This window comes from Nelumbo lutea, chromosome 4 (assembly GCF_056320005.1).
Source record: "Nelumbo lutea isolate HS-2025 chromosome 4, American lotus-T2T, whole genome shotgun sequence".
Lineage (NCBI taxonomy): Eukaryota > Viridiplantae > Streptophyta > Magnoliopsida > Proteales > Nelumbonaceae > Nelumbo > Nelumbo lutea.
In genome coordinates, this window is record NC_142687.1 from 93,952,058 (window position 1) to 94,024,146 (window position 72,089).

The window sequence follows — 72,089 nt, forward strand, 5'->3', positions numbered from 1 at the left end:
TGAAAAGCAAAAGAAAAAGAGAAAAGTAAAACTATGAACTGGTTTGGCAAACTATGTAGCCAAATTAGGCAATCATACCTTGTCTATGTTTGGTTGTCAATACGTAAGAGAAAGCCTGGTAAAGTGACTGTGCTTCAAGAGAAATTTGTCATCTTAGGTTTGTGCTTTTCTCTGCACAGTATATTTTTCATGGTTTTCTTTTATTCTTTTTTTATTAAAAACATCACATTATGCAAGAAAGTTGCAGGTAAGTGAAAGTGACCTTCTATCGCAAAATTCTATGGTTTTGACCAAATCTTAGCATCATCTGAAATGCTTAGAGATTGAGAACATATGTCTTAGATCAGTATAACACTAAGGCCTCTTGGTTGTTGATCTAGTCCATCTGGAATCAAAGGCTTTATAAATGCAAGGGCAGATAAGGTTTCAGTTCAATCAAGGGCTAAGAAACATGGTATTTTGATTTAGGGGGTTTAGTCATTTAATCATCTTCTTGGTGAGAAGCTGGTCTCCATTGGTAAAGTAAAATGGATTAAGAGGGAAAAGGAGCATGAAAAATGTAATGAGAAGGCTAATAAATACTTGGGCCCATGAGTGATACCTTTTTTCAGAGATAATGTTCTAGGGTAAATTGATTGCAAAGCCTGTGGAGGAGGTCTTGGGATGAATAAAAACCCAACCCAAGGGGGATGTTGCTGGATAAGGCAGGTACTTGACATTGGAATTCCATGCTCAGCAGTAAGAGTTCTAGCTCTGTTTCTGTACTTACAATCTTTGCTTATAATAAAACAATTAAAAAAAAACATTGGACTCATAGATTGTTAGCTTATATAGACTATTAGAATTGAAAGGTCTACCTTGAAAGATGTTTTGCCTTTGAATTCTTTGGGAGCAAGGTCAAAGAAGGATCTAGGGATATGCTGGTATATTCTAGATGTAAGAAGAAAATGAATGTGGGTTTTGGAGATGTCAGGAAAAAATGCAATGATCCCAAAGATTTTGAGGCCCTAACTTATCAGGATATTTCTGTGTATCAGGGTCAAAGCAATGGTTCATAGCCACAAAATTTAGGACAATACTCAGACAGAGTGATAAGGATCGATCTTGAGGATGATAGTTTTGCCACACTAAATGAGTCAGTGGAGCTAAGTAAAATGTTTTGACTTTGTTCCTTAGTAGGAGACACAGTAGCTAAGGAATATTTAAAAAATGTTAAAAGATGGGGGAAAGCTGGGCCAAGCAAACCAAGAGTACATCTGGCCTCTCTTGAAATTGGAGAATCAAATTGTTGAAGCTCAAAATAATGGAGAATATGAAGAAGTCAATGCAAGCAAGGTAGAATGATATTAGTTAAATTTTGCTGTCTATGGAACCATGGTAGAATTGGAAGGTTCAGTCAGCCTGGAGAAAAGGAGAAAGGGGAGAGGTAGATTAAAAGTTAAAGCTAGAGGAAGGGATAGAGAATTCAGAGACAGAAATCTTGCTGTCAGTGATTGTTGAAGTTACAAGTCTTGGGTTAGGAGATTTTGTGTGGTCAAAATGTGGTAGAGAGCTTGGTATGCTGCTGGCTGGTGTTGAGAGAGATTTTGCATGGTTCTCACTTCTCAGTATGCTGCTGACTGGTTGTTAGAGGGTTTGGGATCCCGGGTTTGTGGTTCTGAATTTTAGATTTTAAGCTCATGCTCTTAACTGATTGTTATTGAACTTTATGGGTATTTGCACATGGATTTTTTTATATGTCTGAGGCGTTTCAGGTCTTCTTTAGGGATTGAGAGTTGGAGGCTTTTTTCATACTTTTTTCCTTGCTCTCTTAGTTCTTGTGGATACAGTAATACACCTTGCATGTATATTTTTATACATAATACAGTATGCATTAAAATAATTTGATTTGATTTTACTTTTATTTGATTTGTTTTCCTTCTCATGATATCTTCCCAACCAAACATGGTCCCACATGCAAGGAAAATTGAATATCTAATTAAAATATTCACTAATTCATTATGGTCAATTGCATTGCATGTTTGTGTCATATCAGCCTTTAGTGTTTTCACCTAGAAATTTTACTCCTTGTTAGATACCTTTATTGGAGTCTTAAAGAAGAATAAAGAAAACATCACGCAGTGTATTGCAGTAGGATGGACTAGTCAACATTTTTTCTATCACTGCAATACCATAATAAGCTAATGTATTGCAGTGTGGAAGGTAAAACAATGGTCTTCCGGGTAATGGTTTAATTCTGCAACTCAATAAACAGTTAATGGGGATTCTTGCATTTCTTGAATAAATTTGTGTTTACTTTTTAATTGGTCTTTGCCTTTGGACCTCAGCATCCTCTCATATTGGACTTTATTCTTTTTATCGAATTCTCCTTTATCAACTGAAAGGGGGGGGGGGGTACAATAGATGGTTATTCTATTTTGGGAATTTTGTAAAAAAAGGCCTCACCCAATGTTGTGTCCCAGCTATCCATGGTCTTGGGAGGGGTGGGTTGGACATGAACCTAATATCTAGTATTTTAGCATGGAATGATCACTCAGACTCAAACTGACATTCTCACATTTAACAGCCGATAACTTACCAACTTAAGCAATGGCCCCTTATTTTTGGGAAATTCGTCTTAATAGATGGTCCTAAACAAGGCCTATCATTGGTGATTGTCCTTTGTTTATAAAGTTATAGGTAGTGGTCATGACTTGTTTTACATTTTCCCTTTTATGATGATTAATTCATTCTAAAATCATGTAGGGAAATGTTTAATCTGCTATAACCTCCAATTTATCCATTGTAGCTTTTTTTTCTATATTTTCTTCTTTGTGTGCATGTATTTATTTGCTTACTGAGCAAGGTCATTTGTGCATCAGTCAGATGATTGTCTTCATAAATTTCCATCTAAGGATCAATCATCCATGAGAGGGAAAAAAAGTAAAGATGTTGTTAATAGTATTAGAGTTCGGTTATGAAGTGAAGAGATGCATCTTATGTGCTATGTGATTGGCACATGGTTTTAAAAAAACGACTTGGAAACAAAATCATTTTGGCCACCGATTTTCGGGTTGACGGTTTGACCATTTGGTTCAAACAGGTAGTTTGTTCTGATAAAAAATAATTAAAAATAAAAAAGGCCAAAACCGTTGAACGGGTTGATGGTTTGACCGCTCGAGTCAATGGGTCATTGATTGATTCAACGGTTTTTGGTCAGAGACCAGATTTGGGAAAAAACGGAACCGGTTGCCTAGACAGTTCTCGGGCCAAACAGTCCAACTGTCCAGGTCAACAGCAGTTCGAAAACCATGGGTTGGCATATATCAATGAGACTAATAAGAAATTCTATAAGACCAGCATCACGACACATGATAGAGCGGTGGGCAATCAATAAACAATGTGTTCAAAAATGGGTGTAGTCGAAATGTGAATGTTGAGATAAATGAATGGCAATGATCAATATGGTGATGATACTATGTAATGAATTGAGATATGCTCTTCACAAAGCGAACCTCACAGCCACATCTTATCATTTATTGGTAACTTCTCCCCATGAATAACAAATAGAAATATGGGAGATGTTCCCAATGTGCAGCCAGGATATGCTGTGAGGTCAGTGTAAGGTACGCTCTGTGAGGAGCACATCTGGATTCATGGGCTCAGTTACCCTTTTTCGAAAAAGAAGGATCTTTCATAATTTAAGGGATAGGGCAGACAAAAAGGAGTTTGGTGAAAGTAATAAAAAGTGATTTAAGTGCAATAAGATTTATATAAGTGACACCATTTAGTTGGGACAAAGACTTAAGGCTATGTTCCGTTTGAAAGAAAAATTAGAGAAAGGAAGGGAAAGATATGAAAACCTGTACAAGGTTTATAAAGGTTTCCATGCCTTTTCTTTTCTTTCCCTACAATTTTCTTCAAACCAAACACAGCCTAAATGATTAGGATGGTGATGGTATGTATATTTTATTCATATAATCATGTGCCCTTTATTGACTATCAAGCCTCTCTAAATTAAAGATCTCTACCATCTAGTAGGATTGTAAGTGGATTAGTTTAAATCTGATTATAACTCAAATATGATTCATTAATTTAATTCGCATTGGAATATCCATTTAGCTATTGATTGAATGGATTTAATAATGTGATTTGTATATTAATAAGATTGAATTCATGCATTGCTTGATCCAATCTGCTAGTATCGAGCTTCAAACTCAATTATATTTGAATTCAATATCTAAATATGTAAAATAGTTTAAATCTTAGTTCTATTATCAAATCATTTTCAGTTCATGTTCTTGGCAATTTATATTCGAATGTGCCCCTATCTAAATATATAAATAATGGGATTTGAATATATGTTTATGATATCCCCAACTTTTTATCAGATTGAATATGATTTACGCCTTTTTTCCTTTTTTTTTTGGTAGAAAAAAGTGACTGAACCAAAGAAACCCCTCATGGGGATACAACGCAGCGAGGGCCGAGACCCAAGGACGATTACAATATGCAATATTAAAGGTCGACATTAAGAAACCACTTGAGTGGGCAATGTTTAAAGTATCGATATAATACACCTGTTTATAGATGTTTTCGGGAATTCTTTTTTTAAGGAATATCTATCTATCTACATACACAAACACGCACACACTAGTCAGGGTATGAGTTCAGATTAATGCTTTTGCATTAATCTCCTTTTTTTAAGACTTATCCCAATGAATAAAATATTTTTCCATAGACTGTAACTCTATCTATCTACATACACAAACAAGCATTCACCAGATTAATGCTTTTGCACAACTCTTCAGCAAATCTAAGAGACTGTAACTCCATCAAGACATCTTGCATCTTCATCCAAATATCGAGATGATCAATAAATAATCCTCTTGGGATTATATCTTTACTCCACTTTTTTAATAGAAAAGGAAACCCATTGATAAGCCAAGGACCCTTTTCCATGATGCGCTTTATATCATCAAAATCATTAAAAACAATCACAAAATATTTGATCATTCATTCCAGTCAACATCATATTTTATTATTCACAAAAGGTTTTTAACCTTATATAGAACACCAAAAGCATTCATTGCCTTGTCAATTAAAACCATTCCATAGACACCACATTCATAGGAAAGTTCAACTCTTTTCTTTCTATCCTCCTCATGATCTGAACTATCAAGTTTAACCATTGAAGCACGCTTGAGCACAAGAAGTGTTAGCACCCTATTTTTGCTTGGTCCCTTTTGTGACCCATCTCCTACATTCTAGATGCCCAATCGGACCGCGCCAATCACTTTAAAACATGCTAAAACTCTAAGAAAACAAATTTTAGCTCAAATGCCCATTAATATGTTGTTAAATCTACATGATTCCCTCTTGATAATTTTGGTTATGCCACATCACCATACTTGATCCCTGATCAAGCTCCATCACGTGAAACAAAATCCTTAAACAACCCATCACACAAAATTTCAACCCTAAATTCATGGATTTAGCTAATCATCCATCAGAGGTTCCATTTTGACACGTCTAACACTACAACGCTGATTGAACATAAAACTCATGATCTGCACATACCTAACACGATCAAACCCTTCCAACAACATCATAGCCCCAATCCATACCTACCCACCAAGTTTTATCCCAAAATTCCCTTGTTTGACAAATCTTATTTATCAAAAGCTCACCTCTCATGAATCTCCATCATTCAAGTCTTATTTGGCCAATCAGACCCTACCAGAGACCCAAAAAAACCCCAACACGTCAAATTTCACCTCTTAATTCACCCATTTGACCATTAGATTAGGAAGACGCTATTTCAACGCATATCCAACCCAGGATCTTAAGAGGGTGGGGACTAATGTCAACTCCATACCTAACCCCATTAAAACACCTAAACCAATGAATTTGAGCCTAATAGGCTTAAAAAGCTCAAAATACCAAACAGATCCCAACTTGAAATTAAGAAAGGACAAAACCCCATTTAAAGTTTATCAAATTTATGTTTTTTTTTTCCATTATCATCCCCAAATACAAGGCTGCAATGTATGGCACCCAATCCCTCATTTGATGCATAGAATCCATAAGAAGCCTCCCAAAGTCAGAAAATTTTGTTGCACAAAGAAGGAATGGTCAACTATAGGCCCTTCTCTCTCAAAATCTTTGCCTATTTCAGTGAAATAGCTTTACTGAATCATATACACTATAACAGGACGAATTTCAAACCCATCTCCCTCCCTTTTCCTCTATAAATAGAGGCCCATCTCAAGCTTGAGGGGAGGAGAAGGGGGCAACTTCCCAACCTCTGTGATTCTGCTTGAAATCCTGAAATCCTTGAAGCCAAGCTCAAGCCTCATCCCATGTTTTCCAAACTTAACACTATAAATGCTTAGCCCAGCTTCGTGACTTGCTCAAGTTTCGTTTTAAGTCATTTTTAGCTACAGGAAAGTTTGTTTCAAGGTTGTACACAAGAGGTAAGCATCTCATTCCACTATCTCTCTACTTTTAGTTTATTTTCAGATTGCTTAAAATCCTAAAATCCTGAGAAACTTGAATTCCCAAATTCCTCCAAATTGAAAAAAAAAGAGGTATAGAGGCAAGAATCTTAGGAAAACCAATACCTAAGACCCGATAATATCACGTCAAATCAATTCCGGGTGAAGTTGAGAATGTTTTTGCCAGATTTCAAGAGCTTTGAACAATCCCATTAATTCGTGTTTCGCTGGAACTTGAGCCTGAATTACTCCCGTAGTGGGCTACTATAGCAACTTGGATAGAGAGGGGCGCCTAACACCTTCCCTCTTCCAGTCTTTGGAATCCAAAACCTTTTGGTCCAATGCCTTTCCCATGAAGGATAGAGTCGCTATCAACATGTTAAAATTAAACTTTCAAGTTTGAAAATGATGGCCCATTTCCTCTAAAAAATGGGTGGCGGTTCCATCTCTTTGAGTCGGCCATGAGTTTCTCGGAGCTCCCAAAGAGGTTGGAACTCCATTGAAGAAAATAGAATAGTTCAATAAGCTAGAGGAACAAGTGGTGATTTCCGCTTCACCTAGAGCAAAAACCGCTAAGAAAAGAGAAAAACCACTTACTAGGTGCTTTGCTTGAACCCAGAGGCACCTCCAAGGGTTTGGTTGCCTGGGAGCTGGTGAGAATTTCCATGTTTGCTAGCTAGACGATAGCTAGTCTAGACTGAGGGTCCGTTTGGTTTGAACTTTCCAATCAGATTTGGAATTGGAATGAAAATCCCTTGAAATTGAGATTGGAATTGGAATGGCCTATTCCCATAGTCTATTTAGTTCAAACATGAATCGAAATGGAATTTGAAATCAGTTGGAATAGGATTCCATTCCCAAGGGAGGGGGATGGCAATCATTCCCTTAAATGGGGACTGCCATTCCACCGGGAATGGGATTTCGATTCCATCTAGCCAAGCGATTGGAATCATAATGGCTCGTTTTGATTCCGATTCCAGACCCCTATTCATGTGAACCAAACATAACCTGAGTACTTTCCACCCAAGTTGCCAATCCATATTAATTTATCCTTATGTGGCACTCAACCCAATGAGATAGAAGTAATAGCTAATGAAACTTAGATAAGTCCCATCTACGAGGATTTGACAAAAGCATATTAGCCATATAGTATATCTCACGCCTAATAGGCTTAGAGGATTGAACACAATAGTTTGAAAGAGTGTGAACCCATATATCCTCCCAAATAGGTACACTCCTTCCATCACCAATACGCCACATAAGGCCCTGTTTTAGAAGCTCCAAACCATGCGTGATAGATCTCCGGCCCTAGTAAGCATGCTAGCTAGACCTCAACTTGTTTGAAGAAGAGAGGAGTTACAAAAAATACATACTCTTTATACTCAAATTAGAAAGTGTACAAATACAATTATGCACAATGCAAAGTCTTGTATATAGTATTTCTAATTCGCGTATTTGCACTGCACACATTTGTATTTGTACCCTTTCCAAACCGAGCCTTAGTCCCACTCCACAGTTTGCTCTTATCAATGAGGAGTATTTGCTCTCCATGCTGGTTTTAGGAATGGCAACAGGGCGGGGCACCCCCTACTCGTCCCCACTCAGTCACTGGTGGCGGGGCATCCACTCCCCGTCGGGGACAGGGAATTCTCGAATTTTCCCTTCTCTAAGGCAGCTACTTAAAAATTATCCATTTTATGGACAATTTACACACAAGATATATAAATTTGGGGGTATTTTATGAATTGAATTATAATACCTTAGGAGTAATTCAAAAATAGAATTATGGGATCCTAGTATTTTAAGAATTTAGGGAAACTTAGAAAATATCAATATTAAATCTAGAGATATTTTACTAATTTGCCTTTGGGTTTGGGGTGAGTTTGGGGAATTATATACAAAACCCGTCCCCACCCTGTTTTTCCCCATCCCTATTTAGGGTTGGGGAAAACCCGCCCCCGATTTTACTGGGGAAATTGCCATCTCTAATTTGGCAAGCAATGCTTGGTTTAACAAAGTCAACTCCAAAAACCCCAAATCCTTTATGACTTCAGCTTACACAATCTTTGCTAATAGTATATTTACATACCTAATTCCCTATCCATTTCTTTTTCAACCTCTCAACTAAATAATCCCTTCCTCCATTCGAGAAATGTTAGTAGGTTGGGTTAATCCAACCTTAATGGGCTAGGGTTGTAATCAACCTTAATTGGGCCTAGAGCTAGGTTCAATTTAAGATCACCCCATACCAAAACCACCAATATTGACTCAATTTGGAAGGAGCACAAATACAAATATGTAAAGTGCAAAACCTTGTATTTTGTATTATTTTGTTTGCATTTAAAATATACATATTTGCATTTGTGTTTGTACTCCTAAACTTAGCCATTCCTTAACAACATTTAACATAATAGTAAGAAATGATTTTAGTGCAAAAAATAATAATGTAATGAACCCCACATAAGCGGCATAAGACTTGGATGGATGATGACAGTGATCAAACCATATGGAAATTTGATTTGATTAATAAATGACCATATTTAATTAATTTCCCTAACCTGTATAATTAATTTGATTTGTTAAAATATAGGTATTATGTCCTTCTTTACCACAAGTATAATTACGATAAGGTAAAACATAAACGTTGAAGTTTTTGACAATCATAAAAACATTTTCTATAGTTTTATTTTAACAAAAATCTCCCCTAAATTTTTGAAAATTTTGGCAGAAACCTTCCTTCTATCACTCATTCAGACGAAAAACCGATAAAGTAACGAAATTGCCCCGGATGGCATCATTAAAATATTTCAAAATACCGAAATCGCCCCTGCTTATCCAATAGGATCCTTTTGTGTGCTTAAGTCTTTGTATGCGACACCATTATCGTTCATGAACTTCAACCCTATGGTGACTTTTTTAACAGTAACAATGGAGAAAAAAAGTTTTTCTTGGATATCACATAGTTGTTATGGAGGAAAAAAACACTTTATAGAAATTTTGTAGTATTGTCTATCAAACAAAACAGAGATTTCGAGCTGCAATTTACAGGAAAACCAAACTTACCTAACCATTTAGAAGGAAAGAAGTGAAACAAAGGAAAAGCAAAGTTCCCACTTGTGATAAAACAAAAACTAGCTCCAATCCAGATTGTTCATCATCAATGAAGAAATGTTAAATAACCCACAAACAATATCACAATCAAATAGATAAACACAAACCCAGAGAGCTTAAACAATCAAATAAGAATCACATACTTCTACATACTTTTATTACAAACTCAAATTTCCTGAGGAAAGTGCTCAAAAGAAAAGGAAAAAAAAAAAAAAGAAAGAGAAAGAGAGAAAAACCATGTCTCTGGACGCCTTTAAAAACAACCAACAACACAAATCAACCAACGGAAGAGAAAGTAGTAAAAGAAATTGCAAAGAATATTCTTATCTTTTTCTCACCTCAATATCCGTCATCTCGACCTTAGTTAAACCACAGGAAATCATTGATTCCCAACACCGCGACTGCTCCAATTCTTTTACTTTGAGAGAAAGAATTAAAGCGAAAAATTCGAGCATATGTAAAGGGGAGAAAGGAGGAAACACGTAATAATAGACTGCCAAAACTCTCTTTTAGAAAGACGTTAAAGAGAATTATAATCATATACACAGAAAATAGTGAAAAAGGATTAAATAGATTGAGGAAACTAACTGAAAGAAAGTGCTCTGTCCGCGTAATAGCGATGAAATAAGTTCGTAAGCCAAGTTTGTGCAACTTTTTAGCCCATCTCTCTGTTTCCCACTTCTTTTGCTCAAAGAAACTAGCGAAAGAGGTGAGGAAAAACATAAATGAAGAGACTCGGAATGCTAGTATGGTGAGACCCTCTTACTTCTCGTTTTCTTGTAAGAACCCCAAAAAACTTCAAACGATTTGATTCAACAAAGAAGGAAGGCCTGGTTCACTAGTTTGGGGTAGATTAGACTACAGTGGCAGGCCATGTTCTCTTATTCCCCATCTTTCATTTATTCATCTTCTTTTCATTTTCCCTTCCTATGTTTCTTTTGATTGCCGTTGCAATTCTCAACAGCGATGGTCTGCTTTCTCCTCGCTGCTTCTTTCATTATCTCTCATTTTCCCGTTCTCTCTTTTTCTTCCCTCTCCTCCCCCCCCCCCGGCGATATATTGAGCCTCCTACCCACTTGCAGCAGTAGTTGAGGTGGCAGCTGAGCCTTTCCCCTAATAACACCCCATTCTCATCACTACTTAGCAACTTCCTCTTACTCATATTTCATCTTCACCTCTCATAATCCCCAACCGATAACAAACCTTCTACCATTTGATTTCATCATTGGTCGAATTGAGTTATAGTAACAGCGACAACTCAGTCACACCCATAACATTGCCTACCCTCACCAACCTCTCAGTTGCAAATCTCTAACCATCACAACTGTTAGAGAGCGAATGGTCAACACGCCCCGGTTCTCCCTACAACATCTATGAATTCCACAAACCTGAAAATCTTTACAATCCCAATATTTTTCGGACAAAATTTTAAACTACCATTATGGTATAATTAATTGACCAAGTATACCCCTACTACTTGAATATTGTCTAATGTTACCCCAACTGTTTCAAAAAATTGCCATTATTGTTAAAATATTGACAATAGGGCTGAAATGCCTGTTTAGCCCTTACGTGAAAGCTCCTTTCTTCTTATTCGTCTTCCTTGACGTCCAAGTCCCTCTCCCCCTTGTTTCATCATTGTTCGCTATAGCAGCGATGGACCCCTCCACACAACCCTCTCTCTCTCATTGTTTGTCCCTTCTCCCCCTCGCCCCTGTTTCATCATCGCCACCGTTACAACTTATAGCAGCGACAAACCCACCACACGGTCTCCCTCTCTCTCTCTCTCTATATACACACACACACACACATAACCATCCCCTTCGTTTTCTCTCACTGATTCAGAGGATAAATACTGTGGAGTAGGAAGCTCCACACGGCTCCGATTACAACTTTGGCAGGTTGTGCGACTTTTGTTCTCAGTCCCGCCAGGGTAGCAGAGGAAGAATTTCAAGACTTGCAACTCTCGTGAAATGCGGATCCTAGAGGAGTTCCATTGCTTGAGTGGTTGGAAGTCTGAAAAGAGTAGTGAAAGAATTCCTTGAAACCATTGCTTACTAAAGAATGTAAAAATCTACAACTCCCAAATCTTCTTATTCCTCCCCCCCTTCCCTGCTTTGTCCTCCCTCTCCACCTCCCTACGAGTTGGTAGATCAGTTAACCTACTTGCGTTTGAATCTAAGAAGGAGCAAAACAAGGATCTCTTCTCTGAAAAAGCATCCGAAAGAACTTGAAGATTCTTATAACCAAAGGTGAATAAATGGTTTTGAAATTTATCCTGATGGAGATGACCCTTTCACATTTTCTTAACAAAATTGGCAGAGGTAAACATATTTTTCTTTATGTTATTAAAGAGGGTTAATCATCATTTTTCTCTTCACCACAGAGTGGAGCTTTTGGGTTTTCATCGGTAGATTAGAAGGAGGAGTTGGTGGGTTTCTTGAAGAAGACGGTGAAGAAGGAAGAAAAAGAAAGGTGAAGGATAAAATTGAATTGTTCAAAAAATAATATATCACATGTGACTGAATATTAATGGATCCTAAGGTAGAGTTAGTCAATTGTCACTAGCATTAAACAATAATCAAGAAGTAAGGATATAGTTAGTCAATTGTAAGTAACATTAGACAATAATCAAAGGTAATTTAAGAAATTTATCATTTGAAGTATTGTACTGACGGTTGACAATTAATCAAGGCCAATTTTGTAACCTTAACGGTATCTATGCGAATCAGTGACGGAAGAGAGGTTTTTATCGAGTTTTATTATTAAAGTAAAACTAGAGAGGAGGTTTTTATGATTGTTTCTAACTTGATGGGAGGTTTTTGTATTTACCCTTACAAACATCAAATTATCGCATATCGCATATCGCATCTCCGTAATATTCCCCAATTTCATCTTCCATCTTTCTGCCAAAAGAAAAGATTTTTTCATCTTCAACGAGTCCATCTAAATCGCACCGATTAGAAGCCTTTTAATCCGTTTTTTTTTACATTCTTTGTCGATCTTCCATGAATTTATCGTTTCGATCCACATCTATTCTCTGAAAACTATCTCCTGTAGTTGTCGCAGTAGGAGGAGAGGGAGCTAGCTGTTTCTCTGACGCTTCAAAGCCCTAATCCATCTTTTTTTCGTTATTTTTTTGCAAACGCATCTGCAAGATTTTAAAGAGGAATTATGGGAGTTCCGGCCTTCTACCGATGGCTTGCGGATCGGTACCCTCTCTCGATCTCCGACGTAATTGAAGAAGAGCCGTCGGAGGACGCAAACGGTGTGCTTCTACCAATCGACGTCTCCAAACCAAATCCCAACGACATTGAATTCGACAACCTTTACTTGGACATGAACGGCATCATTCATCCTTGCTTTCACCCTGAAGGAAAGGTAGGGTTTTGTCCAGAATTTCGTTCTTAGTTGCCGGCGATAAGTAATAGAGATCAACTTGGAATTACATGTAATGGTCGATGTTACTTTGCGGAATTTAGTTTGAAGGACAGATCGAAATGATATAATCATTCAAGAATTCAGCACTTAATTGCGATTGGTAAGGACATAATTTGGTCAATTAATTAATGTAAAGAAAAGAACATGGGTTTGACACAGGCATCCGAGAAATATAATGAGATTATTAATTTGCCTAGTTCTTTAGGGTTTTTGTATCTATCTATGAAAAACTTTCAACTAGTTTACGTACATATTAGCAAAAGGATGAACGGATCTCTAAACGAGCTCCTGGAAGTTTCATCCGAGGGGAAAATTATGGAGCTATGGATTTAAGATATTTGGCAGATTATACTGTTGACAGTAAAATAATGAACATGATTTGTTCCTTGTCAACAAACAATTCATAGTTTTTTCTTGATTTTTCCCTTGTCAACAAACAATTTGAAATACCTAAACTTTTTTTAGAACAGGTCTAAAGTAAAAAAAGCAATGATTTGAAGCACCTTTTTTTAGACTATTTTTTTGAGAAAATTTAACCAGAATTTATTAATAAAAAAGGGGGGGGGGGGATCAAGAGGAGATATACAAAGCAGGGGGGAACCCCTACAAGAGGAGATATTTTTTTTAGACTATTTTGGAAGATACAGGTTTTGACAGAATACTGTGGAACTGGGACATTTATTTATTTAGTTGGAAAGACTAGATCAATTGGAAGCAGGTTAGTGGTTAGTATGGTGAATGCAGGAGTTAATCTAAAGGTTGGGGTTCAGCTCCCCATGGGTTTATCAAGGTATTTGGCACCAGGGAGAATCTCTCTCTATCTTTGTGGTTATGCCACCAGATCAAATGCTGCTAGGTATAGTACTATAACTTGAAAACAAATGGGAAATTAGGTGTAGATGCAATTTTCCCCTTGAAGGCTCTAACATTTGTTGCAACTGTAGACATGTTTTCTACAACTAGTTATTGAGATTGTACAAGTATTTATAAAATGTGAAAAACTAATCAACTCTGTATCCATTCCACCCTTTTCAAGACCATGGATAGCTGGGGCCATCATTGGGTGATGGCCCTTTTTTCAATTAAACAAATTTCTATTTCACTTCTCACTTGATTCCTGAGGACATTGTATTCTCATAACATGCAGCCTGCACCTGCCACATATGATGATGTATTTAAATCAATATTTGATTACATTGATCATCTCTTCTCGTTGGTTCGCCCAAGAAAGCTTCTTTATATGGCAATAGGTAGGCTTCACATCAGAATTGAGGGCTAGGTTTTCAAGCGTGCTTTCTCTTTGGTCAAATCTTGCACCATTCTTATTTTTGGCTTACTCTTGGCAGATGGGGTCGCACCAAGGGCTAAAATGAATCAACAGCGTTCAAGGCGCTTCAGAGCTGCAAAAGATGCTGCTGAGGCAGTAAGTATTCCGGGTATCTTGTTTTATTTTTGGGTGTGTATGATTTGGGTATATCCCATTTTTGATAAAGGGGACGACCCTAATTATCAAAAAAAGACTACATCTTTTATTAAGAGATCAGGGAAACTCTCATTATTAACTTTTGTATTTTCATTTCACTGTGATGTGCCCATTTTATCAAAATGGGATGCTCACAAATCACTGTTCTTTATTTAAATCTTAACTGGTGGATAAAAAGGTAAACTTCTGCTTATGTATTTGTATGGTAGGAGGCTGAAGAGGAAAGATTGAGGAAGGAGTTTGAGGCAGAGGGGAGAAATCTGTGTGCTAAGGAGAAGCCTGAAACATCTGATTCGAATGTTATTACTCCTGGAACTCAATTTATGGCTGTCTTGTCTGTAGCGCTTCAATATTACATACAGTCTAGGCTGAACCACAACCGAGGGTGGTGGGGTACCAAGGTTTGAACTTGCATTCCTTGAATGGATATTTTATCTCCATAGTCTCTCAGGATGGATGGTTCCTGCACATGGAGTAATCCTTTATGGTTTTCTTTTTTCCGAATACTTTGGTTTTCAGGATACTTCTCTCTCTCTAAATTTATTCATGGGGCTGCATTGGGTGATTATTTGAAGGTTATTCTTTCTGATTCCAATGTTCCTGGTGAGGGTGAGCACAAAATCATGTCCTACATCCGGTTGCAACGCAATCTTCCTGGTTTTGATCCAAACACACGGCATTGTCTGTATGGCTTGGTAAGTGTGTCATTGTGAACATTAACACTGCCCCACAAAAAAAACAAAGAAAAAAAGAAGACAAAAATGATTATTCTTTTAATCGCTAAAGGCAGAAATTATTTTTTGCTTGTTTGTTCTCAGGATGCAGACTTGATTATGCTGTCTCTTGCTACTCATGAGGTTCACTTCTCAATATTAAGGGAGGTTAGTGGATATTGTTCTTTGCATAACTCCCACTATCTATAATTTATTGACTTATTAATGTCAGACTGAGGAACTACCTGACTCTACAGGTGATCTCCTTTCCAGGGCAACAAGAGAAATGCTTCCTTTGTGGTCAAGTTGGTCATCTGGCAGCTGAGTGTCGTGGCAAACTTGGTGAAGAAGATGCAAATTCAAATGGGAAGGTCATAGATCCCACACCAATTCACAAAAAGAAATATCAGGTTAGCATTTTCTCTTTAATTTCTATCTGTAAAAGAGAGAAACATTGGTACATTTGCTCTGCTTTTATAGTTGTTTTTAAGCTTATTTCTCTAGAACAAAGAACAACTATTGGGCACTTTCTAAGCTTCTACTTATTCATTGTGTGGACAGTTTCTCAACATCTGGGTGTTGCGAGAATATTTACAGTATGATTTGGAGATTCCAGACGCTCCTTTTTCAATAAACTTTGAACGACTAGTGGATGATTTTGTTTTTATTTGTTTCTTTGTTGGGAATGACTTTCTTCCACATATGCCCACATTGGAAATCCGTGAGGTATGTAGTAGTTTTACAGTCTCCAGATCTAATAATGAAATCAATGCATCTGGATATTCTTTATTTACTTATCTTAGGAATTAAAAATATTAACTTGTTTTTTTTTTTAATTTTTTCATTTAACTGTATTACTAAATGAGCCAGATATGCTTCTAGTTTTAGGCTTTGTTTATTTCTAATGAACTTATTATCTTGATTTCTTATGATAAAGAGTTCTCTGTTGCAACTTCAGGGTGCTATAAATCTACTGATGTATGTCTACAAAAGGGAGTTTACTGCCATGGGTGGCTATCTGACAGATGCGGGTGAGGTAATCCCTCAGATTTATCTTGTGGTACTGTTGCAGCTTATATTTCCATCTTTTAAATGGCATAAACTGTGATTAAGATTTAATTTGCAGTTATTTACTGTAAACAATGTTATGCTTATTTATTATTCTTTATCTCCTTTCTCTTAATTTTTCCAGAAGGGAATTGAATTGTAAAAACTAATACCTGCCCCAACTAGACAATCACAACCAAATCATCATTTCTTGTAGCTCCTTGATTTAGATCAGGATGAGCACTAAAATAAATGTTATTAAATAAAGAAATTATTGAAACTCTCTTACAATAAACTATATTACCAGGGTACATTTTGCTTAAGCATATCCCATGCCCATGGTTCGCAATGTCCTTTAAATTTTCTTTGGTTGTTTTGTAAAATTTTCAGTTTTTGTTATACTTTTGCACTATTTCAAAATTTTCCACTTCTTGAAGTTTTCTTTGAACTAGGGTGTCAGATAAATTAGGGTTGATATTCATCTTCAAAGAAGAATTAGCCAATTAGGGTGTTGCAGTGATTTAAAAGGCACGCCTAGGCGTACAGGCAAGGCGCATTTTAGGGTAGTTGCCTCGCCCAGGTCCTAGGTGCAGCCCTTTCAAAAGGCGCATGCCTGGTGTGCCTAGGCATGCGCCTTTTGAAAATTTGGTGCTTTTTTGCTTTCTTTGAGTCTAGTGGTTTTTGAGAACCCCTTATTTGGTAATGTTGTTCATTCATTCATCCTAAAAAAAATCTTCTTAAAAAGCAATTAAAACTATAAAATCATTATTTTTTTTTTGTGTGAGAACTAATTTAAGACTTTAACATGGACTTTTTGAGCTTGCTTCGAGGGGTGTGGCACAAGGCGGCTCGTAGAATCTAGAATGTAATATGTTTTACATCACATTAGCAACGTGAAGTAATGCAATTGAGAAAAAAAAAGAGATTGTGGGTTTTACATGCTTGAAGATGTTTTATTTGTTGATTTTATTTTTAAATTCTCATTTGAATATGCTTTACATGTTATGTTTATGTATTTTAATTTTAGATAATAGGTTTTTTAAAACATTTATTTTAAATTTTAAGTTTATATTTTTATTAATATTATGTTTAATATTTTTTTTTTGCATTTTTTGCATTTTTTGTTTTTTTTCCTGACATTTTTGATTTTTTAGATATATATTTTTTTAATTTCTGCACCTTGCTTAAAAAGGCGCACGCCTCGCCTCGTGCCTTAGGCGCAAATTGACCCCTGTGCCTTTTTTGCGCCTTGCGCTTTTAAAACACTGGAGTGTTGGATGAAGAAAAGACGCAATGTCTTTTAACGAGGAGGGAAGGAGCAGAATTTTTGGGTGGGGTCACGAAAATCCTCTCTAGTACGGATGATCCAGATGAGACAACCTCTGCCATTTCTAGGTCAGTGGTGTCAGATAATCAAGAAGAAGGGGAACCTGGCTTGATTCGGAGGTGGATTGAAGCAGAAGAATGCTCGTATTAAGGAGGATGATGCTATCTCATTTTCTAAGTCTAGATTTACTGAGCTTGCAAAAGTTGGTTATACTCTTGTTGAGGAAAAGGAAGAAGGGGTGAGTCAGGATGAACCTAATATTCTGGAAGGAGAGTTAGAGATTTGTAACTGAGGAAATACTACAGGTGTTTGTGGGCAAATTAGGGGTCAACTTGGGACGAAAAGGGTCAAGGAAGTGGCAGAAGGGGCATCTAATGACAATATCCCACTGGAGAACCTGAAAAAAATCTAAAGGAACAAATAACAGACATTTAATTCATGCCACCAAAGTTTTTCATCGTTTGAAGGATGGTCTCTTGGGGGCAGGTCATTGTAATAGGTTTAAGAGGGTCTATAAGAAGAGGGGAGTGAAGACCAAAAATAAAATTCAGAGAGGTGATGAGAACAGTTGTGTTATTAAAGATCATAGTAAGACTAAGAAGAGCAAGGGGAAAATGATTCCTGATTCTCATGGAGAAGGAAATGATTTACTTCAAAAAGAGTCAGAAGAAGGGAGTGAAGATGATGAAAAGGGTGATACAAACCAAGGGCAAGTTGATGAGGTGGTCATAGACCAAGTGAGGGTGGTGGGGAAAGGAGGGCTATGATTCTTGGGAGGGGAGGAATTTTGCATGAAAAACATTCTTCGAATTGGAAAAGAATTTGCCTATTTCTACTTTGTAAGTGTTTTAAAATTTTTGGGGATGATAGAGACTTACTAGGGGAAGGTTTTTAGGTGGGAAGAGTTAGGAGGGAGATTTAACTTTATGTAAAATCCTGGGTGGAGGCCCAAAATTGTATTTTTAAGTGTAGTATCAAGGGTGGTGAGCTTTTCTTTTTTCATTTTGGGTGATGACTTATCACCTCTGGTTGTATTCCCTTATCATTTATTTTCGATAAGTAACAATAAAAATTTATTAAAAAAAACAGAGTACAACCTAAAGGCAGGTGTTAAGATTTTTTTTTGATGAATAAAGGCAGGTGTTAAGATTACACCCCCAGACCCAACAACGACTCCTACTACCCGCCTACAACAGCAAGGCAGGAGAAAAAATAGAATGAGAAGCCACTTTTGCACATCAATCACAGCATCAACCATGCAAGATTACTAAACACAGGTCAATCTTCCACCTCACCAAACTCTTCTACGCCTCCATCCTCATCCCAAATTTCTCCCCCTAACGCTTGGAAGCCTTTCTCAAAATTTCTTCCTTCCTCTTCCTTTCAAATGCCTCAAAAGCTCTTCTAGTAAAGTCCTCTCCTCCTAGGAAAAACAAACCCAAAGACTTACCAAGCCCATGCTTCCTTTCTTAATAACACTTTCCTCCAACCTCACCTCAACAGAAGCCTTTCCTACAGCAGATCCATCCCTACTTGCTTTCCCTCACAAGTCAAGACCTTTTCGACTCTTACCATTGAGAAACCACAGGAGGAATAAACTTTCTAGCCCCATCAGGTGAAAGTGAAGATTCCAAACGATGACTCTCAAGACTCTGGGTTCTGGGTTTTACCCCTCTTCTTTTATAGATCCTTGTATACTTGTTGGTTGGCCCAGCTTCCACCAGACCATCTTTCAGCCTTGGGAAAACTTTGGTAACATGAATCACATTTGAGCTTAATTGAAGCTCTGGATTCTGATGATGTTGGGTAAACATTTCCAGTTAAGGAAGTTTGGGGTAAACCGATTCCTCCTAGAATTAAGGCTTTCTGTTGGGAAGCCTATTTGGGAAGGATTAACACTGGCGATCTCCTTCAAAGAAAGAAGCCTTTTTGGTGCTTATCTCCTATTTGGTGTGTTCTTTGTAAAGCTGATGGCGAGTCTGCTATCATTTATTAGTTTCCTGTTCTTTTGTGTCTTCTATTTGGGAATGGTTTTTCTCTTTGTATGGTTGCAGATGGACTCCCCCACTAGATGTTCAAAGTCTCTTTGGCTCTGCTGTTGGCAGTTGGACAAAGAAGAGGGGAAATGTGGTATGGAGAAGTACAAGGGCAGCAGTCTGTTGGACAGTTTGGGAGGAAAGGAATAACAGAATTTTTAACAAGGAAAGGTCTAAAGGGGCACTAATTGAACTAATCACCACAAGGGTGCTGCTATGGGTAAAATCTTAGAAGCTATTTGAAGATGTATCCACAACAGCTTGCTGAATAATTGGAAGGAAGTGACCTGGTCAGCTCCCAAGAAGAATGTTCTTCATCCATTATGGACTGTTCCAACTCCTGGGTTCTTAAAGCTAAGCTTTGATGGTAGCAGCAAAGGAAATCCTGGCCCTTCAGGCATTGGAGGGGTCTTTAGGAATGAGAAGGGTGAGATTATTGCATTGTTCTCAGGTCCAATTGGGGAAGAAGACTCTCTCTGAGCTGAAGTTCTAGCTGTTTTAGAAGGTGTCAAAAAGGTGAAGGAACTCAACCTAAGGAGGTTAATTATTGAGGGAGACTCGAAACTGGTGATAGATTGGTTGCAGAAAGAGGAAAGCAGAATGTGGAATTGCCTAAACGAGAAGAGAATCTTCAAATGGTGAACCCGAGAGATGACAGTGAGGCTTCAATGGGTAAAGAGGAGTGCTAATTCATTTGCAGATGCACTAGCTAAACAAGGGGTGGGATGAAATCAATTGTTCTTCGCTTACATGTAAGCTTTATATTTTAATTTTGAAGGAGCTAAGAGAGTTTATTTCCCCTGCCTTGTACCTATCCTTTTATCATTAATGAACTGATTCTGTTACTGATAAAAATAAATTCCTGCTTCTATAATTTGGTCTATCTGGACTGAAAGGAATAACAGAATATTTGAAAATAATGATATTAGGAAGGATGAGATGTTGAGTGGTGGGCAGAATAGGCTCATTGGCTGCGGTGAACACATAACTATAAGAATACATCCATTTGGGAATACGACTTTTGTAGTGTCCGTGGGGATTAGTACAGTCCCTTACTGGATGGGGGTTCCCATCTTTCCCTTTGGTGGTGTTATCTTTATCTCTTTTCACAAAACCTTACTTTTCCTAAGTAAAAATTATTAGCTTCAAGATGGTTTGCTAACGTGCAAAGAACCAGTAAGAAGAAGTGATCTGTTACAACTTACAAGTTGAAGGGTCTACAAGTGCTAGGGGCAGATAAAAAAAGGACACTGGTTAAAATAGTGAGAGGTGATTTAAGGGTCCATAAGGCCATAATAGTGCATAAAGCACTGAAGAGAGTGAATGGCGGATACAGTCAACCAACATAATCCCATGTAGTTGTGGCAAAAAGATTAGTTGAGTTGATGATAGCTTCAAGATTTGAACATCACCTCTCTCCTACTCTCTGTTGGGTGTTACTGTTTTTCTAATGATTTCAGATCTAGGGTTTGTAATCTAATTGGAATTAGGTCATGCTTTGATCTGTGATTTGTTTGGTTTTGCAACAAATATTGATTGAGTTTTTGTTATAGGTACCTCTCATTTGATCTGATAGGCTTGAAGACACTCCCTTTCTTCTCGAATGGTAAACAGAATGGAATGGCAATCCTGGTTTTAAATACATTATTTTTTTGGAGAAGTACGAACAGGCCCAATGCAGATTTCTGATTTCCACTGCAGAGCTATTAACATTCAAAATGTCAAAAACCCCCACTCCACACACCAATGCCCGCCCGTGAATTGGCATCAATTCCGAGCTGGCACCCACCCCAACTGTACTTTGGGCCTAAAAATTCTGACCCTGGGCTGAACCGTCATTCCCCCTTATTTTTTTTAAACAAAACATTTAAAGTTACCATTTTGTTTTCTTATTATTTACTTTTTTGTTGTTGAAGTAGTAAGAAATGATTTAAGTGCTCATAGTTTAACAATGGATATGGCATTAAACAGAATGGAATGGAAAAACACGATTTATATAGCTTATCCCTTATAGTTGGGATAAGGCTTAGATTATTATTATTATTATTGTTGTTGTTATTATTATTTACTTTTTGGTTGTTTGTAGTGATATATTTATTGGATCAAAAGCGCTGCTGCTTTAGATGTTTGTATGTCCTAATGTTAATAATTTCACGTATTAGGTATTACTGGAGAGGGTAGAACATTTTATTCAGTCTGTTGCAGTGTATGAAGATCAGATCTTTCAGAAGCGGGCTCGAATTCAACAGGTTATTTGCTTGCTCCACACTGTCTGTGTGTAAAAAATGTTCTTGTGCATTCTACTTTATAATTGTTTCCATTGGAATCAATGGAATATTCTAAAGATTCTTAGGCATGATATTGGTTCTAAGTTTGCATCTTTTGGTATGTCTTCATCAAATCCTTTCAAGAGATTTGAAGTCATTGATTGACCAGTGATTGTACACCTCTGTTACACAGTGGATAGTCATCCCTAGTTCATTTTTCCTTGTTCAATTTCATTTTCTTATTTTCACTCAGAAATAGAATGTCTTCGATGCACTTATTGCTTAATTCTATTTCAGGCACTAGAGAATAGTGAAGAGATGAAGCTTAAAATGAAGAGAGAGAATTCTGAGGAGCCACCAAGTTTGGCTGTGGACAAGGTTAGCCATATCCTTTATTGTTATTCAAAGGGTGTAGATTGGATGGACACTTGTTTGGTCAGCATGCTTAATCTCGTGAATATCTTATGTGCCGATACATTTCAACAGAGTGCAAGAAAATTTACATTGTATTTTATTTTATTTGGTGGTGCAACAAAATTTATGGTTTTATGAACTTAGTTATGTTTGTAGGAGAAGTCATAGTACATATATAAGGCTTGTATTTTAGTCTTTTATTGACCCTTGTGTAGAAAATGGTTACTCAATTTAGCTGTTGGGGGTGATAAAGTCCTACTTTGTAGCTAACTTTACCCAAATTTATTCTCTGGTTCTTTTGCACACTTTGCTTGAATCACCAAATCTTGGTTCTTCCATGTATGTGATATTGATAATGTAGCTTGGGATTTTAAAGGATCCTTTTATTGTGTAGAATTGCTTTCTGAATTACATGTATCTTGTTTATTTGATTGATAAAAGAGCATAGAGATATTATTAAATTATATACATTTTGGCTGTCCATGGAAACTGCAACATAAATGTCTGCTTCCAAGAACTTGACAAACTACTTCTGAATCACTTCGTAATTTTTTAAAAAGTTCCACCATGTTCTCAGATTCCATTTGTGGGCTTATGGATGTCACATGTACTTATGGCATGGGATGTGCTTTTATCAGTAATGCTTTCTCCATCAACTGTTATTGCTTGGATTTTTCTTGAATTATATTCTTTTTGATACTTGCACAGTTGCACTTCATATACCACCACAATGCATATGCTCCAATGTTTTTCAGCCTGCTGGAACATCTGCTCAAATGTAAACAACATACTGGACTAATGGATAAGTTTCGCCCATGATGGATGCTTAAAGGGGTTATGATGTTTGTTTCTCAGGTGAAATTAGGGGAGCCTGGATATAAAGAGAGGTATTACATTGAGAAGTTCGATTTATCAGACCCAGAGAAGATTGATGAAACTAGAAAAGATGTTGTAAGTATTCTAAATTATTGTTAGTAAATAGTAACTTGATCAATGTTGGTAATTGCTTTTTCTTGCTTTATTATTGTTATGCACCTACTTCACATGATCTTGGCATGTTAAAGAAACTACATGCACATCTATCTGTATGTTCATTTAGAAGTGTTCTGTAACTTCAGATCCATCATCTTGAGCATCTTGCTGTTTAATATGTTGGAGATATAATTGGCTAGGTAGGTTGCACTTGCACATCTATTTTACATAGAAGTCCAATGCTAGTGCACCTTGCTGAAAGTGTGGTATATATTTGAAAGTTAGGCATATAATTACTTTGCAGACAGTGTTATAAGATGTGAAAGAGTAGCAAGGTAGCTTATTTCCTAGTGGTGAACCAAAGGTGGGGTTTGAGACATGGATGTTTGAATTCCACTCTTCCTTTTGTGGTTTAAAGAATTCACAAGGTTTAAAAGATTATATCCAGTGTGGCATGGTGGTTCCCAGTTGTTTTGCCATTCTATTTCTACATATTGGTCTCCCTTTCTCAAGGAGTTATAGAATTGAACTTTGACAGTTGCTTCCCTTGGGAATCCAGACAGATCATGAGTTCTTTGTTTTTCTTTATATTTTTGAGGAGGGGTTATTATGCTTTCAGAGGGCATGATGGGATAATATCCTATTGGTTTATTGAGGTCCCATTGGTAATTGGACTTCTATCAGAGCCGACCTTCAATCTTTTCTCTCTTTGCTCCAGGGTTTGCATCTGATGTTCTTCTTGGGTAATTTACAAATTGTGTTAAACCAAGTCAGCAGGCTATGGAGTAGAGTGGAGAGAACTTCTCTAGGGTCCTGTTCTACTTTGCTATTTTCTTTGTACAGTTATGGTTTTCCTTTCTTTCTTTCTTTTGGGTAGGGTCCTCCCATTAGGAGTGCCTTGCCATATATATACGTATCTTGTCTTGGATTAAAAACTTGTCTAGGCCATGCATTTTAGGCCCAGACAGATTGTATCATCCCTAATCAAAACTTTGAAGAATTTAAATTTAAGAATTATTGTCATGGAGAGATATTTAAGTATCATTTTACTTTTGAAAAAAGGAGAGGCCTTAGGAAATAGGCCTCCTTTCTCATGGAGTAATATGATAAACCTCCATGTTCATGGGATGTTTTTTATGGTGTATGTACAATATTGGTGTTATTCTCTCTTTTAACTATAATTCATTTTGATCCTCCTTTAAGAAGCTTAATCCTCAGTTCCTCACTGCTGCATTCATTGTTATTGATTTATCTGTGGTCAAATCATGTCAATCTACTTGCCTTCTAACAAATTTTTACTAACTCTTAATTTCCTTGTAACTGCTTATTTTTATTGTATCTCTCCTAGTCTCACCACTCATCCATCTTAATGTCATCCCTAGGACTCCTTAAAAAGTTGGTGATTTTACATAACAAAGACAAATGGAAAAACAAACATGAAATAAACATGTGATGTCAAATACGTAGTGCTGATCAATGTTACATTCTTCTCAAGGTAAAGGAAAGGTGGAGGGGAATTCTTCTTGACTAGATATCTTTGTGTGAATTGGGACATGCTAGGTTGTTATTAATGCTGGATCTGCAACTATGCTTTTCAGTTTTAGCCTGTCACTCATTTGGATAAACCAGCCTGTCTGTGTGTTTCCTATGCAAAAGTTTCGTTTTTTTGCTCTGCTTTCTTGGATTTAGAGGGTTGAGGTAGTAGGAGAATCACAAGTTACTGGAAGGATGTTTTTTTTTATCAGTAAGGCGTGAGCTGCAGCCCCTCCCAGAATCGTACAATTAAACTAGGAAAAAAGATAGGAATCACAGCTGAGCCCAAAACAATTCTTCTCTATTTACCCCTTGCTTGGCTAACACATCGGACAAGGTATTTTCTGATCTCCCCACCCACTGTAGAGAGACCAACATATTCCTTGTCAACCAACTGAATTTCTTCATTCCGTTCTTGTAGCACCATATAGCATCTTCAGGATTTTTCAACCAGCCCACCACCACCTTGGAATCCCCTTCAATTATCAGATTCTGTACTCCCAACTGGTTTGCAAATTGCACCCCTTGTACAGCAGCTAATAGCTCTGCCCTGATAGAGTCTCTAACTCCTAAAGGACCCGATAAAGCAAGACAATCTCTCCATTCTCATTTCTTAGAACACCCCCTCATTTCGGATAATCCTGGATTACCCATGCTACCTCCATCAAAGTTCAACTTCAGTGAGCCTTCAGATGGAGGAGATCGGCTTGTAATTAACTTGTCCTTTAAGGGTGAACACCTCACTACTGCTGACCAATTTCTCCAAAGGTCATTAAAAGAGAATTGATGAAAGATATCCAGTCTTCAGCCAAAGGATTGCCCTATGCAACACACAATCTTTCAGTTCTTGACTGCTCCTTTCCTTTTCTTGAAAAATTCTAGCATTCCTTTCTTCCCAAAGAGTCCAGATCAGGGCAGAGCGAGAGAATCTCCACATTCCCTCTTTTTGTAGGCCAAGAGAAAGTAGAATGGTCAAAGATCATGCAAACTTCTGCTGGTACTAATGCTATGTTTGATTAGATTTTGGGAAGATATTTGGGTTGTGAGCTTTTATTGAAAGATGTTTTTCCTTCTTTGTTTGTTCTCTCAAGTTTTAAAGAAAGACCTATGTTGGATTTCAATTCGGGTGCTAATGCTACATTTATAACTTTGATTCCTAAAAAGGTGGATGGAAGTCACCCAAAGGATTTTAGGCCCATAAGCCTAATTGGTAGTATGTATAAGGTAATCTCTAAGGTTTGAGCCATGAAAACCAAAACAGTACTATCATCCCTGATTTCTCCGAACGAAGGAGCTTTTGTTTCAGGAAGACAAATTATTGATAAGATACTTATTGCCGATGAGTGTGTTGATTACAGAAAAAGACGAGGAGAAAAGGGGCTGATTTGCAAATTTGATTTGGAAAGGGCCTATGATTTGGTGGACTGGGGATTTTTGCTTGAAGTTTTGAGAAATAGAGGGTTTGGAGAGAGACAATGTAATTGGGTCAAGGGTTGTGTCTATTTGCTGTTACTCCATTCTGGTTAATGGGGTAGCCAAGGACTTTTTCCTTGCAAAGAGAGGATTGAGACAAAGGGACCCTCTTTCCCCCTTCTTGTTCACTCTAATAGTAGATGTTTTGAGTGTCCAGATTTCTAGAGCTGATTACAAAAACTTAAGTTAGAGGGTGGAGAGTAGGGTGGGAAGTAGTTGTTACCCACCTACAATTTGCAAACGATTTTGAAAGGGTCTCCAACTTCGGTGTAAATTGGAATAAAAGTTGTGTAGCTGGGGTCAATAGGCAAGAAGATGTAGCTTCTTTGGCTAGAACTCTAGGTTGTGAGATAAGTGATTGGCCTTTAAAGTATCTAGGCCTACCATTAGGAGGAAATCCAAGGTTAGAAAGCTTATTGTACCCATTGTTAGAGAGATTCTCTGAGAGATTAGCAGGGAGGAAAATGAACTACATCTCTTTAGGGGGTAGAATCACTTTAATCAAGTCAACACTAGCAAATTTGCTGGTATACTTCTTTTCTAATTTCAAATTGCTTGTTAAGATTGTGGATTGGATTGAAAAGCTAATGAGAGACTTTCTTTGGGAACCTGGGGATTCTAAAGAGGATCATTGGGTGAAATGGAAAGTGGTTTCTAGAAAAAAAAAGATAAAGGGGGCTTAGGGATAATGGCTGTGGAGATTTCCTAAGGAGCAAGAAAATTTATGGCATAGGGTGATAGAAAGTGTCCATGGATTGGCAGCTAATGGATGGCATGCTAGTATCAATCCTAGGGCTTGTTCTTCCCTGTGGAAAAGACATTGTTGGTGTCCTGCCTGCTTTCTCCCCAATCATCTGTTTCCTCTCTTTGAACAAATTTAAGGTTATATCTTCTTTTCGTGTTTTTTAGGATTCATAGGATCTGGGATTAAGGATTTGAAGGACTCAAAAGTGGAATCAACAGATGAATTGTTTTCTCTTCTAAACTCATTGTATTTGGACCATTCTTGTCTTGATAGTAGAATTTGAATTGAATCATCTTTAGGCTGCTTTTCTTGTTCTCTGTTTTTCAATGCTTTGGTGCTATGAATGGCAATAGGGTGGAGATCCTATTCCTTGTCCCTAACTCTAATCCTCACTGGAGACCTGAATTCCCGAAATTTTTAATTAACAGTATTTTTTGAAAAATAAATATACTTAAAAATAAAGTAAAACTTTAAAATATAAATGATATTTTAAATATATTTTGGTATATATATATATATATATATATATATAATAATATATGTTTAATATGAATAGTATTTAATATATGTAATTGGGGTCGAGGCGGGTGGGAACTTAATTCCCCATCTCCGATCCCATCAGGTCGGGTACCTGGCGGGGATAGAGAAAATTGCCATCCCTATTTGGTGCTACCTACTAACTTGGTTACTTCCTTTCCTGTTAAAGAAGTCTGGCATGTTCCAGTGCCTCCAAAGGTAAGGGCTTTTTGTTGGGAAGCGGTTCTCCAAAAAATTAATACCTTGGATGTGCTTCAAAGAAAAAGACCAAATTAATACCTTGGAAGTCTGTGGCCTTTGCTTGAAGAGTGCTAACACCTATTAATATCCTGTCATTCTGTTACTAATATTTGGGATTGGTTATCCTCTTTCTTTGATTCCAGGTGGAATCCTCCCTCAAGTGTAGCAGATCTTTTTGACCCTAGCTTCTTCCGACAACCAAAGAAGGGAAGGGTGATGTGGAGAACATCGAGGGTAGCTATCTTGTGAGCAGTTTGGGAAGAGAGAAATGATAGGGTTTTCCAAGGGAAAGAAAAAACAGTTCCTGAACTTATAGAAGGGATCACCATCAAGGCCATACATGGCTGAAATCTCTGGACTTATTCAAGGATGTCTCTGAAGGTGACTTGACTAGAGGTTGGAACATAGTAGCAGTGTCTTCTGTGTCATCTTCTACCATTCAAGAAGATTGTTCTCCTCTTGTGCAGTGTAATGTGAAACTGAACTTCGATAGAAGCTCTGTTGGTAACCCTGATCTCACTGGAAGTGAAGGGAGACTCAAAATTAGTAATAGGCTGGATGCAAACAAATAGTTTGGGAACGTGGTCCCTTAGACAACCTGTAAGGGAATTATTGAACCTCACAAGGGAGCTGGGAGCACATTTTAAATGGACTAGGAGGTCAGCAAATGCTTTAGCTGGCACTCTAGCAAAGCAAGGGGTTAATCGGGAGTCTTTGTTTTGGGCTATTTTGTAATCTGATTATATGATGAGGGGTCACCTTATCTCTCTGTAGGTGACAGTTGTATTTCTTCTCATATTAAGTTAACGAAAGTTACCGTTTCCTATCAAAAAAATATTTATTACTTTGTATTTTGCATTGTCTTTGTATTTGGGTTCCTCACCTGCTCTTTGTTTAGTAGTTTGAGGCTGCTCTCTCTCTCTCTCTCACACACACACACATTCTTATCAAGTAACAGAACTATACTCGTATATAAGATGATTCCATGGTTTGAAAAAAGCTGCTTTACCTATCCAGCCATTAAATTAGTCTGCATGATCCATTGAGACATTGTGATCTTATTCAGGAATTGATCATTTAGTTTAGGTTTTTCTTTGTTAATACATGTGATAGTGTACTAGCTACTATTGGAAAGAAGATTAACGTGGACTTTTGAACATACTGTTGGGCATTTTCAACTTGTTCAATCTTTTTTCTTAATTTCATGTCAACTGAGAATATTTATCAAATGTTACTTTTATTTTACTTAAATGTTTGGGGAATTACCACTTAGAAAATGTTTGTTGGCAGGTATTGAAGTATGTGGAAGGCCTATGCTGGGTCATGCGATATTACTACCAAGGTGTCTGCTCTTGGTTATGGTCAGATTCTAACAGATGATAGAAAATTACCCCTCCTTGCCTTCTTTCATTCATCTTTCTCCTATCCTCTTTAAAGCTTTATACTATTGGGTTTAAATATCTGACATAGTATTAGTAGTGGATGGTAACATTTGACAGGCATCTGTTTATGTCAATATGGATTACACAAGGACTTAATGCTAGGACAAGGGCATCTCTCCTGAGGGTGCTGCAAACATGAGGTTCCCCCATGCTGCCACTTTGGGTGGGGTGTGGTGGTGGGTTCAATGGATCTTGCAAGGAGGTACTTGTAGCCAAAAGGGTTGGATTATCCTTTCAATCTTGTGGGTTGGATTATCCTTTCCTCAGTCTGATACTCCTATATCGTGGAATGGATTGCTGCCCCTGCTCTAGAACTACAATCAATGGTTTTTGAGTACATCAATCTTTCCTCCCATAGGATTGAAAGGACCGTCCAATCTTGAAGTTTGCGCTCCCACAGTGCAAATTGAAGTCCCTTGTCAATCAAGAAATTGCTTGAGATATCCCATGGTTGTAAATGAAAATAAATTGCAAAATGATATTTTCAATTGTAGTTTCTAGTTCTAGATATAGCCTAATAAATACAAGGTTCAAAATTTCATCACGTATTGACCTGTATCGGCCGATACATATTTGTATTGGTGGGTTACCTCTGTTTCACGGGTAACCAGGCTTTTTACTGGCCCACCTGAACATGTTTAGAAAAAAAAAACTTCAAAAAAATAAGAGCATGTTATTTTAAAGTCTTATACTTCCAATTCGGCGTATCAGACTGTATTGATACTTTGATCCTTGAATAAATATGAAGTAAAACAAAGCAACAAGTCATTTAGTTCATCCACTTCCTTATCTAATGGCCCCTAACCAGGGATCCTTAGGTTTCCAAATCAATAGTGGATCTCCCTCATTCTGCATGCATGTGATCGTACAATTGATTGACAAGAAGGGACGATGACTTACAGAGATTACTATTTGATCCTGCATCTTGTCAGGTATTATCCATATCACTATGCTCCCTTCGCTTCCGACATCAAAGATTTGGCGGATCTAGAAATTACATTCTTTTTGGGGAAGCCATTTAAGCCTTTTGATCAGCTAATGGGAACCTTACCAGCTGCCAGGTTTTTTTCTCCTCCTTGCCCTCCAGTTATCTTAGAATGTTAAACTTCTTCAATTTGGTTAGTGGAATCTCTTTTCTTTATTTTGTGTGAGGTTTTGATGAAGCTTATCTTTCTCTTTGTATGTTGCAGTTCCAATGCTCTGCCTGAACATTACAGAGCCTTAATGACTGATCCATCTTCGCCAATAAGTTCTTTTTATCCTTCAGGTACATCGGGTTGGCTCTTAATATCTATGCTTATAATGTATTTTCTTTTTCGAGACATTTGAATTTCTTTATGTATGCAGATTTTCAGATTGACATGAATGGCAAACGCTTTGCGTGGCAGGTATAGTCTGGGCTATTATCTCAAATAGATAATTCGTCTTTTTAGATGCATAAACTAATGAGAAATATTTGAATCTCTTTGCCAAAACACAGGGTGTTGCAAAGTTACCATTCATTGATGAGCAGAAATTGCTTGCTGAAACAGAGAAACTTGAGAGTACTTTAACGGTGTGAATGATGAGGATTCTTTCTTCTCCTTTCTCATTCTTTTTTCCCCTTCAATTATTTCTTCAATACTTACACCTATCTTTATTAAATGAAAATAAATTATCTTAAGAAATTGGATCTCTTGCAGAAAAATAACTTTCTTTTCCCCAAAAGTATTATGAAATATCATGACAGTTGCAATTTCACCTTTTAATGATACTTTGTAAATCAGTGAATAAAATTCTAGTTTATCAACTCTTGGCAAAATTTCGTTTTTTTAGCTACACTGATATTCTGGTAGCTTGATGATGAAAATGTTTACTCAATAAAATGAAAATATCAATGATGGTATGTTTAGCTTCTATCCATTAATGCACTTTTTTCTCATATTATTTTGTTAAAATTGTGTAATATTCTTGTATTTAGATGAACAAAGTATTCTCAATCTTCATGAAGCAGTTAAAAATCAGTGAAAATTTAGAAAAGAAAGTAAATAAGGAGAAGAAAAGGGCTCATAGGTGTAATGGCACAATGGGAAGAGTTTTTTTTTTCTCTTTTTTATTCTGACAACTTTATTGATTAAAAGAGAGAAAGAATGATATATGAGAAAAAAGGAAGTTCCTACCCCGGGGGATTAATTCCCCAATAAAGATTGTATTGGATCAGGTGGTTGCTCACTCAGTCCAAGTTAGTGTTGTCAATAGGCAGGGCCTGGTCCAGGTCTTTGACGTGACCTGAAAAGTAAATGTGCAGAACCAGTTCCAAACCAGACCTTATAGGATCTGTAATTTGGACTATTGGGTCTGACTTGATTGCAATTGATAGCTATATTTTAACCTGTAATTTGACACTAAACCTACTTATTTGTTAAATTTGGCACATTTGGACATAATAATATGATTATACTACAAGTACATCATGAGAAAACTAGGTATTACACTGAGGGTGTCTTAGTAATAAACAACAAAATATATGCTTGCTTTTTTCCTTTTAATTTAATAAATTTCTTTCATGGTGCTGGTAAAAAAAAAAAATAAATAAACAACCAAAGTTGACTCTGACGCAATTATTATCAAGACATATCATTCAGATCCAAACCCTATATTAATTATTGGGCCAGTTCAGTTTGGGTCTATATATATATATATATATATATATATATATATATATATATATATATATATATATATATATATACGGTGGCATGGTTTAATATGCCTGCATGTTCCCAATTCTTCAATGACATATTTCTATTTCCATGGGTTCTGAGATAAACTGGAATATCTCAACATATTCCCCGGTGTGTGTTAAAAATCATCTAGGAGTGCTGAGGGAAATTTTCATCGAAAATGAAGAAGGCCGAGGATGGCCTACGGTGTGTGTTACTGTTATCTGAAGGGAACACGCTTTTTGGACCGTAGTGGTAATGATTGCCACGCCCTCTCCTCGTTCCGCCCGCTGGCCTATTGGGATAGCAACCTTTGGGCTTTTCCTGTCCTTCCTAATAAAAAATTCCAGCTCGGACCGGGAAAGTGCTGGCAACAACAGAAAGGAAGGGGATATGTTGAGATAAACCGGAATATCGCAGCAATGAAGGGGTTCTTTTTCAATTTTGGTGGAAAGGATTCACAATGAAGTAGAGTAGCAAACTTGAAACTTATTAGCATTTACATTTAGAGCATGGTCTCAATACTAAAGCATATCTATCCTGTGGTCCATACAGGAAGAAGAAAAGTTTCGAAATCAGATGATGTATGATCTGCTCTATGTCAATTCAAGTCATTCTTTGGCAGGACAAATTAAATACTACCTCGACTACTGCCGATACCTATGCTACAATCATATGCCCCTGCCACGTTGCTCAATTGACATAAATGCCAGGTAAGTTGGTATTGATTTAGGTCGGGGTATGAATAATTTGGAAAAAAGGGCGGTTTCTAATTACTTTATCCCTTTATTGCAGTGGGGGTATGAATGGCTTCCTATGGTTATGTGAGAGGAATGGACTGAGGGAAACCATTCCTTACCCAATTAAGGGTTTGCAGAACATCGAGAATAACAGTGTCTTGTAAGTCTTCTGTCAACTTGCCAGCATTGTTTTCTTGTACTTAAGGTGTGCATGTTTTTAAGTTCCGCTTTTCTGCTATGCAGAAATGTTACTTATATTAATCCTGAGCGGCATCGCCACATTCCAGAACCTCCCGATGGTGTAATCATGCCTGAAAAGGTATGCAGGCATCAACTCTGGCTCTACTGGAAAAGTCTGTAGTTAATAGGATTTTAAGATTTTAGCCATCATCTGCATGAATACATCTTGGGCATATTCATCTATTTCCTCACTGTATTACATTAGATATTTCATGAAATTGAGTTTGTTTTCGGCTTGGCAAATGTCCTCAATAGTGCTATAAAGCCGGAGAACGAAGTTTTTGTTCTCTTTTGAACATTTTGTTATTGTATGTTGCAATCTAGAATAGCATTACTAATTCTGTTCTTGAAAACGTGTCTTTGATTTTTTCCTCAATGGACAGTTTCTAAAGCCTTACGACATAAAACCCTTTCCTGTGTTATGGCATGAAGATAATGGCAGGCGTCAGCAAAGGTGCACTTTTTATTATTTAATTTTAGTAGTGTAATGGTGGAGTTGTTGCTTCTTTGTTCCCAGAACACCAGAAATATCGTTCAACTATCATTTCATAATTCATACTAATTAGTTAATGTAATGAATCCTTGTCAACTTAATGTTTTTTCTCCTCAGGCCTCAAGTTCCACGTGCAATATCTGGCCCTCATTTAGGAGAAGCAGCCCATCGATTGGTCAAGAATACACTTAATGTCAGAGGCAGCAATTACACTTCCTCAGGATGGTCAGAACAAACAAATTACCGAAATATTTCAGGTAATCACATGGTCAACAGACCAAGGCCAGCTGGACCTTCAGGGTATGAAAAAGGATTCATCCAGGACCCCAATTACCACGGGAATTACCATCCTCGGGCTGTCATTAGTAGCTCCAGATCAGCACCCTCCTTCAACGACATACAGGGCAACAGACAAAATTTCAGGATGCAGGACAGGTCGCAATATCAAGATTATAGCTTAAGGGGTGCAATATCTGCCTTGACAATTGAAGAAGGTTCAAGGGCTCGACACCATTCTGGTGTGCCACCAAGGATGCCAAATTCTGGGTACTCACAAAGTCCACACCAGGCATATGTTCAGAATGCTACTCTGCTTCCTTGGCCACCCACTAATTGGATTGATAAACCAATGATGAGAAATGCTGGAGGTTATGAGAAACAGCAGGTGAAGAAGATTTATCAAGTGAGAGCACAACAGCAACAAGAAACACCAGATGCTGGGTGCTAGCAGTAATTCTTGATGTTGTCTCGGTTCATTTCTTTTTTAGGTGATGGATGTAACTGTGGGCAGGTGTAGTAGTAGTACATATGTAATTGGAAAAATGTTACTGGGGAAACCATCAGATGACCATTTTTAAATTTTAATCTGATCAAAAGGTTCCTTTCTGAACTGAATGTATCTATTAGGTGTTCAAGTGGGGACAGTCTGCTTTCGGTGCCCATGGATGTTAAGTTCAAACCAATGGAAATGTTGTTTTCTCAATTAACCGTGTAATTGTACTTTCGGCAAGATTTAATCAAGGATGTTCAGATGCTTTATCTCAGAGTGTTTTTCCCTTGCATTTGCTTGAATTGTAATTGAGATGTATAAGAGTCGGATCCGCCACGGTGCTACCCACCAGCAGCTTCCAACTCGGCACTCAAATATGTTTTGTACTTTTGAGACGGCAATCGTGCTTAGAGATGTGATGTGCCATGTGCGGCTGTATGATCATTTTGTTGGAAGCTGGGTGTATAGCGCCTTGTGGGTTGTAGATCTCCCATGAAATTGATATTTGATTGGCACCATTAAGTCAGGTGCTATGCCTTTTATTATTATTATTATTATTGAAATGGAAATTATACAGTGAAAAAGAATATTTTTCTTTCTTTTTCCATTCGTTTTATTTTATCTTTTTATTTATTTATGGCATAAAACTCATCATTGTTTAATATTTTGAAGCTTATGCAACATTTTTTCTTGGAAAAAATATTATACAACATTATCGGAGTGCAGATTATATGGTGAAAAATAAAAACCTTGGTCTTACATTCCTGCAGGCTGCAGCTTGAATTCAAAAACTGCATAAAATCCACCAACGTGACAATGGGTTAATTAATTAGCACTGACACTGATTTCTATGATATCGGTTAATTTGATTAACACCTCAATGATAATGGTGAATTTTCATCAATCAGAACCATCCCCCCCTCCCCAATTGTCGGTGAATCCTGATGAACATCGGTCGGTTGATTACCACTTCTAAGATAACGATTGATTTGGTTGTCAGTTTTCCACATGTCCAATTTTCAGAGGTGAGCTGAGGCATGTGGAATAAGTATAGATTTCCTCCCAAAAAATAAACAAAAATCTGCACATCTCGTAATTTTATGGGGGAGATGTACAGACATGGATGATGTTGGGATAGCTTTACTTAGTAGGTCCTCCAATTCATGTGTAATCTGCCAGAACCGTAGGTTGGGACCAGATCCGGACTCTGATTATAAAGCCTCCTCAACTCTTCAATGCAAATGATCCAGATCCCAAGGGGTGAGAGGTCATATCCAGTATAACTTAGTCTAGATCACTTGCCAATAAAACATATTCAAACCCTCTACCAATATAATCTCGCACCGCACAATCTCATACATGGCAGATTCCAATTTATAATGTGCCCTACTCTCATAGTGAGAGGTGACGTGTTAGATGAAGCTGGTAGAAGGCCAGGACAATTAGTGGGTAATGACCCCTTCTGGGAGGTTCTTGTCAGAAAAGTGAACTTGACGTGTTCTAGAGGCATTAGATATGAAAGTTGGCCTGTTTTGTCATGTAGGCTCGTGTTGATGAATTGATTGATCACCTCTTTTATTCTTGCATGCATGTGGACTATTAAGAACCGTGGTTTTTAAAACCAGACCAGACCAGACGTTTGGACCAAAAAAACCAGTAACCGGTCAGGTGATCAGTTTCATTTTACCTCAAAACGGTTATTTCACCAAAAACCGCTGATTTGATTAGCAAACTGTTGACCTGAACAGTCAGACCGTTCAAACTGTCCAACAGTTTTAACAATTTATTTATTTTTTTGTCAGAACAAGCCGTCCATTTGATTTGAACAGTTAATCCGTTTGACCAGAGAACTGATCCCCTGACCAGTTCGGTTTTAAAAACCTTGCTAAGAATAGATATTGTCTTAAGCCTCTTTTCGGCACTCTATGGCAGCCCTCAGCAGATATGTTGTTTGGACAGTTTACTTTCTGAGTTCAGATCTGCTGATCACCGACCATGCATTGGCCATGGTTTCCCAATGTACGGCTGGTAAATGCGGCTAGCAATGTGTTGTGGTCAACAGATCCAGACAATTTACTTCTCACTTCTGCCTGAGTAAGAAGATTGTGTGGAGTGTAGAGCAGCAATTATTTGGAGTATATGAAAGGGGTGGAATTTAAAAATTTTTCTCTAAAAGGAAAGCACATTAGACGAAGTAGAAGGTCTGGTTACAATGAGGACAAGGGGATGACTCATTACAGCTTGATGAGGGATGTGTTCAGAGGCATATCACTGGATTTGGGGATCAGAGACCGAAAAATTGCACCCAGATCTTCCATTGGATGATAAATAGTTGTTTAAGAATGGTTCCTATCATTAGTTGGATCTATGAAGTGCAATTTTAATGGTTTCTCCCTTACGCACATTTGTTTTGCAGGCAAATCTGGGAAAAGATTTTGAATGATTTAGGGGTTCTTCCAATACTTAGCTTGAAAACTTGATAGAAAAATAGGACCTAGAAATTAATGGTTGGAAATATTTTTTTATTTGGAAATTGATGAGAGGGTTTTAATAATTTCAGGGAGGACAAGTTTTCGTGCTATCCATGAAACAGAATTATAACCCATAGAGGCAAGCATCAACCACTAAAATCATTGTTGCATTAACTCTCCCTAAATGGATGGCATGCCCATTTTAGATACATGTCGAGTCAGATTTTTGGACACCCATTGAATTCCTACTCCTCTGTCAGTGTACACATTGTACACGGAAAACTGACTAAAATACATGTTCATATAAGAAGGAAGAACCCAATTGGGAGAGTCATGGTGTTAGGTGACCTCTGCATCTATCTGAACAAGATGTTGATAGAGGTCAAGTCACCCTGATATAATTACAAAAGGCCCATGGACCCTCAACATCATCTCTGGACCTACCTATCACCCATTTGAGATTGTTATGATATCTTTAATCTTGCTGGTTCTAACATAGCCAGAAAATGAAAGCCTTGAAGCAGTGATATCATTTATGCTGTTGGGTTCCCTGAACAAATAGTCCCTGAATAAGCTAATATGGCCTCTCCTCTCTCATCCCTGAATACTCTCTTATTACACCCAAAGGCCTGTGTCATCCACCCATCAGAAGCCACTGCCAGATGCAAAATGCAAGCTCCCTTGGCCTAAAGAAGGGTTTGACCTCCAAATCATGATCATGAAGCATAACATTGACAGGTAACTTAAACAATTTTATCAGCTAATATTCAGTCATAGCAAATCACACACACAATAAAAGAGATCCTTGTAGGAAGCAGGACATTCCAGACAAAGTTTTACCCCTAAAAAGAACCTCTCTCTAGACTGGCCAGGAATTACAACAGATGTGAACTAGGATCAACATCTAATGTTGATGGTTCTGCCCTGTATTAGGCTATTGAGCCTCTAATCTCAAAAAGGCAAGATATTATGCTTTTAAAACGCTGGTTTCAGGATGATCCCAAAGACCATAACTAGCATTGAAAACACAAGGACAGGTAATACCATCTTCTGATATCTTTTCACTAAGTAACCAAAGCAGTGTTTTAACTTTTAAAAGCGCAAGGCACTAAAACGGGGGTCATGCCTGAGGCACAAGGTGCAAGGTAAGGGGCACACCTTTTTGAAGCAAGCCACAATTTTTTTTTAAACGAAAAAAGTAAAAAAATTCAAAATAAACCAAAAAAATATTAAAATAGTATTAATTTAGAAAGGAAATGAAAACTTAAATTTTAAATTAAATGTTTTAAAAATCCTATTGGCTCAAATTGAAATACACAAACATAACATATGAACCATATTCAAAGTGAAAATGTAAAAATAAAATCAAACATGACAGACAAACATATTCAGACGTGAAACTTTCAATCTCTTTATTTCTTTTCCAGTCACATCACTTTAAATGGCTAATGTAATTCTAAATCTACAAGCCACCTTCGTACCAAGCCCCTTGAGGAAATCCCGGATAAATCCATGCTAGGATCTTAAATTCTTAACCCGTACATAAAATATTGGTTTTGTAAATGTTATTATGGTTCCTTATCTTTTGAAACATGTATTGTGTTAAAAGATGAATGAATAGTATTAGCAAAAAATGATAGTTATGGGAAACCTAGGCATACCGGGTGCATGCCTCAAAATGCACCTCACCAGGGCGCCTAAGTGCACCTTTTAAATCACTGAACGAAAGCAAGTGCCTACTCAGAATCCATCCTAATTTTTTCAGGATTCTGCAAACAAGATAATGGTAGTGAAATTAGCAAAATTCAAAATTCGGTGATTTGTTTAGGAATAGCATCTATGGATATGCAGTAATAGGCTAATAACATCTATACAGATTGCATGAAAAAAGGGGGGAGGAGTAATATGGAAGCTAAGGAATGAGCTCAGGCACTTCAAACAGATATCTAAAGACATGTTGATTCAAATAAGATGGATTAGGAGATCAGCTAAACAAGATTGCATGAATAAATTCTTGTTGTATTTGCTCTTTTAATCAAATGAATACATTCTGTATTGCTGATCCAAAAAGAAAAAAGAAAAAAAAGATTGCATGAATCTAGGAATACAAAAACAGTTGTAATTTCTCAGCTACACAGACCCTACACTTGCATTCAAAATAAAATACATATATGCAACAAACCTAAGTTTATCATCCTCAAGAAGATAAAACTAATACAGTTCTAAATAAAATGTACAAACTCTCATTTTTCTTAGTAATTTACTTGCTCTTTGGATGGATAGGAAATCAACATCACATTATCATTCTGATTTCCAAAGAAGGAACAACCAAGAAAGGGACCCATTTATTGAATGATTTGGACCAATGCTGTAAATGTGTAGAATATTAGTGTTGTCTCCATTGAGGTCGGTAAAACAAGTCCAACATATATCACTAGCAACGAATCAGCTTAATGAAAAAGTAATGTATAAGAAAGAAGCAGCATATAGAAACAAGATACATAACATATTACATACCTTCGAAAGAAGGTTTTTCCTTGCCTTTGATATCAATTTTTCAAATCTCTAACTAATGAAATAATGTGACAACTTAAATTGGGTGCATTTTAGGAAACTCATTTGTACACCTATACATTATTCCATGTATTCCTCCAAAAATTGTATTAGGAATGTATACTATATACATTTCAGCTTACATTATCCATCAAAGTGCTGCTACATCCTATGAGTGTACCACACATCTGCCAGTCCTCCCTGTAATGGAACAGAACAGAAAAGCAGATAAAGAAGGAGAAAAGAACAAGGAGAGAAAAGATGAGAAGAGAATAAACAGACCTGTTCAGTGATGATTTCTAGCTAATCTCTCACATACTAGGAGGCTGGGTATATATATATATATTTTAAAGTATAAGATAACGTGTTTGATTAATATTGAAGGGCCAAAATACAAAGAAGTCTCTGTGCATTGAGAAGCTGTACAGAGAAAATCATTTTACCAATATACCCACCCCTCAAAAACAAAAAACTAAAAATTCCTTACAAAAAGGAAGTCTGAATCAAAAAAGGAAGAAATATGTCTATTTTTAAATAAAGGATGTATTTCCAACCAAGAGTGAACCATCCCCATACTCCTGTTAAGAACTTCTTTCCTTTGTAGACTGCTTTGCTTCAAATATTCTGTTATTTCTTTCACACCATACTGCCCAGAAAACAGCTTCAGGTAGGATGCTCCAAGCTACCTTACCAGCTCTGTATGAACCTCCGAGTGGCGAGTGCCCATGCCCCTAGGATTCCAAATAAACTCTGCATATTCCTCCACACCCAGTACAAAAAATCACAGTGAATCAACAAATGACCCGATGATTCCACATTCCCATCGCACATAGGACAAACAGTATCCTCCGCCTCTATTCCTCTTCTGACTACATTTTCCTTTGTTAAGATCTTATCCAGCACTGCTGACCAGACAAAGAAAGTCAAGTTTAGAAGGAACAGATCTATTCCAAATTCTGTTACTTGGGAAAGAAGAAAGCTCCTCCCTTTGACTGGCTATGAAAGAAAGACTTCACAGTGAAAATGCCTGATTTCTCAAGGGCCCAATTTCCTCTTCTCCTCCCCCCATATGATATTTATCTTTTAGGCCCCGTTCACTTTTCGGTAAGTTATTACCCAGGTAATTGCAATTACCTGGGTAAGTTTTTCCTAGGAAACACTTACCTGGGTAAGTACATCTACCCATATTCTTTTATTTCCTAGGTAAATAAGAAAATGGACATTTTTGTCCCACTCAAGTGTTAGCAACTTTCCCCCTAGGTGGGAAAAAATGGATAAGTGGTACCCAGGAAAATAAACTTTCCCTGGTCTCCACATAAATCTGAAAAATGAACATGGGATTCTTGGTCAATGGGAACCAAAATCCCATTGACTAACTTTCCCCCCTCTCAAAATCCAAAAAAGAACACCGTATAAGTAGATTGCTAATGAATGTCCAATTGCATCATTATCCCTGTTAAATAAAAATTAAGGACTAGAGTGTCCTTAATAATCCAAAAGAATGTTTAAACTACCCGGCTGCTCACTACATTACCTAAACACTTCAACACTCCCCTCAAGCTAGAGTATGTATACTACATAGATCTCGCTTCCTAATAATGAAGTCAATCCGTGGAAGATGTAAGGCTTTAGTGAAAAGGTCTATTAGTTTATTTTTTAATCTAACAAAGGGGTCTCTATGACACCACCTTGAATCTTCTCACAAACAAAATACCAGTCCTCCTCAATATGCTTTGTCCTCCCATGAAACACCAGATCTAATGCAATATATATGTATAGTTGTCTAACTATCACAGTCTAAAATCTAGGTGCATAGGTAGTTAACTATAATTCCCATCTCTTACAACAAACTCTTAATCCATGTCAATTTTCCTATTGCATGAACCATTGCATGGTATTCAGCTTCCACACTAACAACACCCTGCTACTTGTTCTTTCAAGTAAACAATTTACCACAAAGGCCCCGTTCGCTTTTCCGTAAGTTATTTACCTGGGTAAATGCATACCTGGGAAACATTTACCCGGCTAAGTGCATTTACCCATGTTCTTTTATTTCTCATGTAAATAAGGCAATGACCATTTTAGTCATAAAAATCCATTATTAAAAGGGGCATTTTTGTCCCATTCAAGTTCTGGCAACTTCCCCCTAGGTGGGAAAGTTATCTACCCACCTAGGAGATGGGGTATCACTTACCTAGAAAAATAAACTTTCCCTGGTCCCCACATAAATCTGAAAAAAGAACATGGGATTCTTGGTCAATGGGAACCAAAATCCCATTGACCAACTTCCCTCCCTCTCAAAATCTGAAAAAAGAACACCCCCTAAGTACAGCACCCTATTGTAGATCTTTAATCTGTTGGTGAACCTACCCAATCTGCATTGGCAAAACTGGATATGGATAAATATCCATGATCCTTATACCACCTCCTTAGCCCAGGATCCTTTTAGATATAAAAGGATTGTGAGCACTACATAAAGATGAGACACTTTGTGCAAGTCCATGGATGACCACATTAACAGCAAAAGACATACCGGGATGCATGGTGGTTTAATAATTCAGCTTTCCAATTAGTCGCTTGTATTATCTTGGATCTTCCACAGGCTCCCCTAATCAAAAGCAATTAGTTTAGTATTTGGATCCAAAGGTGTAGATAGTAGCTTACATCCTAACAAGCCTGTTCCTTCAACCAAAGTCAAATAAAGCCTCTTGAATATACTTATTAGCAAGGTTCAAAATATCGATACACCTGATACACCAGTAGGGGTGTATCGGGCGAATTGATACTGGTTTAGGGGGGTCGGTTTAGGTCTCCTCCACTCCCTGAACTGGTCAGACCCCCGGTACACCCACTGTAGGGACATACCGGAGGGGTCCCAAAATGATACGTATCGATCCATATCAGTCGATACGTGTTGATACTTTGAACCTTGCTTATTAGGTACAAACATAGTGGACAAGGAGGTGATAAAGCACCGAAAAGATGGAAATAGGGAACTATAGGAAACAAAATAACTGTAAGGATGGAGTGTACACAATCTCTTACCTTTATGGTGAGCAATAGGGGATTAAGGACAGAAGTAGGCTTTGGCTGGGAACTTAGCCTATAAGTGTTGAACCAGGTGATGGAGGGGCCTAAGCTGTTGTCCTCCGAGAGGAAACTTGTGTAAAAGTGGTTTGGAGGTAAATCAGAAGAAGATGATACGTTATCAACCACAGGTCCACAACTAAAGGAAATAATATATATAAAAACTATGTGGAGATGATGATCTAGTCCTTGAGAAATAATCAAATAAGGAATAGATTCATGAAAACTGACATTTCTACAAAAATAATAGCAACAAAGAATAGGACTATAGCAGTTGTAACCTTTCTAGGTTCTTGAGTACCTCAGAAAGATGCACTTTACAACCTTGGGATTTGTTTTATCTAAACTATTATTAAAGAGATGTGCGCCTTTTTGAAGCAAGGCGCAAAAATACAATAAAGAATGCAAAGAATAAAAAAAAGTCAGAAATTTTAAAAAAAATCAAAGAAATGCAAAAAAGTAAAAAATATTAAACATAATATTAATAAAAAATATAAACTTAAGTTTTAAAATAAATGTTTTAAAAAACCTATTATCTAAAATTAAAATACATAAGCATAACATGTAAAGCGGATTTAAATGAAAATTTAAAAATAAAATCAAACATATAGAACATTTTCAAACATGTAAAAACCACAATCTCTTTTTTTTCTCAATTGCATTACTTCAATTATGTGATGTAAAACATATTGCATTCCTAATTCTACAAGCTGCCTTTGTGCCATGTCCCTCGGGGCAAGCCCAAACAACTCTATGTTAGGGTATAATTTTAAGGATAAATCTCTTAAACTACCCCTATTGTTCACGAAATTGACAAACTGTACCCTTACTATTTAGATATTGTCTTAAGCTACTCTTAAGTTTATTGATAATTGTCTAAAACCTCCTTTACTGTTAATTTTTCATCCCACTCCGTTCACATGTGACATTATGTGAGTGATAATTTTTTAAATTTCCCAAAATACCCTTATTGTTCACCAATTACCACCGTTGTTGGAAGTTGTAGTGGTGGCGGTGATTTTGGCATCATTATGAGCCAGCAATGCTGGTGGGATCGCTAAGAGCCCCAGAGACCCCTGGAACACAACTCCTAGACACACATTTCAGGATTCGGAGAGAATAAAGAGATTGAATCAAATGACTGAACAGATACTTTACAAGAAATTAAAACTCTCACCTATGCGCCTAACTAATAAAAACTGCCCCCATACCTGTTTCCACTTGGAAGTCAGAAGAAGAACAGGAACCAAAGAAGAAAAGAAAAGCAAGCTTGTATGTCATCGCTGATTACAGAAAAGTTAGTATTATTTGTAATTTCTATTTCTCTTCCTTTTTCGGTCCTACTCATTTGTATAGAAATTGTTTTATTTTTATGATTTGCTTTAATCATCCGTTGTTCTTCTGTTTATTTATTTTTTTAATCCATTGATTGATGCGATGACTTAGAAATTAGAATGCTTTGACATCTGAATATGGGGTTTCCTTAGTTCTTCCGTCTTTTTTTTTTTTTGAGCTTTTCTTCCTAAATATGAGCTTTGAAATCTGAATGCTCATCTGAATATGAGTTTTTCTTCGTGAGCTTCAAATTTTGAGCTTTTCCGTGAAATCTGAATACGGGACTGATTATTGGGAAGCGTGGTTTTAGGAATGTATTTAGGAGTTCTCTGGCCTTAATTAGGAGTTTTCTAGATTTATTTGGCCTGGCCAGCGGTAATTTCCCACTACAACTACAACTAAATCTCCTATTGTATATATATACGATGTAATCCTGCATAATAAAGACAACAGAATTCTCCAAAAAGATTTTAACATGGTATCGGAGCGGGAAACGGGAGCGAGAGGTCTGTGTTCTAATACCTCTGGAGATCAGTAGCGGCAGCGACGCTGCTCGGCGCTGACAAAGGACAGACTTTGCACTCCAAATCCAGTTCGACACTCCGTCTTCCACAGAGTTCCGATTTTCGCCTTCGTCCTCCCAAGGCTGCAACGGGCGGTTCCGTTCTGAGTTCTGTTTTTCGCAGATCAGACAAGAACTCTGCAGAATTCTTCGGTCTTCTTCTTCTTCTACAGAGATTCCGTTCTGAGTTCCGTTCGGCTGAATCTGTTGATCGCCTTCTATTTTTGGACATCCAGCAGAGGCGGCGGCAACCATCTCATCTACCCTCCGTTTTTACCACTTCGAGATTCCTGATTGCAAGCGCCGAACACCATGTCAGTTTGAAGCAAGAAGATAAGAAACGACACCCCCGTTCCGGCGATCGAATTCAGGGCAAAATCCAACCGGATCAAAACAGCGTTTGCTCATCTTCCTTGTTGAGACGACGGCAGCGATCAGAGGTTCCAAAATCGAGTGATAGCGGCGACCTCCGGGTGGTAACCATTGGCACGGCGATCGAACCCAACCCAGTAGAGCGGCGGTGAACGTCTTCGTGTTCCGGGTGATAACCATTGGCACGGCCGTTCCCGTACTGCCTCTCTCTGTTCATCTACTTCCTAGCCCACACACGGCCGCCTCTTCCTCCCCTGCCTCTCTCTGCTCTCACAGATTCGGCAGACGGAAGAGGCTTCGAAGGGAACTTGACGAAGCCTGCTGCGCTTTCTGTTGAGGTTGCTTCTTCTCTGCCGGCGACGAAGCAGCAACCTTGGCGGCAACAGGTTTGCTATCGGCAACAACAGGATTGCTATATGCGGCAACAGGTTCACTATAGGCGGCAACAAGTTTGCTATCGGCAGCAACAGGTTTGCTGCCAGCGGAAACAAGATTGCAATCGCCGGCAACGGGTTTGCTTTCCGTATTTTGATTGTCTTGGTCGCTACGGTGAACGACACTCGTCACCAAAATATGCTTGTCAGAAATCACAGGGTTCGCTTGTGGATGCTGCCTTGCATTCTCTTTGCAGGCTTCGGGTGCCATCTATGATTCATACACGTGGAGAAACTGCTCTATGGTGGGTGTGATAGGTGTCTCAATAGACCCTCTTGGACTCCCACGGCTGTGTTTTCTGTTTTTGTGCGACATGAGGTATATCTACACCACGTGCCGCCACATCTGTTGCCACCAGGATAAGGGTGACACCGCAATCGACGATTTGGAGGATAATCAAAGACTGCCGTGTCTCTTACTGTTTCTTTTCGATATTATTGGTGATAAGTCGGAATGGTGGGGAGATTGACCCCGCGGTACATCGATCGGGTATGGAACAGGTTGAGAAAAAGGGGTTGGACCTTTTGGCAAACGTGACCGAGCTTCAGCAAAAACTCATGCTGTTCATGCAGCCGTAATTGATGGAAATAGGACCGGATTAAATGGGCTTAATGACGAGCAGACTCTTGTAATAATGCTTGATGCTTACAAAACCAGGACTAATGGAAAGCTCTCTGGTAAGAAAAATTCTACTGATTGGATAATTGATTCTGGGGCGTCGCACCATATGACTGGAGAAATTGATTTATTGATGGATGTATGAAATATTACACAGTGTCCGATAGGACTTCCCAATGGGAAGCAAACCACTGCAATGAAAGAAGGGACTTTACATTTGGGTGGAAATATTTATTTACATCATGTGCTTTTTTGTACCAAGAATGAACTGCACCCTTATTTCCATAGCAAAATTATTGCAAGCGATAAATTGTACTGTCACTTTTACTGACAAGCTATGTGTGATACAGGACTAAACCTTGAGGATTCTGATTGGAGTGGGTAAGCAGTGTGATGGGGTCTATCATTTTAGAGGAGCAGCACTAGTTCGGGCGAATAGAACAAGAGGTATGAATGAATGGGAGTTATGGCATCGCAGATTAGGGCATTCGTCTAAACAAATATTATCTTTTCTTCCTAAAGTAGATAAATTAAATAGAACCGAAGGAGACAAGCCATGTGATGTTTGTTACAGAGCAAAACAAACACGGGAAATCTTTCTTGAAAGTAAACATAAAGTTGATGATTGTTTCTCTCTAATTCATTGTGATACATGGGGCGCCTATAAAGTACCTGCCTCTTGTGGTGCAGTTTACTTTCTAACCATTATTGATGATTATTCTCGTGTTGTGTGGGTTTAATTGTTACTGGAAAAAAAAGTGAAGTAGCATATATTATTGAGAAATTTTGTGCCATGGTAGAACGTCAGTTTGGCAAGCAAGTCAGGATTGTTCGAAGTGATAATGGAACAGAATTTAAAAGCTTGAAATCATACTTTGAGACTCATGGCATTCTATATCAAACTTCGTGAGTTGGGACACCGCAACAAAACGATCGGGTGGAGAGAAAACACAGGCATATCTTGAATGTTGCGAGAGCATTGAGATTTCAAGCAGGCTTGCCTATTGGTTTTTGGGGGGAGTGTGCCTTAACCGTCGGATACTTGATAAACATGACACCTTCTTCTGTACTTGGCGGGAAGACTCCGTATGAGGTACTGCTCGGGATGCCACCTCGATACGAGCAAATGAGAGTATTTGGCTGTATCTGCTATGCTCATTGGAGTCATCGAGACAAGGATAAGTTTGGCGAAAGGAGTAGGAAGTGTGTTTTTGTAGGTTATCCCTACAGAAAGAAAGATTGGTGCATATATGATGTTGAAAGAGGTGAATATTTTGTCTCCCGTGATGTAGTATTCCATGAGAATGTATTTCCATATGCCGCTAATCTAAAAGCAACTCTGGAAGACAACTCTGGCCCAGCCATTGCACCAGCTGATACTGTGGTTGATGATGATGTTTTTCACAGCCACAAAGGAAATAGAAACTGGGGGAGTGATGTAGCCGACATCTGTGATAGGGGGAGCCTTGAAAATAATGATGATGGAAGAGAGGAGGAGCACGAAGATGAAGAGAGTGTGCAGGAAGTGGGAACTAATGGCAGTGAGGACAGAATTAGGGTGGATCCAGCACCACAAACGGCACTAGAGGAACAACTTGGTAGGGGAAATCGGAATCACAAGTCGTCTGTTTTGTTAAAGCCCTACATGACCTACACTGCTCGATGTTTGAAAGACCCCATTCACACTCAAGCCAACCCTGAATCAGAGTCCTCAGGTACGACTCCCTGTCCCATAGTGAATTATGTGACATGTGCTACTTTCTCTGCTAAACATCAAGCTTTCTTAGCTACAGTCACTGTAGGAGTCGAGCCCACCAGCTTTTCTGAGGCAATGAAAAGTGAAAAATGGAGAGAAGCTATGAGGAAGGAAATCCAGGCTCTAGAGGACAATGGTACTTGGAATAGACAGGTTGAGGGGTTAGATTACAATGAGACTTTCGCTCCTGTGGCCAAAATGATGACAGTCCGCACTTTCTTAGCCGTGGCAGCCGCTAAGAACTGGGAGTTGCATCAGATGGATGTACATAATGCATTCTTACATGGGGATTTGAATGAGGAGGTATACATGCAGTTGCCGCCAGGTTTCGCATCTAAGGATCGAACAAAAGTGTGCAAACTGAAGAAATCTATGGATTACGTCAAGCTCCTAGATGTTGGTTCTTGAAATTGACAACGGCCTTAATACAGTTCGGATTTGTTCAATCATATCCTGACTACTCTTTGTTCACTTATTTCAGACACAATGTTCATCTGCACGTGCTGATATACGTTGATAATTTGATTGTTGGGGGAAATGATACTATAGCCATTATGAAGTTCAAAGAGTATCTCAGTCGATGCTTCCATATGAAAGATCTGGGTCCACTCAAATACTTCCTAGGTATTGAAGTAGCTCGTGGTCTTGAGGGAATATTTTTATCTCAACGGAAGTATGCCCTATACATTATCTCGGAATGTCGACTATTGGGAGCCAAACCAGCGTCCGTGCCCATTAAACAGAATCATCATCTTGCACTAGCCAAGGGCGCTCTAATGGACAATCCGAATCAGTATCGAAGACTAGTAGGACGGTTGATATACTTAACCATCACACGACCTGAGTTGTGTTATTGTGTTCATATCCTGGGCCGGTTCATGCAGAGTCCACGGCAAGAACATTGGGAGGCAGCTTTGCGTGTAGTGCGATGTATGAAGGATATCCTGGACAAAGCATATTGTTGTGTTCCAATAGCGATTTGCGTTTGTATGCTTATTGCGACTTTGATTGGGCAAGCTGCCCGTTAATGCGACGTTCGTTGACTGGGTATTTTGTCATACTGGGATAGTCACCGGTTTTTTGGAAAACGAAAAAATAACACACTGTATCGCGCTCCTTTGCAGAAGTAGAATATCGTTCGATGGCTACGACAAGCTGTGAGTTGAAGTGGATGAAGAAACTTTTGTTGTCCTTGGGAGTGGCGCATAATGAACCTGTGCAATTGTATTGTGATAATCAGGCAGCTCTGCATATAGCCGCAAATCCAGTGTTTCATGAGAGAACAAAGCATATTGAAGTCGATTGTCATTTTGTTTGGGATGAGATACGACATAGGAACATTGTTACTCGCCATGTTCGGACCACAGAACAATTGGTTGATGTTTTGACGAAGTTACTTGGCAAAGAGAAATTCACATATTTCCTTGGAAAATTGGGCATTTGAAATCTTCATGTGCTGATTTGAGGGGGAGTATTGGGAAGCGTGGTTTTAGAAATGTATTTAGGAGTTCTCTGGTCGTAATTAGGAGTTCTCTAGATTTATTTGGCCTGGCCAGCGGTAATTTCCCACTACAACTACAACTGAATCTCCTATTGTATATATATACGATGTAATCCTGCATAATAAAGACAACAGAATTCTCTAGAAAGATTTTAACATTGTTCTTCTATTTTTTTTTTAATCCATTGACGATTTGTTCTTCTGTTTTATTTTCCAAATTTCAGGCTCTGGGAGGTATTGAAACTCGGTGGCGGAGGAGCTGGTGGAGGTATCGGAACTCAACGCTATTGCTTTGAGGGTTTGATGGCAGCTGCATACTTGGGTGAAGTGTAGAATGAACAATCGCTCCAAAACAAAGAGGCCCTTTGAAAAAAATTGGAAATTATGGGTTTTTCATCAATTGAAAATTTGGTGAATAGTGAAGGGCAAATTTCACATTTTGTTTCCTTCTACTAGCATTTAACGTAATGTCAATTGTTAGAAAACTTAAAGGTAGCTTAAGACAATTTCTAAACAACAATGGCATAGTTTGCCAATTTTTTAAACAATAGGGATAGTTTAAGAGATGTGCCATAATTTTAATTGTATTTTAAGAAGATATTTTATTAAAATGAATGAATGAACAACATTAACAAATAGACAAATTCTTAATTTTTTGTGTTGAAATTAAGAATTTAGTACTCTACCGTTAACTTATTTGAGCTTACATCAAGGAGCGTGGTTGGGGGCCAATTGCTAGGTTCAAGAAAACAAAAAGCGTAAAATTTTCAAAAGTGACACACCTAAGCTGAGGCGCATCGAAAGTGCTGCGCCTAGGACCCGGGTGAGACGCATAAGCCTCGCCTGTGTGTCTAGGCGCGCCTTTTATCTACACCAAAACCAAGACAAGTATCCCCTTCTATTCAAAAACTTACATCCTGTTTTTCTCGATTTCATCCTCAGGAAAGAGAAAAAAAAAGTCCTACCAATTTTAATATCTTCTCTATGTTTAGCAGATATGTAATGTACTTATCCTTGTTCCTATCAGTTTCAATTTCCTCCCATTTGTATAACTTGCACTACTCTTTTTAGGTGCAACAGAACCATTGTTTTCTCGACTGCTTCCACAAAATACCTTTCTGCGAGGAGAAACTACAATTTTTTTGTCGGAATCAGAACCACTCAACGTGTATCTTCTTCTCTTTCTTCGAATCAAAGATTATATGCTTTCCTGAAGAACCACCATGGCTCATTATACCCACCCTGTTTTTTCCATTCTACCGGTTTCCTTCATTTCATTTAAAAACTGCAGAAAACCCGGAATTCAGCAAGTTCCTTTCCTAATCAATGAAAGAACCCCTCGAATCCAGGATCAAAATCCAAGAAAAAACACCAGTAGTTATCCTAAAATCGTCTCTACCTACATCAGCATGAAGTTACACCCTGAAGAACAGAGAAGGCGAATTTAGATATAGAGACTTCATCGAAGAAGAGTAATAAAAATGAAGCCAACCGATGCCGACGGTGCAACGTGCTTACCTTATAGGAAAGCTCTGCAATCCATCCTCTGGCATTTTCCAATGAGGTCCCCATTGGTATTTTCGAGCGAACAAATCTGAACAAAGCCAAGAGAGTTTTTATTCTTCTTTTAGTGAAGCCAAGCGAAAAAGAGAATGTTGGAGGTCAAGGAGCTTGATATCGGCCTCCTATACACCTTGGGCTTGGCAAACGAAATCATCTGTTTTTTCGGTAAGTACAAAAACCTCCCCTTCAAATATTTTTTAAAATTATCATTCAGCTGATTTCAAACCTTTTTAATTCCCAGGCTACCCTTTTCTTATTTATTTGAATAATTTATGATTGAATATTAAAGTCCTCTCAATTGATCTAATAAATTCTTGTAGATTTTTAGATTTAATATTTAAATAAAAATGGTAGAATTTTTTTGATAGAAATAAATTTATGGTTTCTTTTGTTTTTTTTTTTTGATTTGCTGGAAAAAGGAGCGGGTATTTTTTATATTTTAAGATGTAGAGAGACATTCGTGTAAAAAAAAAAAATCTTCTATTTTAGAGAAATGCTTCTTATTATTTTAGTTGGCTTCATTGGAGAAAACCGAGGTATTTTTCATTTTTTTGTCAATTATGGTTTGAGGATAAGAAAATTTTAAGTGGCTATTTTAGTAATTTAATGCATTATGTCACCTGATGTATTTGTCGACTCCGATCTCCTGCGCATGATAACTCTGCCCACGCCTACCCATAATATACTACCCCCCATGAATTGGGAACATCTCCCCCTGCATAATACTATGTAGAGCACTGTTTTCAAAATTGGACCGGATCGAACAGTCAGACCAGAAAAATCGGGATGACCGGTTCCGTTTTCCTCCAAAACCGTTTTTTCCTTTAAAACTGTTGATTTTGGTCAACAAATCGTTGAACCGGCTGGTTAACCGTTTGAACGATTTTGACCATTTTCCAATTTTTTAAATTTTTAATTTTTTCGTCAGAATGGGCCAGCCATTCGGGTGATGAAACGATCGGCCCATTCGAACCGATAACCAGACCCCTGACCGGTTCAGTCACCGGTTCGTTTTTAAAAATCATGATGTAGAGGATGAGATATTTTCTGTGTATGACTGAGATAAACGTGGGCAGAGTTCTCATGAAGATCTGAACTCGTATTTGCCACAAATAACAACTCAAGGAATATTTTTGTCCCAAATGACAACTCAAGGAATATTTGTCACTAACCCCATAGAAAAGAGGGATCTTTGTAATTTACCTTCTTTTGAACTTTCTATCTACTTTTTTCCTCCAAATTGTCGCGTGAGTGTTGTAGTTCGATACTTTGATGGCGTTGGTCATTGGTCGTTCGACACTTCGATGGATTTATTCATCATATAGTGTTTCTTACACCCACCTCACAACACTTTGAGATAGAGTTTGGATTAACTACCAATGCATGTCTCAACAATGTCCCAACCTTTCACTGCAGCCGTATATGGAAAAACATCTCTACATGAATGGTAAGTGAGATATTCTCAATGAGCGGTTGCAGTGGCGTCCTAGGACAGTGCTGGGACTTGGGAGAATTTTGTTGGTAGCAGTCCCTGCCCTTTCAGCTATGCATTGGGGGAACAATGTCCATACTTGTATGGTTGTATACTGGAGCAATTCCAAATTATGTTTTATTTCTACTCTTTGATTATTGTTTTTGTAGCAAATCTCAAGAGCCAAATCTACTTCTCACACTCTTGTGCATCACTTGCTGCGTAACCAATTACAAGTGCATGAAGGAGCTTGGATGGAGATTAACACGAATGATTATACAATAATCAAATTCAGTCAAACATTACTTATAGGCTTTGTTTTGGTGAGTTTGGATATGTTGACCACAAGACATTGCTGCCCACAGTTTGCCATACATTGAGAACATTGGTTGTAATTTGCATCACTGGTACTCTATAAATGTGTGGCATCCAGACTCCTTTTTTGTCATGATCGATCCTCACCTTGCAAAGCCACAGTGCGAAAGCTCATCAAATTTTGGAACATTGGTTGTACTTTACATCGCCGATACTCTTGATGTGTGGCTGGGTGAACATGGTCAGCAGATTTGGACTCCTTTTTTGTAATGATCCTCACCTTGCAAAGCCACGATGTGAAATCTCGCCCAAATTTGGAACATTGGTTGTAGTCTATATTGTTGATATTCCTGATGTGCAACTGGGTGAATGTGGCCAGCAATGTATTGTAATCAACAAATCTGGGTTCCTATTTCATGGTCCTCACTTTGCAAAGCCAAGGTGTGGAAGCTCATCCAAATTTGGAACATTGGTTGCACTTTACATCGCCGATATTCTTGATCTGTGCTGGTGAATGTGGCCAGCAATGTGTTGTGGTCAACAGATCTAGACCCCTTTTTTTTGTCATGGTCCTTACCTTGCAAATCCACGATGTAAAAGTTCACCCAAATTTGAAACATTGGTTATACTTTACATAGCTGCTATTCTTGATGTGTGGTTGAGTGAACGTGGCCAACAATGTGTTGTGGTAAGTAGATCAAGACTCATTTTTTGTTATGATCCTCACCTTGTAAAGCCACTGATTGGAATCCCACCAAATTTGGAACATTGGATGTAATTTACATCGCTGATATTCCTGATGTGCGGCTAGGTGAACATGGCTAGCACAGTCTTGTGATCAACAAATCCAAGACACCTTTTTTGTCATGATCCTCACCTTGTAAAGCCATGGATTCAAAGCCCACTCAAATGGGGACTAGGGCACTAGGTCTAACAAATGGTGTTCCCCATGTAATAACTCCCCTCATGTGAGAAACGAGGTAATATTGAAAATGCGTAAATTGCTAAAACTTTCCCTAAATTTTTTGACTATTGCTGAAACCTCACTTGAAATATGGTAATTGCAATTACCTCCCCTGAATTTTTTTTAGCATAGTTGGAAGTAGATCCTCTCTATTGGAATCCTCTAACAATAAGCATGAAAATGCCCCACATATCCATGTAGTTACTTTTGACCAAAATGTCTTTTTTTTTTATAGAAATTTTCTCTTCATATCAATTGCTACCCCAACTCCTTCAATCTCTTTTCCAAAATTGATTTATTTATCAAAACTTCCCTTCATATTTGATGAGGGCAGAGTTGGCCCTCCAGTGGAATTGTGACACATTGTCACGGGGATAATCAGCGAGGCCCCGTGCGGCGCTCGATGGGGTCGAGAAAGCCTACGAAAGCAAGCAACAACACACACCAGGCAACAAAAATGCACACAGATTAGACAAAAGGTAACTTGTATTGCATTAATCAATGGTAAGTACAAGCACACAGTACACTGTCGAGGGGATCTCGTGCTTAACCTTTACACGCTCATGAACTCACTCGACTACCTACCTCCCCTCAAAGAGTACGTTAAGCTTTTGGGGGAGTGACAGTAAGAAACATCAAAAGAATGAAAATTCATATTATGTATTTACAATAACGCCATTGGCGGTCCCCCCTTACAAAATACATGCGTAGCCCACCCATGAGACTCATGTTGACACCTTGAAGGCACGCGGTTGGCACTCTGATGTCTCACGGTAGGTGCTTGATGGCGTGGCAAAGGAGTCACTCGTGACATTCTCCCCCACTCAATTCGATCTACGTCTTCGGAGATCGGCTTCGGCTGGTCCCTTAGAGTCACTACTACGAAAGGAAGGTTCTTCTGTTGCTCCCGAACCTGCTGTCGTCCAAGGCCGAGGTGTATAGTCTTGTAGCATGGTTGGGTTGGCCTACTCTGTTGTGGTTTCCTAGGGCTAAGTCCTTTCCTGGCGGCCTCAAGGTATGTTAATGGCTGATTCGACTTGGTTATTGGGTAGGTTTGGGCCAGGTAAGGGTCAAAATGATGGTTTGGATTGTTGGGGTGTTGGTTCCCATGAATATTTCCCCAAGGGTGACTCACAAGGCTCCTACATGATTCAGTCTGAGGGATGGTGCAAAAGTGGTCCCTAAGCAGCTTGGGTGGCACTCGCTTTCCCCTGTGGTTGTGGTGATAGGCGATGTTGAACTTGGACACGGCCTTGGGTCTTCTACTTTGCTTGATGGTTGTCGACGCGCACGAACTCTGTTGCTGGAGAGGTGTAGACGGTTGGATGGCCTGTTGTTTCCTACTGCTGCTGTAGTTGTTGGCTCGAGGTGCGGCTTCTTCAGCTTGTAGAGTGGGGAACTTCTTTGCTTCCTTCATGTTGGCATTGAACAAGACTTCTTCATGAAAAAGTTGTAGTGCAGAAACTTGCTTCCCATGAACTCGGGTAGAAGTCACAACTGGTACCATGCAAGGGGAGCGCTCGTCCAAGATGCACAAAGAGTTGATGTGAGGCAGGAGCGCGGCTTCTGCTTGTCTCATGAAGTCCATTTCCATGACAACTCAGAAGTCATCTAGGGGTACAACTGAAAGATTAATCTTGTCTGTCCACGGCCCAACTTGGAGGTCAACCCCACGAGCCGTGCCTTCAATCGCCTTTGCCTTGGAGTTCACGGCCTTGATCCACCCTGTCTCTTTCACGGTGTTCAGCTTGAGTCGCTTGGCCTCGGCAACTGAAATGAAGTTGTGGGAGGCCCCTGTATCAACAAGGGCTTGAGTCGGCTTCCCGTCGAGGAGGATGTCTACATACTTCAGCCCCCTTGGGTTTTCTTTGGCCTTCCATTATTGGCCTCTTTCTTCACCATGGCATTGAAGAGTTGAAGGGCGCCCACTCTTGGCGCTTGCACAAACTTTTCCTCATCACTTTGCTCGTCATCACTGAGCTTGGCAACAAGGGCATTGATCTTCTTCTTGGTTGGGCAGTTGCGAACCAAGTGATTTCCCCCACAAAGGAAGCAAGAAATTGGGGAGCCAGCGGTTCTGGGCTTATAATGGTGCTGAGGGCCTTGCTCTCCTTGTGGCTTCTTCCCGTAGTCTTGTCTTGCTGGCTTGTTGAAGCTAGAGTTGTCGTACGGAGGGCGTGAGCGACTTGCTCCCTCACTCAAATTAGGGGAACACGAGCTTTTTGGCTTAGGAGCTTCTTCATCTGACAAGCTGGTCTCATTGAGTTGCTCCGCCACTGCCATTGCTGTGGCGAGGTCCTATACGTTGCGGCGTTGGAGTTCTAGCTCGGCCCATGGCTTCAGTCCATCCATGAAGTTGAACAGTAGATCCTTGTCGGACATGTCCGTGATCTCCAAGGTAAGGGCTGAAAACTCTTTAACGTAATCGTGGAGTGAGTCCCCATGTTGGAGTGCTTTCAACTTCTTCTGCGCCAAGTACTCCACGTTCTATGGGTAGAATTGCCGCTTTAGTTCTCGTTTGAAATCAGCCCATGTCTCAATGGTGCACGTACCCCGTTCAATGTATTGGCATCGCCTGCGCCACCATAGCATAGCAATGTCAATCAAATACATGATCACTGTACGAATTTGTGTTAGGTCATCACCAATGCTAGCGGCATGGAAATATTGTTCCATCTGCCATAAGAAGTTGTCAAGTTCCCTAGCATCTCGGGAGCCGGCATAAGGTGTGGGGTCCCGAATCTTCACACGAGCAGGGGCCAGCATTGTGGAGGGGCTTGGAGTGCTGGCCACCAGTCTCTTGAGGAGCGATATGTCTCCTCTTAGTTCATCCACTTGAGTCTGGATGTCGGAAGGAGAGGCCATGGCTACTTTCATGGCCATCCATTCAGCTTTCTTGTCGAGATTTTGTTCCAAGGACTTCCTTAAGGGTTCTATTCAGGACATCTTGGACCTCATTCATAATGCCATTTAAACGGGCTTCTAGCTCCACCATGGAGCTCTCAATTGTTTCCACATTCAAGTGGATTTCTTCTACACCCCAACAGTCACTTCACAGCGAAGGATGCGTGTGTTGAAGACAGCAAGCATATCAGCTGACTTGTTAGGCTTGCTTGTCTTGGATGTGCGACCTTTGGGGCCTTCTCTGCAGCGGCTTCATCACCTAGAGACTCATCAGTCTCCCTTGCATGGGCAAGGCCATGCCTTATCTCGTCGGTGAGTTCCTTGTTGTGCTTCATTGCGCCACCACTAGTGTTGCTATGCAAGGGTCATGAGCGTTGAGGAGCAACCTGCTCTGATATCAACTGTCACGGGGATAATCAGTGAGGCCCCGTGCGGCGCTCGATGGGGTCGAGAAAGCCTACGAAAGCAAGCAACAACACACACCAGGCAACAAAAATGCACACAGATTAGACAAAAGGTAACTTGTATTGCATTAATCAATGGTAAGCACAAGCACACAGTACACTGTCGAGGGGATCTCGTGCTTAACCTTTACACGCTCATGAACTCACTCGACTACCTACCTCCCCTCAAAGAGTACATTAAGCTTTTGGGGGAGTGACAGTAAGAAACATCAAAAGAATGAAAATTCATACTATGTATTTACAATAACGTCATTGGCGGTCCCCCCTTACAAAATACATGCGTAGCCCACCCATGAGACTCATGTTGACACCTTGAAGGCACGCGGTTGGCACTCTGATGTCTCATGGTAGGTGCTTGATGGCGCGACAAAGGAGTCACTCGTGACAACGTGGCACCTCGTGACAACTAGGCAAACACCCAGCCAACAAACTTACGAAGTTGGTGACCCACCCGGGCACCAGTCTGGCCGGCCTGGTGCGACCTGCGCACGGCACACGCGGCTTGGCGTGGCCTGGCATGCTGCCTGGCGCGCGGCCTGCGCGACCTAGCCGACCCGGACCAACCTAGCACATGATCCGGCCAAGCCGCCCATAGGACGCCCACCGATAAACTCGGCGGCATACATACCCCACGAGCTCGGTAGCTCACCAGGGAGCTCGCCAAAGAGCCAGACAGCTTGGCAGAGCTCACCACAAACAGTTCGACAGAGCTCGCCACATGCAGCTCGCCATAGGCAGCTCGCCACAGGGAGTTCGCCCCCAGGCAGTTCGCCCCAGACAGCTCGCTATAGGCAGCTCGTCACTTGTAGAGAAGTTCGGTACAGGAGTAGTTTGGCGTATCGCAGGAAGATCTCCTGCCTGACGACCTGGCCTAGACATTGACCCGCCGAATGACGAGGCGCCAACCTGATGATCTGGCCCAGACATCGACCCGCCAACTGACGCAGGCGCCACCCTGACAACCCGGCCCAGGCGCCGACCTAGCCGCCTGACACAAGCACCAGCCTGATGACCTCGAGGAGTTCACCACCGTACCCCGGTTCTAACAGGATGTGACGAGTCTTACTGTTTGGAGGCTTTTCACCCACCTAACCCACGAGGACTCCGGTATATAAAGACCTCACCCCCCAAAGGGGAGGAGGATGAAAAAAGGGAAGTAACCCCTGCTCTCTAGCTCTCTCATGTTATCTTCAAAGCTCTCTACAATCAGAGTGCTAACTTAAGCGTCAGAGAGCCCCCGTTGGGAAAAATACCCTTGAGACCTCTGATTTAGTTCTCGTAGGTCCCTCAGCTCACGCTGCCTACAAAGAGGAGGAAAAGATGGAATTCTCGCAGGTCCCTCAGCTCCCGCCACCTACAAAGAGGAGGAAAAGATGGAGTTCTTGCAGGTCCCTCAACTCCCACTGCCTACAAAGGAAAGAAGACCACCTCATGCTGAGGGCAGTCGGATTGCACCGCACCAGGGAGCTCCACCATTCTCTAAGTCACTGGCCGCCTAGTAGGGAGTTCTCCACCAGGTAGCTCTCCGCCAGGCAGTTCGCCATCGAGCAGCTCGCCACCAGGCAGTTCGCCACCGGGCAGTTCGCCACCAGGCAGTTCGCCCTAGGCAGTTCACCACCAAGTAGCTCATTACTAAGGCACGCCACCACCGGGTCAAATGACGAGGTACTTAGCCAAAAAATTTTACATCACAAAACATTGGCACGTGGCCGAAAACGGTTACATCAATATCTATCACTCAAAAGTAAATCTACAACTTTAATCCTTTTTTTGTTATTCATAAAATTTGTGTTGTTTCTTTTTCTTTTTCTTTTTCTTTTTTCTGAAAAACCAACCTCAATAGTAACTGCATGGGTATTTTGGACATTTTGTGCTTCTTTTTAAAAGATTCTAACATAGGGGTTTACTTGCAACTATGTCAAAAAGTTCAGGGGAAGTGATTACAATTACCAAACCTTAGAGGAGGTTTCAAAAATGGCCAGAAACTTCAGGGGAGGTTTCAACAATTTGTCCTATTGAAAACTCCACGGATGTATTAGCCAATAAAGACAAAGTTCAGATCTAGTCCCAATAAAACACCTCAACAAGCCATCACAGCCATGTATTGGAAACATCACCCTTGTCATCTTCATGGAAAGATGTACTTAATGTATGGCTGCAATGGATTGTTGGGACATTGTTGAGATTGTGTGTTGGGGTTAGATCTGGACTCCAATGCTCTATGGGTTTTTAATAGGGGTGGTCAAGTCTGGGTCACCTGCCAAGAAGGTGCATTCCAACACCTTATGAACAACATCTGCCACCGCACATCTCATACATGGTGGATCCCACTTTGATTATGGGCCCCTAGTTTTATAGTGAGATTTATGGTGTATCAAGCTAATAGGGTGTTGGAACTTGTTTTATTGGCAGGTAATCCCGACTTATTTTATTGGTAGGTTTGGTTCTAAGATAGAACCAATAACCTATCTCATTGGAATTGATACTTGAAGAGATCGGATTCAGTGGTGCAAGGCCTGTTCAAACACCCTTTACAGCCTTGCATTGAGGATATCTCCGTACCTATTATTTCATGGGGAGATATTCCCAATGCATGTTTATAAAGGCTCTTCGAACGAGCCTTGTACTGATTGAAGCTGAGTTCATTCAAGGATGTTGATTGGATTTGAAATCTAGTAGGTGTTTGGCACTAGTGTGATTCATAAGCGATTCGTTTCTCAAAGAATCACCTAACGGTCGAAATGCTTTATGACCGTTTCATGTAAAAATGCATTTGGTTCTGTTTTAATCCACATCAGCACGAAAAAATGTTTTTCCCATAGACGCATTTGGCAGCATGGTGTCTCTCTTTAGCAATTTCTTGTCTCCGACATGATCCCATGCAATGCATGGGCATATGATGCACAATATTATTCCAATCTAACTACATAGATTTAAGGCGTAGAAAATTAGAAAAAAAGGCATAACTTAATACATATAAATTTACTTAAAACATCTGAATAAAAAAGCATAATTTTATTATAATCCAATGGCATATATATAACATAGCTTATTTCAGAATCTAAATAAAAAATTTAATAGATATTTGCAAATAAATAGTAATGTTTAAAGAACGTTGTAAGCAAATTAAACATAAATTTAATTAAATATGATTCAAAGCATAAAAATTAGAAACTAAAAAACTGCTTAAAATAATTAAAAAATGTATTTTATTAAAATAATACTAAAAGTAACAAGCATACACCTTTTCCAATAAGCACATAAAAAATTACTTCCATTTGCAATAAACACATAAAAATTACTTTCATTAAAAGTATAAATAAAGAGGTGTGATATAGATACATACAAAAAGTTTATTCAAAGGACAAATTATTTTATTAAAAATAATTTGCACATGGGTTTAGGGGTGGCAATTTCCCCGTCCCCGACGGGTACCCGGGCTCCCCGACCCAACGGGGTCAGGGACGGGGATGGAGAATGCATTCCCCACCCCGACCTGACCCCAATTAATCTATATATATAATATAATATACAATACTATATATTATTTATAATATTTTATATAATATTTATATTATAATAATATAATATTATATATTATATTATTATTCTTTTTTTATTAAAACTTAAAAAACACTTGAAGTGTCGAGTCTTTGAGACCTCGACAGAGAGACTGACAACGAAGAGAGAACTCTGAACCCAGAAGGGCTAGAATCCATTATTCTTCTTCCTTTGTCTTCGTCGACGATTCGCCGACTGCCATCGCTATCACCACTCGCCTGTTGAACATCGGACGTCGTCGGACCTCTATCGTCACCGACCACCAGTCTACCACTTGATGAGGAGGAGGTGGAGGAGAAGTAGAAGGAGAGAAGATTTGAATGGGTTTTTTGGCAGATAATCTCAACAGATCTGAGTGGGTTTCTCGGTAGATAATCTGAAGATCTGAATGGTAGTGCTTTGGGTTTTTGTTGATTCTTTGTTTTTTTTTTTCCTATTTTCCTTTTTTCTAGTGCGGAGTTGGTGGATATTCGTATCTTTTGGAGTCTGTTGATTCTTTGCATTTGCTCTAGCTGTTCTAGGGCTAAGAGTCCGGATTTTGTAGTGATCCTCGGGGATTCAGGTCCCCGACGGAGAATTCATCCCCGTCGGGGTCGAGGATGGAGGAGGATTCCTTTTCCTGACGAGGATCAGGGACGGGGATGGGGGGTGATTTGGGGGACAGGGTCGGGGATGGGGAATGTAGTCCCCGCCCCGAACCCACCTCATTGCCATTCCTATATAGATTCAAATAACCACATTAAATATATACAAAATTTCAAATAAATAACCAAATTAATAGTTTAAAGAATAGAAAATTAGAAAAAAAAGTTTAAAAACTTAAAAATTTTTAAGAATTCTAAGTAACATCCTTAAATTTAACATGGGAAAGTGTAGCACTCAAGTAATTCACAAAAAATAAAACATAATTTTGATAATACATACAAACTATTTTGCACATGGGTTCCAATGTGTATATGTTTACATAGGTGATCCGATAGTACATACTAATAGTTGTATGACTACTAACCAAAAAAACCCTAATCCATGGTACTTAATTAATGAAAGTGGTTTTGTAAGTGCTAAATAATTATCTACTTGGATAACTTGGAGATGAAGAGGACAAGTCCAAGTAGTATCCAAAATATGAAACACAACACATTGCACTCATAACAAACCAATACAACTAGGTTATTTTCATGCCCATTGGTGACATAGTTGATACCACATTTTGCTCTCTGTTTCTTATAGGTGCTAGCTCACCTAGGTATTGATCAGCCCATATAAATGAACCATTATGGTTTGCTCTCAGTGGGCAATGAAAAAACCACCTGCAATAATTGCCCTCAGTCTTTGCCACGTGCAGGGTCACAATAACACAGGAGTTGTGATTGAATCATCTGGAAGCTTCATGTTGCTGTTTAAAAATCAGGTATATGAGAATACACACATATATTGTAATAACATAATGAAGTTTTGGATGGAATTTAAGTGCATTTAAACCCCACTGGTCCACAAATATGTAACATCACTGATAATAAAAGTCATTACAACTTTGGTTCAGGAAAAAGAAACACAGTAGCAAAGCATAAAACATATGTTACACTAGTGACAATGACGATGTTGGTAATCCAACCACAAGGCATTGGCAATAATATCTCTGAGGTCAAACATCTCCATGTGGCCTACAAAACTTCCCACTTCATTTGTTTCATCATGAGAGCTATCTTCATCCGAGCTACATAGCAGGTTCTCAACTTCCCATTCTTCTAACTCTGAATCATGTCATGCTTCTCTCTTGATGAAATTGCAGGTAATAAAGCAAGTTGCCACTATATACCGTTGAAATCACAAATCATAAGGTGGCATGTTCTTTAAGATGGGAAACTTTCCCTTCAATCTCCCAAAGCATCGCTCAATGACATTCCTTAATGAAGAATGGATGTAGTTGAATAAATCTTCATTTTTCCAAAATCTACCAACTTGGTGTCGAAACTCACTCAAATGATATCATGTGCGGGGGTAAGGAGTGAGAAACCCAGGACTATTAGCAAAGCCAGAATCTAGAAGGTAATATTTCCCTACATTTACATAAATAGTCAATAATAATGTGAAGGGTTTAATTTATTTGAACTAATTATACATTAACCCTAAAGTATACTTGGTGGAGGCATGGGAACTTCAAGTCAAGATTGGCAACAACTTCTTCTGCAAGTATCTTTGAATCATGACTTGAACCTTCCCATCCGGTGAGGACAAATGTAAATTGCATGTCAAATGAACATGCAACTAGTACATTTTATGTGCAAACACTTTTCCTTCCTCTATATGGGACTTGGTCCTCATTGGGTGCAGAGGCACTAACATGTGTGCTATCTATTGCACCGATACAATCTTAGAGGAAAAAAATTACTAATGTAAGCATAAGTATGATGGAGAATCAAATAGATAATTTGCTAACATTGTTCTACTTCTACCTTAAAGAATGGGAAGTATCTCTATGATTATTTGATATGTGTAGGTGTTTTAGTGAATGGTGGTGGAGTTAAGAGCTCCCCTCCCAACCTACATGCAGCCTTAACAACCTTCCTAAAATGTGTATTTATAGTCCATGAAGAATGCTGAAAATGCTCGGCCATGATCCGATTCCTTTCATTATGGCCAACGGTCAACAAGAAGTAAGCCAATGACTCCTCAACCGTTATCTCATGTGTATTTTTCAATAATCCAATACATTTTAGTATATTTGCAAATTTTTTAAAAATATGACGTTCCATTCTGAAAGAATTATAACATCGATTAGGATGTTCTAAGTCATTCAGAATCTCTCCCCATACATAGTCATGCCCTCTCAATGTAGATGTCATACACCTACGTCGACAAGCCTCATCAAATATTGGAATGTTGGGTTGAACAAAAAATTGTACTACAGTGTCTTCTGATGAATATGAAGATTGAGAAGACATGCTTCACCTATACATATTCACACAAATGATAGAAACACATACTTTTTATCACACATTCCATGAAAAGTATCATTTTTATTAAACACACTTTGATATCTATCTATATCTATATATATATATATATATATATATCGATATATATAATAAACAAGATAGTATCTCTACTATACCAAAAAGAGAGTGTCATATGTTTATCAACAGTTGTGCGGTTTAAAACATACTGTCAATCCTACGTTGATCCACTCAATATGTCCACACACAAAAGGCATAATCCCTTTTCATCACATATCCTTCTCATTTAGAGTGTTCAACCAGGTGATCCTAAGCTCATCTGACAAGCCAATGAATATAAACCTCTAAATATCTTCCTTGAATAACTTTGTTGCATATAGATAGCATTGTGGAGGCAGTTGGTTCATTGCATATATGTCGTTCAATATGTTAATGCAACTAGAAATGCTTTGCTTCTCATTATCAGATGATCCCTTTCCACCCTTCATGGCAACAATTTCCTTCTCTAACTTCAATTTTTGAACCTCATATTTAATCTTGCTAGCCTTTGTCCAAATTTATAGGGCAACATCAGAACTAAATGGTTTAGTAGTTTTTCTCTTCTTTTTTGAGGTTGGCATGCCACTAACCTTGGTGTGGTGATCATCTTGAGCATCTAACTCTTCTACATCTGCATCAGATTCAACTGTTAGGGGAGTTCTGGGAACATTAACATGAACAGATGGTTGTGTTTCAAGAACCCTGTCATCATCATCAGATGGTATTTGTGTGGTGCTATAACCATGTTCACCAGCCAGAGAATATATACTCCAACTCTTCCCAAAAACGATAATTCATTGTCCTATACTTCTGGGCCTAAGTGTAAGTTTGCATAATTAATTTAAAATTAAATTAACTTCACTTGTGTAATCATTTTTACACCAAATATACACTACTGCCTATATAATTACAACATACATAGTGGCCCATACATTTTCATTTGTCGTGGGCTTCTTCGTCTCTGGGTCAATGGCAAACCATGTATTTGAAAGTAGGGTATTATATTGGGTCCTCGTCCTCCTTGGTGCATTGTACTTATTCTTGAATTGAGAATGCACATAGTTTTTGTTATGAATCCTATTGAAGTTTTCTCGAATATACTTCCACCCCCCATTGTTGAAGTTTGAAATTGGCCTTGACCATTTTGATCATTAAGTCAATGAGAGTCTTCTCTTCTGCATCAGTCCAAAGTGTACTTTCTACATTCATTTTGCCCTCAACATCAATGATAGTTGATACTACCATCCTACCAAATAGTGTATGATTAGACAACTAGTAATGGAAACCATGTGGCTGATCAACTTGGCATGCCTACCCCCACCTCATATAGCCATACAGTTACACATGAGAGACCCTCTAATACTTCACTGATACTAATAATAATGATCCATCATAATCTGATTTCTAACCAATAACATCTAGACAACTACATGGAAAAAAGAAATCTAACTTCAAACTAGTGAATAGATATGTTCACTACAAATATAGTCATCAAGATTGTAAAATCCAAACAAGTTATGATTCAATCAATAACCTAGATGTTTGAATAAGAGTTTGACTCAACAATGTTTGTGTAAGAGTTTCACCTAACAATATGAGAAGATATATGCAGTGTTTTAAAAGCACAAACACAAGGCGAGGCGTGCGCCTTTTTGAGGCAAGGCGCACAATTTAAAAAAAAGCTAAAAATTCAAAAAAAAATAAAAAAAATAAAAATAAAAATGCAAAAAATTATAAAACATAATATTAATAAAAATATAAACTTAAGTTTTAAAAAATCTATTATTTAAAATTAAAATACATAAACAAAATATATAAAGCATATTCAAATAAGAATTTAAAAGTGAAATCAAACATATAAAACATTTTCAAGCATATAAAATCCATAATCTCTTTTTTTCTCAATTGCATTAAGTAGCTAATATGACATATTACATTCCTAATTCTACGAGCCGCCTTTGTGCCACACCCCTCGAGGCCAGCCCAAACAAGTCCATGTTAGGGTCTTAAGTTCATAGTTTTCACACAAAAAATAATGATTTTATAGTTTTAATTGCTTTTAAGATATTTCATTAGGATGAATGAATGGACAACATTACCAAATAGGGGGTTCTCTTCGCTTCGGACTTGTTTGGGCTGGACTCGAGGGGTGTGGCACGGGGTCCGAGGTCAGAGCCCCCAGCCCAGCGGCCAGACTCAAAAAAAGGAAAAAGCGATAAATTTTCAAAAGGCGTGCGCCTGGGCTAAGGCGCAAGGCACACCAGGCATGCGCCTTTTGAATGGGCTACACCTAGGACCTGGGAGAGGCGCCAACCCTAAAATGCGCCTCGCCTGTGCACCTAGGTGCGCCTCAGGCGTGCCTTTTAAATCACTGGATATATGTAATTTGTATAAATATGTTCATTATTATAAACAGTACTAGATATTCAAAATTGAACTGCATTAGTCAATCGAGGGAAAAAGAGAAATACTAAGAACATGAATAAATAAAGAAACATAAACTAGTTTGGAGAATTGGAAAGCTTTAATGAATCCATTGACAAAGCTGTATTTAACAAAACATTTAGATAATTTCTCTCAGCATCAACAAATTTTCCCAAAATTTCTACTCCAACCCATCAACAGGTTTCACTTGTTCAAACACCCGAAATGTTGTTTTGATAATGCTCCTTAAGCAAATTTCTACTCCAACCCATCACCAATGGATTATCCCAAACCATAAATGTTGTCTTGGTAACGACAAATGGATTCATCCATAAGTTGATTCTCCAATAAACTTCTTTCTTTTTCCTTGTAATTGACAATAAAAACTAACCCATTAAGAAAAATAAGAGGCATAGGAAGTAGACTAGGAGCCAAGGGAGCACCCATCAAATTTGAACTCTGTCTCATACACTTCAAGTGGCTTTCCTTCCAACTAAGAATTGATGTTGGACTAACAATTTATAATTAAATTCATAGGCCAATTAGTAGGACCCCAACTGATGAAGTAGGTTTACCATGGTTACAAAAGAATGATGCCAAAACAGAGAATTGGGGAAATTCCAGGAACAGATATTTCATGGAGCCCATAGGGTTCTTGACTTCTTGTACAACTCAAAATAGGTTTAGTAACATCTATGCTTAGATTTAAGTAGTTGGTTATTTGTTTTTGGACTTTGTTCTTAGGGATATGAAAATTTGCATTAGTTTTTAGGTAGATAGAGAAATTAAAATAGAAAAAGGATTTACTAGTGCCACTTCCCCCCTCCATATTCCTTATCACAGAAAAAAGGTGGAATATTAATAAATATAACCAAATAAAGGTGATTGTAAATGTGATTCTCAGAGAACTCCAGAAATATTCAACTATCCTCCATATGGCTTTGCTAGAAACTCAGAGTTAACTACTATATGTAGACCATGGTAATAAGACTTGATAGAGAATGGACCAGATTTAGAACGTACCCAATATCTGGAATCTTGAGTAAGAATATTAACTGAATGAGATTGAAGTAGAGCCAATGGTTCTGACACCTAGGATAGTTTCTAGTCATTAAAATTTCACCTGAATTCTGGAGAACAATCAACAGAACTTTCTTCTACCATATACACCAAAACACTCATGTTGCCACTCGGAAACCAACATGTATAGTTTTTATGAAACTATACATATAAAGGCTTCACTTGTTCAAACACCCGAATGAGCGATTGAAATCATGGTGGCTTCCATTTTTATGAAATAGTGGAAAGTAAAAGGGATCTATTTGTGATAAGCTTGAAATGTTAATTCGAAGGAGTTGGGACTGGATGTAAAGCAAATGGCTTTAATAGCAATAATATGGATTGAATGTTATTATTGAGAGAAGTATTAGGGAAAACTTTTCTACTTTCTAAGGACAGAAGGTAGAAACGGTAGCCAATAATAAGGGTTCATTTACCTATTGTAAACGGTAAGTTTAACACAAGCTAGAAAACGCTTTAACAGAGGTTCATTTGTTTATCATTTACCTTGCAAGAACCCTATTCGACAAAGGCATGAGTAAGAAGAATTCCTATTTGACAACTGTTTGCAATGGGATGCATTCGAGGTTAGGAAAAAAAACTAGTGTCGATGATGAGAAGAAGAAAATGGTGTTTGAACAACAACCTCACTAGAATGAATGTCGATGAAGAGGAGCGCTCGATAGCGGCAAGATATGTGGAAGAGGAAGCTAACAACCGAAATAAGGGTTTTTTACTGTGAGTATGTCTTCCATTATCATGGTTGTGCGAAGCAATGAATCAATTATTATCCGACGTGGCAAGTTGCCACATTGGATTACACCTAAAAGCACATCGGATTGCATTTCTGAATCGGTGGGCGGATTCAAGAAACGTCAAAAAGGTGTTTCCGCTGAAAAGGTGAAGTTGGGTATTTCGAGGCAAAAACATTTTTGACTGTTTCTTAGGTATATTCTTAGCATCGATGCTGCAGATACAATACCATTTTCTCTGCTGATGTGTGGATTGGAATCAACAATAACTTTTTGTGTTTTGGTACCAATGCTCTCTGGGAAACGTTTTCAACACAAATACCCATTATCTAGTGCCATGTCATTATCACCTCACATCCTTGTTGGCAACAACGAGCTGCAACTCCAGGAAAACCAAATTCAATGTTGTTCCAAGCATACATTCCTGATTTTCAAGGCGTGGCTTGGAGTACCATTTTTTATGGAAAAGCGATTCCAAACAAATATTTATTTCCTGGAGCACTATTTTTTCAGATGTAACACCATTTTTTAGAGCAACAATAACAATGCCAAATAGATGATAGAAAAACATGGTGCCAAATACGATTTTCACACTGATTCTATTTATTTGCTGATGTGTTATTGCTGCCACCTCAGCAAAAACGAATCACTAGAAAATCGCATTGGTGACAAACACCCACTACTCTATCAATATTGATTTCAGGGTCATTTCTAACCTTGGTCTTGGTGGTTCTAGGCTGATTAAGGTCGGATCAAGATAGATTCTATTGAATTCCGGGACTTAAAAGTTATAATTCGGTTTAAATAATTTTGTTTTAGGTAAATTATAAAGACCCCCTGTACTATGGGTCTGTGATAAAAACCCCCTGTACTTTGTTTTGTGATAAATACCCCCTGTACTATAACCCTGACCCCTTTTGTTGAATTCGTCGTTGCAATATTTTTTAATCCCATACTACTCTTATAATAACTATTCAGATTCTTTGTAATTGGGAGAAAACACTGTTCATCTTCCCCACCTTACATATACAAACAGTAGCGGTGATATACAAACACTAGCGGTGGTAATCCCAGTACCTCAAATTCCTTCGCATTTTTCTCTCTCTCTCCCCCAGATTTGTCTTCTTCCCCATCCCCTTTCTTCTTCCTGCTTTCCTTCGTTTTCCGTTCCTCTCGGCCTAGATTTAAGCAGAGTTACAAATGAGAATAGAAGCTGAGTTCTCAGGCTGGTAAATTCACTCAATTTGAGAATTCATCGGCTCAGTCACTTATATTTACTCAAGTAAGATATCTTCCTAGGTTGAGTTGACCTAGAAGAAAGCCCACTTATAATACAAACCATCAGAAACTAACAAAAGGAAAAATAAAATAAAATAGTTTTAATCGGTAAAAATAAAATCGACTGATAACGAAGCAGTTTTGAAACCACTTGTTCCACAAAATCCTTCAAGCTACTCCAGCTCCACAAAACGAAGAAATCTTGAAAACAAAAATGTAGACTCAACAAGTACGGCAAAAATAACAGGCAAAGGTCAAAACGCAGACCCAAATGCACCATACTAACAATTCAGCAATACTAAACTCAAATCGCTTTTGTTAAGTAGTTAACTAACGAGGAGGAGAATGAATCGAAAAAGAAACCAAAAAACAACAAATGTAGCTCCAAGTATTGCAAATTTCCACTCAAAAAATAATGCCATTGAAGATCTGGAAGTCGAACAACTAGTTGTACAAATTGCAGAGAGCAGAGTGCAGTTACCTTCGCATCCGTCGGGTGAGAGAGAAGGAGAGAGGAGAAGGAAGTCATTTGCAGTAGTCGAGACTCGAGAGTCGAGAGGGGAAGGTTCGGTCTTTTCTTTTGAACTTGGATTCTACGGCAAGAGGTGGGAAGAAAGAAAATAAGTAGACAAAACAAAACTGCTGGCCTTTTTTCTTTGAGACTTTATTATAGTACACGCGGACTCAGAACTCAGAATAAGAAGAAACTCTATTGTTGGTTTCTGTTACTATTTACATAGAATGCCACTTAACGTGAACTTCCCCCGATTATCAGGGGTAGTCGATGACTAATGTGACGGGCAAGAACTAGGAAAGGAAGAAAATGAAGAAAAAAAAGAATGAGGAAGAAGAAGGACCAGAGAGAGAGAAGAAGCGAGAGGAGGAGGTGGCTTTGGCCGAGAGGAACAGAAAACAAGGGAAAGCGGAGGAGAGAAAGGGAAAGGAGAAGAAGAGAGACCGGGGGAGAGAGAAAGAGAAATATGAAGGGATTACCGCCGTTGATTTTCGTGTATAGTCAAATCGAAAATAATGAACAGTATTTTTCTTTCAATTAAAAAATATTACAACGGCGGATTTTAACGGAAGATTAACAGAACGAAGTCTTTATCTCACGATCATAGTAGAGGGGATCTTTGTCGCAAAACAAACTACAGAGGGTTTCATATTATGGGGGAATTTGTAATTTACCCTTTTGTTTTTCTTGAAAACCGGGTTAAATAACTTGCCCTTTTAAAAATCTCATATCGTTATGGATGGATGGGCCCCCAGGGGGATTACGGATGAGGTTCAAAATTTTCGCCGGCTGCGCTGTTCTAACTTGGCAATCTGCCCACCATATTCGAACCCATTGGGCCATAACCAGATTTTATTCTCCTGATTCAGAGCCAATCCTCTGCAACTCGAAGGCACCAGACGACGCACACAATATCCGATGCCCAAATAGAGCCAGATTTTAATTTCTCGTAAGATCAATCGTCGAGCTGAGAACCAAACGGCTCCATGGCGACCGCTTCGCTACTCGAAGCGATTTCATTAGTCCGAGATTCGAAGCTGCCGTCTCTAAAATGGAATCCATTGTTGCAGCGATTCCCATCACAGATTCCTCTTCGGTCGACGAAGAATAGCAAGCATCTTATCAGTACCGCCAGATTTGGCAGAACCTCTAGATTTAGCGCAAGATGTTTCTTGGATTCGAAGAAATGCACCACAGGGTCCGCGGATAACGAGAGAAATCGGAATCTGTTCGAAGGAGTGGTAGAGGCAATATTGAAGGCCCTAAAGGCGTTGCAGAAACCGGCAATTGCTGCTGTTTTATTAGGTTTTCTGCTTACATACGATCCTCATTCGGCGTTAGCGGCTTCAGGGGGAAGGATGGGTGGACGGGCGTTCTCATCGCATTCATCGTCGTCGTATTCGTCGAGGAGCTATTCGTCTCGGACAGCGAGCCCCAGTTTTTCGTATTCGATGCCGTATTACGCACCGTCCCCGTTTGGATTTAGCGGTGGCGGCGGGTTTTATGTAGGCCCGGCGTTTGGAGTGGGCGTGGGTGCGGGATCGAGTTTCTTGTTGATTATGGTGGGTTTTGCAGCATTCATTTTGGTGTCGGGTTTCCTTTCGGATAGGTCAGAGGGAAGCGTTCTCACGGATACACGGAAGACAAGTGTTCTCAAGCTTCAGGTATAATAATTAATAGAATAATTGAAGTGTTAAATTGTTGATTGGCGCTTAGTTAAAACAAGAGCCTTTGCTTTCAAAATTGTACACTTAAGTTCCTTAGTTCATTACTTGAAGGTTAGAAGATTTTTTGTTCCTAAATTAATATGCCAATTTTTCTTAAGCTTCAGAGTTATGGTTTTGGTTTCTCTTTTCACTTTCACTTTCACTCTCTACCTGTTTGGTGCTAACGGTAATTTATTATCATTAGGTTGGGTTACTGGGCATGGCAAGGTCACTTCAAAGAGATCTTGATCGGATTGCCCAAAATGCAGACCCGTCTACCTCGGAGGGTTTGAGTTATGTATTGACAGGTGAAGCTACTAATTATGTGTTTTTCTTGTTTGAATCTTTCAATTTTGTTTTGCTTCCGTGACTTGCATTTTTTGATTGTCACCTTTTGTTAATTGAAGTTAATGATTTTTTAATTAAGTATTTATATTTTAGAGTTTGGTGCAAAATAATCTTGCAACATTAATTATCTTATGCTTCTTCTCTCTACGTGCGTGTCTATGTATAAAACTAATGTTGGGCTAAAATGCTAAATTGAACAATTTACCTTTAATAAATTAATAAAGTGAAAATCTTTCTGATGTCTTTGCTACCTTATTATGTAGAAGTATATAAAGCTCAAGGAGTTAGATCTCATTCTTAACAACTAATGAAACTGAAGCTCCATCTAATGCAACTTCCCAAACTAGTACATTGCCAATGCCAAGTATTGAGATGTCATGGCTGATTTCACATCAGGGTGTCTATGTCCTTTACAGTTACTATCACTATATTGCCTTTATCCCTCCACCCTTGCTTGGGATACCATTTTGATTATCATTCTCGTCCGTTTGGGTCATTGTTGTTGTTGTTGTTGTTGTTGTTTTTTTTTTACTGTTTGGAAGTTGATTAGGGCTTCACTTTTTCTCATTTTTTTCATAGTTACTGATTTGCATCTCCTTTCCTTTGATAACTGTGGATGTTTTATTATGAAAGGAGTAAGAAACTTAGAAGTACAGAGGTAGAGAAGAATCATTCTTGATCAACAATTACAATGCATGGGAAAAACCTAAAAAATGTGCTCTCTCATCATTTTTTTTATCAGAAATGATAATTTTTATTAGAGATAAATTAACCTGAAATACAGAATTCAACCCTTATTAGAAATGGTTGATCCAATAAACATCAAACATTACAGCACTGCCCAAAAAAGACTCTCCCTTGCAGTCCCTTGTTTTGCTA

General features: G+C 38.6%; 2 protein-coding genes and 2 long non-coding RNA genes across 7 annotated transcripts in view; 3 read left to right on the top strand and 1 right to left on the bottom strand.

Moving 5' to 3' along the window:
• Positions 1-12,380: 12,380 nt before the first annotated feature.
• Positions 12,381-34,475, top strand: XRN4 (exoribonuclease 4). Its single transcript, XM_088982760.1, has 22 exons — positions 12,381-12,968; positions 14,176-14,278; positions 14,375-14,451; positions 14,721-14,912; positions 15,087-15,206; positions 15,330-15,392; positions 15,482-15,634; positions 15,786-15,950; positions 16,183-16,260; positions 21,797-21,883; positions 22,199-22,279; positions 23,171-23,266; positions 29,106-29,176; positions 30,190-30,318; positions 30,448-30,524; positions 30,605-30,645; positions 30,738-30,812; positions 32,515-32,672; positions 32,755-32,859; positions 32,943-33,018; positions 33,323-33,393; positions 33,550-34,475. Exons 1-22 carry the CDS (start codon positions 12,762-12,764, stop codon positions 34,157-34,159), a joined length of 2,835 nt encoding a protein of 944 aa, XP_088838886.1. The 5' UTR covers positions 12,381-12,761; the 3' UTR covers positions 34,160-34,475.
• Positions 34,476-39,122: 4,647 nt separating this feature from the next.
• On the bottom strand, positions 39,123-45,978 carry LOC148861895 (uncharacterized). Its single transcript, XR_016094881.1, has 2 exons — positions 44,170-45,978; positions 39,123-39,426 (listed from the first exon to the last, which is right to left on the bottom strand). It is a non-coding gene; the product is annotated as an uncharacterized LOC148861895 (long non-coding RNA).
• Positions 45,979-60,215: 14,237 nt separating this feature from the next.
• Positions 60,216-63,083, top strand: LOC148861896 (uncharacterized). 4 transcript variants are annotated; one of them, XR_016112458.1, is made up of 5 exons: positions 60,216-60,524; positions 61,479-61,544; positions 61,677-61,777; positions 61,926-62,182; positions 62,634-63,083. It is a non-coding gene; the product is annotated as an uncharacterized LOC148861896 (long non-coding RNA). The 4 variants fall into 4 exon arrangements; XR_016112459.1 differs by lacking the exon at positions 61,677-61,777 and having other exon boundaries at positions 62,634-62,899; XR_016112461.1 differs by lacking the exons at positions 61,479-61,544; positions 61,677-61,777 and having other exon boundaries at positions 60,220-60,524.
• A 6,694-nt stretch (positions 63,084-69,777) lies between these two features.
• Positions 69,778-72,089, top strand: part of LOC148861897 (myelin-associated oligodendrocyte basic protein) — a 13,989-nt gene continuing 11,677 nt past the window's right edge. Inside the window, exons 1-2 of the mRNA XM_088982761.1 lie at positions 69,778-70,820; positions 71,068-71,170. Coding sequence (XP_088838887.1) covers positions 70,143-70,820; positions 71,068-71,170 — 781 coding nt within the window. The 5' untranslated portion in view covers positions 69,778-70,142. The remainder of the gene's footprint in view (positions 70,821-71,067; positions 71,171-72,089) is intronic.

Bases quoted from the DNA above. Each gene is read 5' to 3' on its own strand.
- XRN4 (XM_088982760.1), top strand. From the start codon at position 12,762: ATGGGAGTTCCGGCCTTCTACCGATGGCTTGCGGATCGGTACCCTCTC. The intron at 15,393-15,481 runs GTTAGTGGATAT...CTGACTCTACAG, and splicing joins ACTTCTCAATATTAAGGGAG to GTGATCTCCTTTCCAGGGCA. The intron at 33,019-33,322 runs GTATGCAGGCAT...CTCAATGGACAG, and splicing joins GTGTAATCATGCCTGAAAAG to TTTCTAAAGCCTTACGACAT.